Raw genomic sequence first — 72,089 nt, forward strand, 5'->3', positions numbered from 1 at the left:
AAGTGCTTTTGTTAATTTAAAAACATGATTTGGTTTTTCTTCATTTATGAATCCAGGTGGTTGGCTTACATAAACTTCTTCATTTAGAAAAGCATTTAAAAATGCACTTTTCACATCCATTTGAAAAAGTTTAATGTTTTTATGTGCAACATAAGCAAGAAGAATTCTGATGGCTTTTAACCTTGCAACTGGTGCAAAGGTCTCATCATAGTCAATACCTTCTTGTTGGTTGTAGCCTTGAGGAACTAACCTTGCTTTGTTTCTGACAACCTTACCTTCTTCATCAAGCTTGTTTCTAAAAACCCATCTTGTTCCAATAATGGTTTTGTCTTGATTATTTGGAACTAAGTTCCAAACTTTATTTCTTTCAAACTGAGAAAGTTCCTCCTTCATGGCCTCAATCAAAGAGTCATAAAGAATGGCTTCATTGATTGACTTGGGTTCCATTTGAAAGATCATTGCCATGTTGTTATCTTGAAAGGACAATCTGGTTCTTATACCATCAGTTGTGCTTCCAATGATTTGATCAGCAGGGTGATCTCCTACCATTCTCCAGCTTCTAGGTGGACTTTGAAGAGATTGATCCTCAACATTCTGATCATCTTCTTTCTCTACTGTACTTACAGTATTTTGAAAGGGAACATTCTGAAGTGTTGGCACCTCAGTGTCTTCATTCTCTTTAGGTTGAGAATGTTCATCATATTCATCAAATATGATATGCATACTAATTTCAACTATCTGGGTTTTTAGATTGTACACTCTATAACCTTTAGAAGTTGTAGAGTATCCTAAAAAGATAGCTTTATTTGATTTAGGATCAAACTTACCCAATTTTTCTTTATTGTTCAGTATGTAACAATAGCAGCCAAATATGTGAAAATAAGATATGCTAGGTTTAATGTTTGTCCAGAGTTCATATGGGGTTTTGTTAAGAACCTTTCTTATAGACACTCTATTCAAAATGTAACAAGATGTGTTAATGGCTTCTGCCCAAAAGTAATCTTCAACATTTGATTCATTTAACATTGTTCTTGCCATTTGCAAGGTTCTGTTTTTTCTTTCAACAACTCCATTTTGTTGTGGAGTTCTTGCACAAGAAAAATTATGTTTAATACCATTTTCATCAAAGAATGTTTTGAAGGATGCATTTTCAAATTCTCCTCCATGATCACTCCTTACTGTAATGATATTAGAACCTTGTTCATTTTGAACTCTTTTGCAAAAGTTTTGAAATGATTCAAAGGATTCATCTTTATGTTTTAAAAATAGAACCCATGTAAATCTGGAAAAGTCATCAACAATATCAAAACCATATCTTTTGCCATTTAGACTTGCAGTTTGAACTGGACCAAAGAGATCAATATGAAGGAGCTCTAAAGGTTTCTGAGTTGAAATAAACTCAATAGTTTTAAAACTACTTTTTACTTGTTTACCTTTAACACATGCTTCACAGATCTTGTCCTTTTCAAAGCTGATCTTAGGCAAACCTCTAACTAGATCAAGTTGAAAAAATTTAGCAATGGTTTTCATGCTTATATGACCAGCCCTTTTGTGCCAGATCCATTTGTCTTTTTCAATAGACATAAAGCAGGATTCAGCAGGCATATCATTTAGTTCTAAAACATATAAGTTCTTTCTTCTTGAACCAGAGAAAAATAGTTTGTTAGAGGAGGTTTGTCTTACTTCACATATGTTAGGTTTAAAGACAACTTCAAATCCACTATCACACAATTGACTTATGCTAAGTAGATTATGTTTTAAACCTTCTACATACTGAACATTTTCTATTTTAGCAGATTTAAGATTACCTATAGTACCTTTACCTCTGATTTTACCTTTGTCATTGTTTCCAAATGTCACTAGTCCTCCATCCTTCTTTTCAAAGGTTAGAAAACAATTCCTGTCACCTGTCATGTGCCTAGAACAACCACTATCCAGGTACCATGGTTTTGTTCTTGCACTTTGAGGCAGGACCTACATTTGACAAGATAAAAATTTTAGGTACCCATGTAATGTTGGGTCCTTGAGGGTTAGTTCTTCTAAGAAATCTTTTCTATAAGTAACATTCTGTCTTTTATGATCAGATTTGTCACAGTAGAAACATATCTTCTTAGCCTTCTCATGTAATGTTGGGTCCTTGATAAGTTTTTTCTTAACATGGCATACTGATTCATCATGTCCATACCTATCACAAAAATAACATTTAATTCTCATTTTAGTCTTAGGTACAAAACTTTCAATGATTTTGCTTGGATCTTTAAAGCCTAAACCAGATTTCTTAGCACTTTCATTTTGAGATCCTAAGATGTTTTGAAAAGTTTCTGTAGATTTTATAAAACCTGTAAGATCCTTTTTCAATGTTTCAACTTCCTTTTTCAAAAGTGTGATTTCCTTTTGTATTTCAGAAGGTATAGAAACAATGCCTTTTTGTTTTTTGTTTAGTTCTCTTTGTTTTTCTGACATTTCAAAATGAGAATCTTGCAAAAATTTTATGGTCTTTCTAGACTCATCATATTTGTTTTGAAGTATTTCTTTTTCTTCTTTTATCTCAGAGAGTTCCTTAATTAAAGAATGACATCTATTAGTTAAAAAGTTTGAGTCATATAAGAGACTATCTATTTTATTTTCAAGATCTTTATATAAAGAATCAGTTTTATAGATAATTACCTCTTCCTCATCATCTGACTGAGCCATTAGTCCCACGTTTGTATCTCCATCTTCTTGAAGATCTGATTCGTCCATGTCATCCCAAGTGATCATTGCCTTCTTCTTGAAGGGAGGTTTTCTTTGAACCTTCTTGATGTCAGGACATTCACTTTTGTAGTGTCCAGTTTTGTTGCATCCAAAGCAAGTGACTTGACTTTTGTCAGCTTCAGTTTTGGTGCTAATGTTGGTATTTGGAAACTTCTTTCTGATCTGATTTCTTCTCAACATCATTCTTTGAATTCTTTTAGAGATTATTGCAAGTTCATCTTCAGCTTCTTCTTCATGAACTTCTTCTAAATCTTGTGGTTCTTGCACATCATCATCAGCTACTGATGAGCTTTGTTGAGATGCTTTCAAGGCAAGTGTTTTCACCTTCTTCACTAGTTTGTCTCCTTGAAGTATAACTTCATGAGCTCTCAGTGATCCAATGAGATCTTCGAGGTTCATAGATTTTAAATCTTTGGCCTGAGTAATTGCAGTGACCATAGGTCTCCATATACTTGGAAGACATCTCTATTTTTCTGATTCTATCATGAGTAGAATATGCCTTTCCAAGAGATCTCATTTCATTTACTATTGTAGTAAATCTAGCATACATCTCATCAATGGTTTCATTTTCACTCATTTCAAAGACTTCAAATTTTCTGACTCCAATGTCAATTCTAGTTTCTTTGACATGAGATGTACCCTCATGATGTATTTTTAAGGTATCCCATACCTCTTTAGCATTCTTACATTCATCAACTCTTTCACTTTCTTCCATGGTTAATGCACATGATAGAAAGAGTCTAGCTTTAGAATTTAACAATACCTGAGCTTTTTCATCTATTGACCATGCACTCTTTTCTTTGACAGCTCCTTCTTTGGTTGTTGGAACAAAGTCTCCATCTGTGATGACTGTCCACATGTCGTTGTCTTGAGATCTGAGAAAGAGTTCCATCTTGCCTTTCTAGAAGTAGTAGTTTGATCCATCAAAAAGTGGTGGTCTGTTTGATGATCCTCCTTCAACTATGTACTTGACTTTAGACATTCTTCCTGAATCTTTTCTCTAACGCTTGTTTAAGTGTTCAAACCCTTAGAGCTTGGCTCTGATACCAATTGAAGTGGATAAAATAGTCACAAGGAAGGGGGGGGGGGGTTTAATTGTGACCCTTTAAAAATTTAACCTGTAACTTAAAATTGATTCTCAAGTTGAAACTTGGAATGATTAAGTTAAAAGCAGACTTCAGAACGTTCTGATGTCTGAGTGCAAAAACAGTTTAAGAAAGTAAATGTGTTTGTGTGTGTTGTGTATGCAGTAAGTAAAGAGTATAGGGAAGAGAGAATCAACACACAGAGAATTTATAGTGGTTCCCCCAATGTGGGTTAGTCCACTCCTCACAATCTTGTGAGAGTTTCCACTATGATGCTTGAGATAACCTTTCAAATCCTGCACCTTACAATCTTTGTTCACCTGAACAATTACAATTCTGTATTCTCTAAGCCTCAGTAGGCTTGCACCTTGTTGCTAAGTTAACCACTTAGACTTTTACAACCTTTGCTCAAACTAACACTTTAGTACCCCTAAAGCTAGATGAGACTTTGTTACAATTTGTATGGAGGTTGAATGTTTGTGAATCAAACAAAGGAGGAAGAAGAAGAAGTTATCTTTAAGATAACAAAGAGTATTGATTTGCACTAAGTAAATGAAAGCCTTAGAGATTGATCAATTTCAGTTTGCAAGAGCTTTAAACAAAATCAAGTTGTTTTCTTGTATGCTTTGCAACGGTGCAAGTAATGCTGAGCCTTTGATCTCTATTTATAGAGTCTTTGGGCTCATATAGCCGTTGTAAGGTGACCAATGGTGTTATGGCACGTGTCCTGGGCCCCACGAGCTTTTACTTGAAAATCTGGGTGAACATTCTGAACATCAGAATGTTGTTGTGTTCCCAGGATAAACATCAGAATGTTGCTGTGTTCTTCATCAGAATGTTTGATATTCATGATGTTCTTCATTTGGGTTCATCAAGGATGAATGTCTGATGAGTTCCTGGGTCCATCCAATACGTGACATGAGATTTGTTCAAGTTTTATCCCTCAAAAGTTACTTCTCCATATGCATCAAAAGTTGGTTGAAAAAGTAGGATAAAGTTGATTCAAATCTGTCTTGGATTTGGTGCAGGAGAGAGAGCTTCAAGGAGATTTGCTTGATTCATATCAGAGTACACGTTATCTCTGATGCAAGATCTCCTTTTGCTAGCTTTTCCATCTTTCCACCAACTACACTGTTCATGGCTGGAAGCATGTGCAGAAGTGAACATTCTGATCTCAGGATGTTCCATTTGTTCTTACTTTAGGTTGATTTGTAAGACTTAACTTTTAATGTAATCAAACCTAATAGTAAGACACAACTGAAGTGCAGTGAATGCATCATCTAGGATAATATTCTCATTGGAATATTCCTAGTACTTTAATGTTCATAGTCTTGGATGAACATTAAAGATCCTTTTGACATAGTTCCTTGTCCAAGCCTTTACTTGTTGATAGATCCACGCAGATGTACTTTTCTGGACCTTTATTCATGTCAAGTGTACTTGAATGTTCTTCATGTTCTTGATGAATCTGGGTTGCTTATGAACAACCTTCTGAACTATCATCAGAACGTTCTGATCAACTTTCTGATCAACATTCTAAACTAACTTTCTGAACTTCAGAATTAGTTCATGGATTCAATGTCCTTTGATTTTATGCATCTTGGTATGATTCAAACCTTGTTTCTGTCTTAGTAAAAACACTCAAGAGCACAAGTTAAATACCAATGAATTAATCAAAGTCCATTTAATCCTTAATCATTAAAGTTTATTATCTTTAAAATTAATTAGGGATTTTGCCTCAACACTTTCAAACTTACATGATGTGTTTCATGTGTCACAACTTCGGATGTATGTTTCGGATCCATCTCATGTGATTCCAAGAGATGATGTGCAAGTGAGAGACAACCTTACGATTGAGACCTTACCAGTGAGGATTGAAGGTCGTGAAGTGAAGAAGCTGAGAGGCAAGGATATACCTCTTGTGAAAATCGTTTGGGAAGGAGCGGCTGGTGAAAGTTTGAAGTGGGAATTGGAGAGTAAGATGCTGGAGTCGTATCCGTAGTTATTTGAATGAGATGTATTTTCAAGGACGAAAATATTCTAAGTGGGGGGAAGTTGTAACGTCCTATTTTATTATTTATTTATTTTATCAAGTTTAGTGCCTTTTCGGTATAATTTATTTGAATAATAGGTGATGTGTTATATGTTGGTAATTATTAGTAGTTATTATGAGCATTATTAGTGAGAGAATATAATTAAAATAGATTAATGAGGCATAAGGGCAGAATTGGAATAAGGGAGAATGTGTTAGGTTAAGAATAGGAGAGGTGAGGAATAGAGAGTCAGAACACGTAAAACAATTTTGGGAGAAAGTGATAAGTCAGAGAAGAGAAGAAGGGAAAGCTTGTATAATTTAGAACTTAACCAATCTAAGGTAAGGGTGGGTCTAACCTTCTTTAATCATGAGTATATAATTCTGAAAAAGGGTTTAACTTTGTAGTTGTTGATAGTTTTGATATTATAGAAATTAGGTTTATATTGCAATTTGATTGTTGAAATAGTAGGTAATCCAATGAATTAATATAAAAATTGATGTTTAGGTTGTAGAATAACAATAGACAATGTTTCCTACCAAATTTGGGATTTGGGAAGTTAAAATTAGGATTTTTTGGTGAAAATTGGTTTCTACCCGTACAGCTATCTGTCATCGCTCGCCACGACGAGTGAATCCTGTCCGCCTCGCGAGTGGCTTTGATGTCAACTCGCAACGGCGAGTGTTCTTACTCGCCTAGCGAACTGTTCAGTGGTAAAAATAGTGATTTTGTAGAAATGATGTTTTGGTCCAAGTTTTATATCAATTCGAGTGCCTTTTCATGTTTAGACAAGTTTTGGAATCAAATTTGGGATTGGGAATTTAAAATTGGGATTTTTGGTTGAAAAATGTCGAGTTTATGAGAGCTACCTGTTCTTGCTCGCCACAGCGAGTGAATTGGTCGCCAGGGCAAGTAGTTCAGATATGAGCTCGCCACGACGAGTGTTCGTGCTCGCCTCGCGAATTGTTCAGTGGCAGCCTGCCCTGTTTCGCGTTCTTGTGTTTGTTTCACACGTTTCTGTTTTGAGTTGGTCTTTAGTGTAAACATGAAAGTTGTTGATAACTGTGTTATCTTTCCAGTAGTCTTGGTTCAACATGTAAATCTTTTTTGGATAATTTAACATGCTTTTACGAAGATGTTTGAATGAATTATTGTTGTTAAATATCATGTCTATATGATGTTATTCATGTTAATGAATTGTGAGATTATGATGCAAAGTTGATGTTGCGGTTGTTGCATTTAGTTGTGTCATTGCATAATCATTGAAAAGCGAAGGAGGCTGTAGTCTGTCAAGCCGAATCACGGCAATAGCGAAGGGGGTTGTAGCTGTCAAAGTCGAATTACGACATTAGCGAAGGGAGTTGAAGCTCTATTGGTACCACATGCATAATCACATGACATTTCATTTGTTGAGTCGTTGTTGTTGCATTGTTGAGTTGTTGTTGTTGCATTGTTGAGTCGTTGTTGCTACATTGTTGAGCAAAGTTAATTGATGATTTGTAGTTGGAATTATGTGAAGCATTATTGATGATGAATTGTTGTTGTTTGTGTTAATTAAATTCTTTTACATGAATTATTGCTTATTAGTGTTGTTAATGATGAATTGCTGTCGTTTTGTGTTGTTAAATTCTTTTATAGAATTATTGCTTATTATTATCGAATGTGAAATCTCACCCCTTCTGTTTGAATGTTACCTCTACGTGGGTAACGTGCAGATAACCAGGAGTAACCGCTGATGTGAGTTGATTCCTCGTGTCGTCATAGGAGTCATGCTCTGATACGTAACGAGATGGGGATGTTTATGTGTTTTGTTTTACCTTTGTTACGTATCTTTCTATAACTTGATGTTGGACCACTTTTAGGTGGATTTTATTTATGTTGTTGATGTTAAGGCCTTAGTGCCAAGTATTGTTTAAACATTGAATATTTTCCGCTGCCACATTGTTTTAATTACTGAAAGTAGTTGTTTTAAAAAAAGAGTGAATTTAAGTCTATTTACATTAAATGATATTTTGAAGAACGAAATGTTATATCCTATTGCGATGAACTCTGATTTTACTTTATGTTATTTATATGTTGGAAAAAAGGTGTGTTACATAAGGCACATAAAGAGGCGTTGTCAACGATTGTTGGGGCGATCCAAATGGAGGGAACGATTGTTGGGGTGTCCTGATGCAAAGAATTATATTACAAAAATATTATATTTCAGGAACAAATATTCTGAAGATTGAGTCTTGGAGCAAAAGAAAGGAGAATTGGAGCTGATTCGTTCCAAAAATATAAAAGATCTTATACAAAAATATCTGGTGCAAGGATTGAGGACAAAAATATGAATATACAAAAATATCCTGTGCAAAGAATTTGAAGATCTTGTACAAAAATATAAAAGTGGCACGCCCCATTATACCCTTTTGCTGCTTTTGCTTAGATTCTAAGCTACTCTATTTTAGTTTTCTTATGGAATATTCTAGTGATGTAATTGCTTAGATTCTAAGTCGAATGTAAACTATAAATAGAGTAGCTAGCCATCACAAATATTCATCTTTTCTTCTCTGAAATAATAAGTGACAATTGTTTCTTTGAATAAAAATTGACCTTTACTTTCTTGTCATTTACTTTTATGCTTTCTCTCTTCTTCTCTATGTCTACAATGAACGTCAGTGAGTAGACTTCTCTTTCTTGGGATTGTTGGATAAGTCTAAATGACATAATCCTAAATTGAACCAAACCTTAAACCTTAATCTTATGTAACCCTAGTTTCTCTTCTAAATTCACCGTTTTAACATGGATTAAATATTATCAAACTGTGGAAACGAAACTGGAGCTTTAATATTCGATCAAGTGAATTTAGACAAGGATTGCGAAACATGAAATAGTCTAGTGAACCTTGAGACTTATAGAATTTAGAACTTCAAGGATTCTAATAGTAATCAACCATGAAAATAGGCGTGCTTGCTAGAGGAACACACTCACTGAGACCGATAGGAGATGTGATAGGCTTAAGAGAAACTCGTCTTTAGGAACTAGGTCTAACATAAGGTTATAAGTTTAATAGTTTGGTTTGTGAAGGACTTGTCAATTAGATGAACCAATAATCCCAACGCTTTTATCTTTTCTTTTAATTAAAAATCCAACTTTATACCTTCTAAACTTTCATCTAATCATTAAAAGTTATTTGAATTCATAACTCTATGTCGGTTTTTATTTATTTATTATATATATATATATAAAATCTCTCTCTCTCTCTCTCTCTCTCCCTTTCTCCTTATTTTATTTTTTATTTTATTTTATTTTTATTTATTTTTTATTTTCTATCTTTAACTGTTTTGATTTCAGGCATGACACAAAGAAGATGAAAAACACACAATAATAACGATATGGCTGAGAAACGTGCTCTCAAAGAGTATGCAATCACATCTTCAGATGAGCCGTACGATGCTATTGTGTACCCAACGGTTGAGGGTATTAAATTTGAAATAAAACCTGCACTTATTTACCTAGTGCAGCAAAATCAATTTTTCGGATCACCCGCTGAGGATCTTGATCTTCATGTTTCAATTTTTTTAAGACTCAGTTGAACTTTGAAGGCAAACCAAGAGGCCGTAAGGCTGCACCTCTTTCCTTTCTCTTTGAGGGATAGAGCTAGTGCTTGGTTTCATTCATTGCAAATTGGTTCTATCACTTCATGGGACCAAATGAGGAAGGCATTCCTTTCCCAATTCTTTCCCCATAGTAAAACTACTCAATTGAGGAGTCAAATCACACAATTCACTCAAAAAGATGGTGAATCTCTTTACGATGCGTGGGAGCGTTTCAAAGAAATGCTTAGGCTTTGCCCCCATCATGGTTTTGAGAATTGGCTTATTATCCACACTTTTTAAATGGTCTTTTGTTTACCACAAAAATGAATGTTGATGCAGCTGCAGGTGGAGCTGTGATGAATAAAACTTACACAGGAGCATATGATAAATTAATTGATAAGTGTCGTCACACTTGCTCTTGTTTCACCAGCTTGTGAATTTTGTGGAATACTTGACCATACTGGTGTTGAATGCCAACTAGGTAGTGTTGCTAAAAGTCCCGAGCAAAATTTTTATAACAAAACTCCTAAAAATCCCTTGGGACAACAAACATCACCACCCGTTTATGCAAACAACCAAAGAGTCCCTCAGAAATCCAGCTTGGAGATTTTACTAGAAAAACATGCTATGGAGCAATCCAAGAAAATTCAAGAACTTAAAAATCAAACTGGATTTTTGAATGACTCTCTTGTCAAGCATACATCTAAAGTGGACTCCATTGCTACTCACACTAGAATGCTAGAAACTCAAAGCTCTCAAGTAGCCCAACAAGTAGGTACTAAGTCTTTCCAAGTCAAACTAAAGCCAACCCCAAAGGCATTATAAATGCTATTCAACTTAGGGACGGTAAGCAGTTAGAGGACCCCATTATGAAAACTAAGACAATTGAGGGTGAGATAGAGAGTGAAAAGCAACAAGGTGAGTGTAATGCCCTATTTTAATATTTATTTATTTTATTGAGTTTAGAGTCTACTTTTATGACTTATGTGATTTATATGATTTTTGTAAGGGTGAGACTAACTTTACAATTCTATTAAGTTTGTGATTCAATGGTTAGGTTTAACATGATGTAGGATGAATTTAAGAGGAATCGAAAACTAGGTCAAATTGGTAGAATTGATGATTAAACGGTGAAAAGTTGTTAGATTGATGTAGAAATTGTCCCAAGACCTTAGATAATGATTATGATGAATTCTGGAATCAATGTTAGGCTTAAAAACATGAGAATTAATGATTTTTGTGAAAAACTGCTCTTCTGCCTGTAACGACATTCATCGCTCGCCTCTCGAGCTATGATCCTCGCCACGGCGAGGGATGAACTTCATAGCTCGCCATGCGAACAACTTTTCCCCGCCTCGCGAGTTGCATGACGCAGCTCGCCATAGCGAACAGATGAACTCGCCATCGCGAGCATGACCAGAGAGCTGATTTATGATGATTTGATGTTGTTATATTGTGATATAATTGTATATGCATTACTTGAATTATATGTGAATAATTGAGACGTTGTTGACTTGCATTTGATATTATTATGTCATGCTGTTTTTGTATATTGTTGTGTTGCTGTTATTATTTAACTAAGCTGCATGACTCGGTCTAAGTTGATTAAGATGATGAAGTTCCAAATTATTGGATTATATAAGAGGTTGTCGATTTAAGATGTTTAAGAGGTCGAGTCCATGCATTAGCATTTCATTGTTGGGGGCTTGATGCCCTGGAGCCTCTGCTCAATTAAGTTGAGGGCTTGATGCCCTGGGAACCTATTTACGCTCAAATAAGTTGAGGGCTTGATGCCCTGGGAGCCTATTTACGCTCAAATTCGTTGGGGGCTTGACGCCCTCGATTGGTACCACATGCATATAAGAGGTCTAAGTTGCATCGCATTTGTCGAGTCAAAGATGTTAAGTTGCCAAGTTGTTGAAGCTGTGATTCTTTAAATGAACTATTAAAGATGTGATATATGATATATTATTGTCTATGTTGAATATTATGATGATTTTAGGTTGTTAGATATAATTGTTGAATTATATGCTTAATATTATTATTTTGTGAAATCTCACCCCTTCTGCTTGGAAATGTTGCTCTTCGTATGAGTAACTTGCAGGTGATCGAGAATAGTTGATGTCGTGTGAGGTTTCTCTCTCGTGTGTCTTAGGTGCTCTGATACGTAACGGGATGGGAACTTTGTTATTGCTTTTCTATTCCTTACGTATTGTTTTTGAAGATTTATGACTATATTTTTAGATTGGATTTGTATGAGACATTTATGAAGAGGCCTTCGTGCCAAAGACTGTTTAGTTATTGAATAAATTCCGCTGCGAAGTATTAAAGATTTTGTTATTGAATTTTAAAGGACAAATAATTATTTATTCAGTTTATGATTTTAAGAAAAGAACGTGACATTCCGTTTACGTGGAAAACTCTGATTATTTTTATGAAATTTTTATGTTGGGAAAACGGGGTGTTACAATTGGTATCAGAGCAGGTTGGTCCGTCCGGCCAGGTAGTTGAGTCGTGTCGAGTTTAGTAACAGTTTAATTACTATCTTTAAGCTGTTTGATTGGTTGTCGTTGTGTTTTTCTAATTAATGGTTATGTTTTATTATGTGATCATGTTTGACTAACTAACTTCAATGTGATTTTTATGTATTGTTGAAGTTTCCATTTTGTTATATAGTTTAAGATATTTAAGCAATAACTGAATTCATTATTCTCTTGTGCTTGAATTTCGACGACGAAATTCTTTAAGGGATATTGTTGAATCTCTTGTCCCTAGACCTTAGATAATGATTATGATGAATTCTGGAATCAATGTTAGGCTTAAAACCATGAGAATTAATGATTTTTGTGAAAAACTGCACTTCTGCCCGTATCGACATTCATCGCTCGCCTCCCGGGCTACGATCCTCGCCACGGCGAGGGATGAACTTCATTGCTCGCCACGCGAACAACTTTTCCCCGCCTCGCGAGTTGCATGACGCAGCTTGCCATAGCGAACAGATGAACTCGCCATAGCGAGCATGACCAGAGAGCTATCCAGATTCCGTGATTTTGACTTTTGAGTTGACCCTTAGATGCTTTTGAGTGCCTGAACATGTATAATAATGATTAGGAAAGAATGTAGAATGAGATTGAACCTGGAAAGATTTTAGAATGAAACTTTAGGAATCTGACCTAAACTGGCCATGGCGAGCTGAGGCTCTCGCCTCGCGAGTGACCCAGTTACAGAATGCTTGTTTAGGATTTTGCGATCTTTGTCGCACGAGTCGTTGAGAGTTGAACCTTGGGGTAGTTATGAATATTATATATAATATTAATGATGATCTGTGAAGCTGATTTATGATGATTTGATGTTGTTATATTGTGATATAATTGTATATGCATTACTTGAATTATATGTGAATAATTGAGACGTTGTTAACTTGCATTCGATATTATTATGTCATGTTGTTTTTGTATATTGTTGTGTTGCTGTTGTTATTTAACTAAGATGCATGAGTCGGTCTAAGTTGATTAAGATGATGAAGTTCCAAATTATTGGATTATATAAGAGGTTGTCGATTTAAGATGTTTAAGAGGTCGAGTCCATGCATTAGCATTTCATTGTTGGGGGCTTGATGCCCTGGAGCCTTTGCTCAATTAAGTTGAGGGCTTGATGCCTTGGGAGCCTATTTACGCTCAAATAAGTTGAGGGCTTGATGCCCTGGGAGCCTATTTACGCTCAAATACGTTGGGGGCTTGATGCCCTAGATTGGTACCACATGCATATAAGAGGTCTAAGTTGCATCGCATTTGTCGAGTCAAAGATGTTTACGTTGCCAAGTTGTTGAAGCTGTGATTCTTTAAATGAACTATTAAAGATGTGATATATGATATATTATTGTCTATGATGAATATTATGATGATTTTAGGTTGTTAGATATAATTGTTGAATTATATGCTTAATATTATTATTTTGTGAAATCTCACCCCTTCTGCTTGGAAATGTTGCTCTTCGTATGAGTAACTTGCAGGTGATCGAGAATAGTTGATGTCGTGTGAGGTTTCTCTCTCGTGTGTCTTAGGTGCTCTGATACGTAACGGGATGGGAACTTTCTTATTGCTTTTCTATTCCTTACGTAGTGTTTTTGAAGATTTATGACTATATTTTTAGATTGGATTTGTATGAGACATTTATGAAGAGGCCTTCGTGCCAAAGACTGTTTAGTTATTGAATAAATTCCGCTGCGAAGTATGAAAGATTTTGTTATTGAATTTTAAAGGATAAATAATTATTTATTCAGTTTATGATTTTAATAAAAGAATGTGACATTCCGTTTACGTGGAAAACTCTGATTATTTTTATGAACTTTTTATGTTGGGAAAACGGGGTGTTACAATTGGTATCAGAGCAGGTTGGTCCGTCCTGCCAAGTAGTTGAGTCGTGTCGAGTTTAGTAACAGTTTAATTACTATCTTTAAGCTGTTTGATTGGTTGTCGTTGTGTTTTTCTAATTAATGGTTATGTTTTATTATGTGATCATGTTTGACTGACTAACTTCAATGTGATTTTTATGTATTGTTGAAGTTTCCATTTTGTTATATAGTTTAAGATATTTAAACAATAACTGAATTCATTATTCTCTTGTGCTTGAATTTCGAGGACGAAATTCTTTAAGGGATATTGTTGAATCTCTTGTCCCTAGACCTTAGATAATGATTATGATGAATTCTGGAATCAATGTTAGGCTTAAAACCATGAGAATTAATGATTTTTGTAAAAAACTGCACTTCTGCCCGTAGCGACATTCATCGCTCGCCTCCCGGGCTATGATCCTCGCCACGGCGAGGGATGAACTTCCTCACTCGCCACGCGAACAACTTTTCCCCGCCTCGCGAGTTGCATGACGCAGCTTGCCATAGCGAACAGATGAACTCGCCATAGCGAGCATGACCAGAGAGCTATCCAGATTCCGTGATTTTGACTTTTGAGTTGATCCTTAGATGCTTTTGAGTGCCTGAACATGTATAATAATGATTAGGAAAGAATGTAGAATGAGATTGAACTTGGAAAGATTTTAGAATGAAATTTTAGGAATCTGACCTGAACTGGCCATGGCGAGCTGAGGCTCTCGCCTCAAGAGTGACCCAGTTACAGAATGCTTGTTTAGGATTTTGCGATCTTTGTCGCACGAGTCGTTGAGAGTTGAACCTTGGGGTAGTTATGAATATTATATATAATATTAATGATGATCTGTGAAGCTGATTTATGATGATTTGATGTTGTTATATTATGATATAATTGTATATGCATTACTTGAATTATATGTGAATAATTGAGACGTTGTTAACTTGCATTCGATATTATTATGTCATGCTGTTTTTGTATATTGTTGTGTTGCTGTTGTTATTTAACTAAGCTGCATGAGTCGGTCTAAGTTGATTAAGATGATGAAGTTCCAAATTATTGGATTATATAAGAGGTTGTCGATTTAAGATATTTAAGAGGTCGAGTCCATGCATTAGCATTTCATTGTTGGGGGCTTGATGCCCTGGAGCCTTTGCTCAATTAAGTTGAGGGCTTGATGCCTTGGGAGCCTATTTACGCTCAAATAAGTTGAGCGCTTGATGCCCTGGGAGCCTATTTACGCTCAAATACGTTGGGGGCTTGATGCCCTAGATTGGTACCACATGCATATAAGAGGTCTAAGTTGCATCGCATTTGTCGAGTCAAAGATGTTTACGTTGCCAAGTTGTTGAAGCTGTGATTCTTTAAATGAACTATTAAAGATGTGATATATGATATATTGTTGTCTATGATGAATATTATGATGATTTTAGGTTGTTAGATATAATTGTTGAATTATATGCTTAATATTATTATTTTGTGAAATCTCACCCCTTTTGCTTGGAAATGTTGCTCTTCGTATGAGTAACTTGCAGGTGATCGAGAATAGTTGATGTCGTGTCGAGTTTAGTAACAGTTTTATTACTATCTTTATGCTATTTGATTGGTTATCGTTGTGTTTTTCTAATTAATGGTTTTGTTTTATTATGTGATCATGTTTGACTGACTAACTTCAATGTGATTTTTATGTATTGTTGAAGTTTCCATTTTGTTATATAGTTTAAGATATTTAAGCAATAACTGAATTCATTATTCTCTTGTGCTTGAATTCGAGGACGAAATTCTTTAAGGAGGGTAGAGTTGTAATGCCCTGTTTTAATATTTATTTATTTTATTGAGTTTATAGTCTATTTTTATGACTTATGTGATTTATATGATTTTTGTAAGGGTGAGACTAACTTTTCAATTCTATCAAGTCTGTGATTCAATGGTTAGGTTTAACATGATGTAGGATGAATTTAAGAGGAATCGGAAACTAGGTCAAATTGGTAGAATTGATGATTAAACGGTGAAAAGTTGTTAGATTGATGTAGAAATTGTCCCTAGACCTTAGATAATGATTATGATGAATTCTGGAATCAATGTTAGGCTTAAAACCATGAGAATTAATGATTTTTGTGAAAAACTGCACTTCTGCCCGTAGCGACATTCATCGCTCGCCTCCCGAGCAATGATCCTCGCCACGGCGAGTGATGAACTTCATCGCTCGCCACGCGAACAACTTTTCCCCGCCTCGCGACAAGAAGTGATGAACTTCAACACTTCTTCATTGTTTTGGGTAACGGGGTGTTACAATTGGTATCAGAGCAGGTTGGTCCGTCTGGCCGAGTAGTAGAGTCGTGTTGAGCCACCTAGGATAGAGTGTCAACTCTAATGTTTTTTTGTTGTTGTTCTGAATTATTGTTTCTTATGTAGAATCATAAGATGGCTGGTAGAAACGATGCTGCTATTACTGCTGCACTTGAGGTTGTAGCTCAAGCTGTTCAACAGCAACCGCAAGCTGGAGATGGTAATGGTGAAGTGAGGATGCTGGAGACCTTTTTGAGGAATCATCCACCAGAATTCAAGGGAAGGTATGATCCCGATGGTGCCCAGGAGTGGCTTAAGGAAGTGGAAAGGATTTTCAGGGTCATGTAGTGCTCTGAAGGGCAAAAGGTGCGGTTTGGGACGCACATGTTAGCAGAGGAGGCTGATGACTGGTGGGTAATTCTGTTACCTGTGCTTGAACAAGACGTTGCGGTGGTGACCTGGGCTGTGTTCAGGAGGGAATTCCTGAATAGGTACTTCCCGGAAGATGTCCGAGGGAAGAATGTAACGCCCACTTTCGTTTAATCGTTATTTAATCGAGTTTAGGTGATTATATTATATTTATATAATATATGTATGATTTTGATATGTTTTGATAAATTGTGGTGATTTTGGTGATTTGATTGATGACGTGTTAGGTTATGAGTTTTGGAGGATTTGATAAGATTAGAGAATTTATTTTATTGTTAAATAAAATAAAGATTTGAAAAATATTTAGTTGAGGGCTGTTTTGATATTTTAGATAGTTTTGGGGGAGAAAGTGAGATAAGATAAGTTATTAGAAAGAGGTATAAATAGGAGAAGACCTAATATTTTAGAAACTCATTGTACGTGAAAACTTTTGGAAAAGGGAGAAAAAGCTTAGAAGGGAGAAGAGCATAGAGAGAGCTGCGATTTCTTCATAACCAGGTAAGGGTGAGACTAATAATTCAATAATGTTAATTACTGTAATTCTGATGATTAGTTGACCAAGTTAGGATTGATTTAGAGAAGTTTTGGAATTAGGTCAAAGCCCTAAAAATTGATGATCAAACGGTAAAACTTGTTTAGATTGATGTAAGAACCGTCCTATAACCTTAGAACATGTTTAGGATGAATTCTGGAATCAAAATTAGGCTTTGAACCATGTTGTGTGAGGGATTTTTGAGAAAAACCCTAGTCTGCCCGTGCTTCTGTTCATCGCTCGCCACGGCGAGTGATGATCCTCGCCTCGCGAGTGATGAACTTCATCGCTCGCCACGCGAGCCCCTTTCCTTCGCCTCGCGAGTTGTTTGGTTCAACTCGCCATGGCGAGCAACCTTCCTCACCTCGCGAGCTTAGGCAGAGTGCATGTCATATTTCGTGTTTCGACCTTTTTAGTTGAATCTTGTATGCCTTTGAGTACCTAAACTTACCTAGTATTGATTAGGAATGAATGTAGGATCAGAGGGAACCCAGAACAAGCTTAGTTTGTGAGTTGAGTGGTGCTCGCCATGGCGAGTAAGTACTCTCGCCTCGCGAGTACAACCAGGATGAACTTGATTATGTGTTTGTGCGATCTGTGTCGCACTTTTTGGTCCAGAGTGAACCCCTAATTGGTAATGAAACCTTATGATAACGTTTAATGCAGTCTGCAAAGCTATTGAGTTAAGTTGATATTATTTGAGCATGATTAAGGTATTATGCAATATGTAAGATATAATTGAAATGATTATGATTCTAGTAAATTGTTGTTGATATATTGATATCTCCTTGCTGTTATGCGACTTGACTATGCTGCTGCTGTTATTTAACTGAGTATGCAATGTTTATATATGAATATAATGAAAATGATGACGTTTTGCATCAAGTTATTGAATGCACATGATTACGATGATTATGATGTTTTGTTCATATGTGTCCATGCATAGCATATCATTGAGCTTAGTCCTCACCACGAAAATTAGGAGCTTTGTCCTCCGCACGTTTTATAGGAGCTTTGTCCTCCGCACGATTAAAGTATATTAATACTTATGATGACGATTGGTACCACATGCATATAAGGAGTCTAGGAGCATTGTCACATTGTCATGATTAAGATGCCTTGTTGATAATGAATGGATATGTGATTATGTGATAAGTGTTATTTGATTATGTTATGTTGTTTATAATGATTGGATATATGATTACGTGATAACTGTTTAGCATTTATGCAAAGTTAATAATGGAATGATTGATGTTAATTTATGATTCGCAATTACATTGATTAATGTTATTTTATTATGAAATCTCACCCCTTCTGCTTGAAAATGTTGCCCTTCGTATGGGTAACTTGCAGGTGATCGTGCTTAGTGTGCAGTTGCTTCGTGAGTTGGCCTTGCCTTCACTGTGTCGTCTAGGTCGCTCTGATACGTAACGGGATGGGGTTTTATGCTATAACATGCTTCATTCTTTTACGTGAACTGCTTATGTTTTGATAAACTCTTTTGAGATACTTATTGGGCCTGCGTGCCGAAAACGTTTATGATTTATGTTTATGATTTTCCGCTGCTATGTTAAAGATATTTGTGAAGGTTAAATCATTATTTAACTGTTTTGGATTACGTTTCTATGTGATATCCCGTTTATGGTTTTTACTCTGATAATTGTTTAAGAAATTTGTATATTGGGAAAACGGGGTGTTACAATTGGTATCAGAGCAGGTCGATCCGTCCGGTCAATTAGAGAGTCGTGTCGAGTCTTAGTAATATTTATATTACTATCTTATGTTGTTGTTGCTACTTTTGTAGAATATCCGAAATGGCTGGAAGGAATGATGCTGCGTTAGCTGCTGCTCTTCAAGCTGTTGCCCAAGCTGTGGGACAACAACCTAACGTGAATGCTGGTGCAAATGCTGAAGCTAGGATGTTGGAGACGTTCATGAAGAAGAACCCTCCGACTTTCAAAGGACGTTATGACCCTGATGGAGCCCAGACGTGGCTTAAGGAGATTGAGAGGATTTTCCGAGTTATGCAGTGCACTGAAGATCAGAAGGTGCGGTTTGGTACTCATCAGCTGGCCGATGAAGCTGATGACTGGTGGGTTGCTATTCTGCCTACCCTCGAGCAGGAAGGAGCTGTTGTGACTTGGGCTGTTTTCAGGAGAGAGTTCCTGAGAAGATACTTTCCGGAAGATGTTCGCGGGAAGAAAGAGATCGAATTCCTTGAGCTGAAGCAAGGAAATATGTCCGTGACAGAGTATGCTGCCAAGTTCGTGGAGCTGTCTAAGTTCTATCCGCACTATACTGCAGAGAATGCTGAGTTCTCGAGATGCATCAAGTTCGAGAACGGTTTGAGGCCCGACATCAAGAGGGCGATTGGATACCAGCAGCTGAGAGTTTTTCAGGATTTGGTTAACAGCTGCAGGATCTATGAGGAGGATACCAAGGCTCACTACAAGGTAGTGAATGAAAGGAAGGGCAAGGGACAGCAGAGTCGTCCTAAGCCGTACAGTGCCCCCGCTGACAAAGGGAAACAGAAGATGGTCGATGTTAGGCGGCCTAAGAAGAAGGATGCTGCAGAGATTGTGTGTTTCAATTGTGGTGAGAAAGGCCACAAGAGCAACGTCTGCCCTGAAGAAATCAAGAAGTGTGTCCGGTGTGGTAAGAAGGGTCATGTTGTAGCTGATTGCAACCGTACAGACATTGTTTGCTTTAATTGCAATGGAGAGGGTCACATTAGTTCATAGTGTACTCAGCCTAAGAGGGCGCCGACTACTGGTAGGGTCTTTGCTTTGACTGGGACTCAGACAGAGAATGAGGATCGTTTGATCAGAGGTACTTGCTATATTAATAATACTCCTTTAGTTGCTATTATTGATACTGGTGCTACGCATTGTTTTATTGCTTTCGATTGTGTTTCTGCTTTGGGTCTTGTTTTGTCTGATATGAATGGAGAGATGGTTGTCGAAACTCCAGCTAAGGGTTCGGTGACTACTTCTCTCGTATGTTTGAAATGTCCTTTGTCTATGTTTGGTCGCGATTTTGAAATAGATTTAGTTTGTCTACCTTTGAGTGGTATGGATGTGATTTTGGGTATGAACTGGTTAGAGTACAACCACGTTCTTATTAATTGTTTTAGCAAGTCAGTACATTTCTCTTCCGTCGAAGAGGAAAGTGGTGCAGAGTTTTTATCTACTAAGCAGCTGAAGCAACTGGAACGCGACGGTATCTTGATGTTTTCGTTGATGGCTACTTTATCTATTGAGAATCAAGCAGTGATTGACAGGTTACCGGTGGTGTGTGAATTTCCTGAAGTTTTTCCAGATGAGATTCCTGATGTGCCTCCAGAGAGAGAAGTTGAGTTTTCTATTGATCTTGTTCCTGGAACGAAGCCGGTCTCGATGGCACCTTATCGTATGTCTGCTTCTGAGTTATCTGAGTTGAAGAAACAGTTGGAAGACTTGCTTGAGAAGAAGTTTGTTAGACCAAGTGTTTCACCTTGGGGAGCGCCGGTTTTGCTAGTAAAGAAGAAAGATGGTAGTATGCGGTTGTGTATTGATTATCGGCAGTTGAACAAGGTAACTATCAAGAATAGGTATCCACTTCCGAGAATTGATGATTTGATGGATCAGCTAGTGGGTGCACGAGTTTTCAGCAAGATTGATTTGAGATCAGGCTATCACCAGATTAAAGTAAAAGACGAAGATATGCAGAAGACGGCTTTCAGAACGCGTTATGGTCACTATGAATATAAAGTTATGCCTTTCGGTGTGACCAATGCACCTGGAGTGTTTATGGAGTATATGAATCGCATCTTCCATGCATTTTTGGATCGGTTCGTAGTTGTGTTTATCGACGATATTTTGATCTACTCCAAGACTGAAGAAGAACATGTTGAGCATCTGAAGATTGTCTTACAAGTGTTGAAAGAGAAGAAGCTTTATGCTAAATTGTCTAAGTGTGAATTCTGGTTGAAAGAGGTGAGTTTCCTTGGCCATGTTATTTCCGGAGATGGTATTGCAGTGGATCCGTCTAAAGTTGAAGCGGTATCACAGTGGGAGACTCCAAAGTCCGTTACTGAGATTAGAAGTTTCTTGGGTTTAGCTGGTTACTATAGAAGGTTTATTGAAGGGTTTTCTAAGTTAGCTCTTCCGCTAACGCAGTTGACTTGTAAAGGTAAAACTTTTGTGTGGGACGTTCATTGTGAGAAAAGTTTCGGTGAATTGAAGAAACGGTTGACGACTGCTCCAGTGTTAATTTTGCCGAAGTCGGATGAACCTTTTGTGGTTTATTGTGATGCGTCCAAGTTGGGTTTAGGAGGTGTACTTATGCAAGAAGGTAAAGTGGTAGCTTATGCTTCAAGACAGTTGAGAGTTCATGAGAAGAATTATCCTACGCATGAGCTCGAGTTGGCGGCTGTAGTCTTTGTATTGAAGATCTGGAGACATTATTTGTATGGTTCGAGGTTTGAGGTGTTTAGTGATCACAAGAGTTTGAAGTATTTGTTCGATCAGAAGGAATTGAATATGAGACAGCGAAGATGGCTCGAATTGTTGAAGGATTATGACTTTGGTTTGAATTATCATCCAGGTAAAGCTAATGTTGTTGCAGATGCCTTGAGTAGGAAGACATTGCATATGTCCGCCATGATGGTCAGAGAGTTCGAATTGCTTGAACAGTTCGAGATATGAGTTTGGTTTGTGAATGGTCACCTCAGAGCGTGAAACTGGGTATGCTGAAGATTGATAGTGAATTTCTGAAAAGTATCAAGGAAGCACAGAAAGTTGATGTAAAGTTTGTGGACTTGTTGATTGCTAGAGATCAGACTGAAGACAGTGATTTTAAAATCGATGATCAAGGTGTGTTGAGATTCCGAGGAAGAATTTGTATCCCAGACAATGAAGAGATTAAGAAGATGATTCTTGAAGAGAGTCATAGAAGTAGCTTGAGTATTCACCCGGGAGCTACGAAGATGTATCACGATTTAAAGAAGATTTTCTGGTGGTCTGGTTTGAAACGAGATGTGGCACAGTTTGTGTATTCCTGTTTAGTTTGTCAGAAGTCGAAAGTCGAGCATCAGAAACCCGCTGGGATGATGGTACCTTTAGACGTGCCAGAATGGAAATGGGATAGTATATCCATGGATTTTGTGACGAGTTTGCCAAATACTCCTAGAGGGAACGACGCAATTTGGGTTATTGTTGATAGATTGACGAAGTCGGCTCATTTTCTACCTATTAATATTAGCTTCCCTGTTGCCCAGTTGGCAGAGATTTATATCAAGGATTGTGAAGTTGCATGGTGTTCCTTCGAGCATTGTATCAGATAGAGATCCAAGATTTACTTCTAGATTTTGGAAAAGTTTGCAAGAGGCCTTGGGTTCGAAGTTGAGATTGAGTTCGGCGTATCATCCACAGACAGATGGTCAGTCGGAGAGAACAATTCAGTCGCTAGAGGATTTGTTGAGAATTTGTGTTCTTGAGCAAGGAGGAACTTGGGATAGTCATCTTCCGTTGATCGAGTTCACATATAATAATAGTTATCATTCTAGTATTGGAATGGCACCGTTCGAGGCTTTGTATGGTCGGAGATGCAGAACTCCGTTGTGTTGGTTTGAATCAGGAGAAAGAGTGGTCTTAGGACCAGAGATTGTTCAGCAAACTACTGAGAAAGTTCAGATGATCCAAGAGAAAATGAAGGCGTCGCAGAGTCGACAAAAGAGTTATCATGATAAGCGCAGAAAAGATCTTGAATTCCAAGAAGGAGACCACGTGTTTTTGAGAGTCACTCCTATGACTGGTGTAGGACGTGCTTTGAAGTCAAAGAAGTTGACCCCGAAGTTCATTGGTCCGTATCAGATATTGGAAAGAGTTGGAACGGTGGCTTACCGAGTGGGTTTACCGCCGCATCTTTCGAATTTGCACAACGTTTTCCATGTGTCGCAACTTCGAAAGTATGTTCCGGATCCATCTCATGTAATCCAAAGCGACGATGTGCAAGTTAGAGACAACCTTACGGTAGAGACTTTACCGGTAAGGATTGATGATCGTAAAGTGAAGACGTTGAGAGGCAAGGAGATACCTCTCGTAAGAGTCGTTTGGTCGGGAGCGACTGGTGAAAGCTTGACGTGGGAGCTTGAGAGTAAGATGCTGGAGTCTTATCCAGAGTTGTTTGCTTGAGGTAAATTTTCGAGGACGAAAATCCTTTAAGTGGGGGAGAGTTGTAACGCCCACTTTCGTTTAATCGTTATTTAATCGAGTTTAGGTGATTATATTATATTTATATAATATATGTATGATTTTGATATGTTTTGATAAATTGTGGTGATTTTGGTGATTTGATTGATGACGTGTTAGGTTATGAGTTTTGGAGGATTTGATAAGATTAGAGAATTTATTTTATTGTTAAATAAAATAAAGATTTGAAAAATATTTAGTTGAGGGCTGTTTTGATATTTTAGATAGTTTTGGGGGAGAAAGTGAGATAAGATAAGTTATTAGAAAGAGGTATAAATAGGAGAAGACCTAATATTTTAGAAACTCATTGTACGTGAAAACTTTTGGAAAAGGGAGAAAAAGCTTAGAAGGGAGAAGAGCATAGAGAGAGCTGCGATTTCTTCATAACCAGGTAAGGGTGAGACTAATAATTCAATAATGTTAATTACTGTAATTCTGATGATTAGTTGACCAAGTTAGGATTGATTTAGAGAAGTTTTGGAATTAGGTCAAAGCCCTAAAAATTGATGATCAAACGGTAAAACTTGTTTAGATTGATGTAAGAACCGTCCTATAACCTTAGAACATGTTTAGGATGAATTCTGGAATCAAAATTAGGCTTTGAACCATGTTGTGTGAGGGATTTTTGAGAAAAACCCTAGTCTGCCCGTGCTTCTGTTCATCGCTCGCCACGGCGAGTGATGATCCTCGCCTCGCGAGTGATGAACTTCATCGCTCGCCACGCGAGCCCCTTTCCTTCGCCTCGCGAGTTGTTTGGTTCAACTCGCCATGGCGAGCAACCTTCCTCGCCTCGCGAGCTTAAGCAGAGTGCATGTCATATTTCGTGTTTCGACCTTTTTAGTTGAATCTTGTATGCCTTTGAGTACCTGAACTTACCTAGTATTGATTAGGAATGAATGTAGGATCAGAGGGAACCCAGAACAAGCTTAGTTTGTGAGTTGAGTGGTGCTCGCCATGGCGAGTAAGTACTCTCGCCTCGCGAGTACAACCAGGATGAACTTGATTATGTGTTTGTGCGATCTGTGTCGCACTTTTTGGTCCAGAGTGAACCCCTAATTGGTAATGAAACCTTATGATAACGTTTAATGCAGTCTGTAAAGCTATTGAGTTAAGTTGATATTATTTGAGCATGATTAAGGTATTATGCAATATGTAAGATATAATTGAAATGATTATGATTCTAGTAAATTGTTGTTGATATATTGATATCTCCTTGTTGTTATGCGACTTGACTATGCTGCTGCTGTTATTTAACTGAGTATGCAATGTTTATATATGAATATAATGAAAATGATGACGTTTTGCATCAAGTTATTGAATGCACATGATTACGATGATTATGATGTTTTGTTCATATGTGTCCATGCATAGCATATCATTGAGCTTAGTCCTCACCACGAAAATTAGGAGCTTTGTCCTCCGCACGTTTTATAGGAGCTTTGTCCTCCGCACGATTAAAGTATATTAATACTTATGATGACGATTGGTACCACATGCATATAAGGAGTCTAGGAGCATTGTCACATTGTCATGATTAAGATGCCTTGTTGATAATGAATGGATATGTGATTATGTGATAAGTGTTATTTGATTATGTTATGTTGTTTATAATGATTGGATATATGATTACGTGATAACTGTTTAGCATTTATGCAAAGTTAATAATGGAATGATTGATGTTAATTTATGATTCGCAATTACATTGATTAATGTTATTTTATTATGAAATCTCACCCCTTCTGCTTGAAAATGTTGCCCTTCGTATGGGTAACTTGCAGGTGATCGTGCTTAGTGTGCAGTTGCTTCGTGAGTTGGCCTTGCCTTCACTGTGTCGTCTAGGTCGCTCTGATACGTAACGGGATGGGGTTTTATGCTATAACATGCTTCATTCTTTTACGTGAACTGCTTATGTTTTGATAAACTCTTTTGAGATACTTATTGGGCCTGCGTGCCGAAAACGTTTATGATTTATGTTTATGATTTTCCGCTGCTATGTTAAAGATATTTGTGAAGGTTAAATCATTATTTAACTGTTTTGGATTACGTTTCTATGTGATATCCCGTTTATGGTTTTTACTCTGATAATTGTTTAAGAAATTTGTATATTGGGAAAACGGGGTGTTACAATTGGTATCAGAGCAGGTCGATCCGTCCGGTCAATTAGAGAGTCGTGTCGAGTCTTAGTAATATTTATATTACTATCTTATGTTGTTGTTGCTACTTTTGTAGAATATCCGAAATGGCTGGAAGGAATGATGCTGCGTTAGCTGCTGCTCTTCAAGCTGTTGCCCAAGCTGTGGGACAACAACCTAACGTGAATGCTGGTGCAAATGCTGAAGCTAGGATGTTGGAGACGTTCATGAAGAAGAACCCTCCGACTTTCAAAGGACGTTATGACCCTGATGGAGCCCAGACGTGGCTTAAGGAGATTGAGAGGATTTTCCGAGTTATGCAGTGCACTGAAGATCAGAAGGTGCGGTTTGGTACTCATCAGCTGGCCGATGAAGCTGATGACTGGTGGGTTGCTATTCTGCCTACCCTCGAGCAGGAAGGAGCTGTTGTGACTTGGGCTGTTTTCAGGAGAGAGTTCCTGAGAAGATACTTTCCGGAAGATGTTCGCGGGAAGAAAGAGATCGAATTCCTTGAGCTGAAGCAAGGAAATATGTCCGTGACAGAGTATGCTGCCAAGTTCGTGGAGCTGTCTAAGTTCTATCCGCACTATACTGCAGAGAATGCTGAGTTCTCGAGATGCATCAAGTTCGAGAACGGTTTGAGGCCCGACATCAAGAGGGCGATTGGATACCAGCAGCTGAGAGTTTTTCAGGATTTGGTTAACAGCTGCAGGATCTATGAGGAGGATACCAAGGCTCACTACAAGGTAGTGAATGAAAGGAAGGGCAAGGGACAGCAGAGTCGTCCTAAGCCGTACAGTGCCCCCGCTGACAAAGGGAAACAGAAGATGGTCGATGTTAGGCGGCCTAAGAAGAAGGATGCTGCAGAGATTGTGTGTTTCAATTGTGGTGAGAAAGGCCACAAGAGCAACGTCTGCCCTGAAGAAATCAAGAAGTGTGTCCGGTGTGGTAAGAAGGGTCATGTTGTAGCTGATTGCAACCGTACAGACATTGTTTGCTTTAATTGCAATGGAGAGGGTCACATTAGTTCACAGTGTACTCAGCCTAAGAGGGCGCCGACTACTGGTAGGGTCTTTGCTTTGACTGGGACTCAGACAGAGAATGAGGATCGTTTGATCAGAGGTACTTGCTATATTAATAATACTCCTTTAGTTGCTATTATTGATACTGGTGCTACGCATTGTTTTATTGCTTTCGATTGTGTTTCTGCTTTGGGTCTTGTTTTGTCTGATATGAATGGAGAGATGGTTGTCGAAACTCCAGCTAAGGGTTCGGTGACTACTTCTCTCGTATGTTTGAAATGTCCTTTGTCTATGTTTGGTCGCGATTTTGAAATAGATTTAGTTTGTCTACCTTTGAGTGGTATGGATGTGATTTTGGGTATGAACTGGTTAGAGTACAACCACGTTCTTATTAATTGTTTTAGCAAGTCAGTACATTTCTCTTCCGTCGAAGAGGAAAGTGGTGCAGAGTTTTTATCTACTAAGCAGCTGAAGCAACTGGAACGCGACGGTATCTTGATGTTTTCGTTGATGGCTACTTTATCTATTGAGAATCAAGCAGTGATTGACAGGTTACCGGTGGTGTGTGAATTTCCTGAAGTTTTTCCAGATGAGATTCCTGATGTGCCTCCAGAGAGAGAAGTTGAGTTTTCTATTGATCTTGTTCCTGGAACGAAGCCGGTCTCGATGGCACCTTATCGTATGTCTGCTTCTGAGTTATCTGAGTTGAAGAAACAGTTGGAAGACTTGCTTGAGAAGAAGTTTGTTAGACCAAGTGTTTCACCTTGGGGAGCGCCGGTTTTGCTAGTAAAGAAGAAAGATGGTAGTATGCGGTTGTGTATTGATTATCGGCAGTTGAACAAGGTAACTATCAAGAATAGGTATCCACTTCCGAGAATTGATGATTTGATGGATCAGCTAGTGGGTGCACGAGTTTTCAGCAAGATTGATTTGAGATCAGGCTATCACCAGATTAAAGTAAAAGACGAAGATATGCAGAAGACGGCTTTCAGAACGCGTTATGGTCACTATGAATATAAAGTTATGCCTTTCGGTGTGACCAATGCACCTGGAGTGTTTATGGAGTATATGAATCGCATCTTCCATGCATTTTTGGATCGGTTCGTAGTTGTGTTTATCGACGATATTTTGATCTACTCCAAGACTGAAGAAGAACATGCTGAGCATCTGAAGATTGTCTTACAAGTGTTGAAAGAGAAGAAGCTTTATGCTAAATTGTCTAAGTGTGAATTCTGGTTGAAAGAGGTGAGTTTCCTTGGCCATGTTATTTCCGGAGATGGTATTGCAGTGGATCCGTCTAAAGTTGAAGCGGTATCACAGTGGGAGACTCCAAAGTCCGTTACTGAGATTAGAAGTTTCTTGGGTTTAGCTGGTTACTATAGAAGGTTTATTGAAGGGTTTTCTAAGTTAGCTCTTCCGCTAACGCAGTTGACTTGTAAAGGTAAAACTTTTGTGTGGGACGTTCATTGTGAGAAAAGTTTCGGTGAATTGAAGAAACGGTTGACGACTGCTCCAGTGTTAATTTTGCCGAAGTCGGATGAACCTTTTGTGGTTTATTGTGATGCGTCCAAGTTGGGTTTAGGAGGTGTACTTATGCAAGAAGGTAAAGTGGTAGCTTATGCTTCAAGACAGTTGAGAGTTCATGAGAAGAATTATCCTACGCATGACCTCGAGTTGGCGGCTGTAGTCTTTGTATTGAAGATCTGGAGACATTATTTGTATGGTTCGAGGTTTGAGGTGTTTAGTGATCACAAGAGTTTGAAGTATTTGTTCGATCAGAAGGAATTGAATATGAGACAGCGAAGATGGCTCGAATTGTTGAAGGATTATGACTTTGGTTTGAATTATCATCCAGGTAAAGCTAATGTTGTTGCAGATGCCTTGAGTAGGAAGACATTGCATATGTCCGCCATGATGGTCAGAGAGTTCGAATTGCTTAAACAGTTCCGAGATATGAGTTTGGTTTGTGAATGGTCACCTCAGAGCGTGAAACTGGGTATGCTGAAGATTGATAGTGAATTTCTGAAAAGTATCAAGGAAGCACAGAAAGTTGATGTAAAGTTTGTGGACTTGTTGATTGCTAGAGATCAGACTGAAGACAGTGATTTTAAAATCGATGATCAAGGTGTGTTGAGATTCCGAGGAAGAATTTGTATCCCAGACAATGAAGAGATTAAGAAGATGATTCTTGAAGAGAGTCATAGAAGTAGCTTGAGTATTCACCCGGGAGCTACGAAGATGTATCACGATTTAAAGAAGATTTTCTGGTGGTCTGGTTTGAAACGAGATGTGGCACAGTTTGTGTATTCCTGTTTAGTTTGTCAGAAGTCGAAAGTCGAGCATCAGAAACCCGCTGGGATGATGGTACCTTTAGACGTGCCAGAATGGAAATGGGATAGTATATCCATGGATTTTGTGACGAGTTTGCCAAATACTCCTAGAGGGAACGACGCAATTTGGGTTATTGTTGATAGATTGACGAAGTCGGCTCATTTTCTACCTATTAATATTAGCTTCCCTGTTGCCCAGTTGGCAGAGATTTATATCAAGGATTGTGAAGTTGCATGGTGTTCCTTCGAGCATTGTATCAGATAGAGATCCAAGATTTACTTCTAGATTTTGGAAAAGTTTGCAAGAGGCCTTGGGTTCGAAGTTGAGATTGAGTTCGGCGTATCATCCACAGACAGATGGTCAGTCGGAGAGAACAATTCAGTCGCTAGAGGATTTGTTGAGAATTTGTGTTCTTGAGCAAGGAGGAACTTGGGATAGTCATCTTCCGTTGATCGAGTTCACATATAATAATAGTTATCATTCTAGTATTGGAATGGCACCGTTCGAGGCTTTGTATGGTCGGAGATGCAGAACTCCGTTGTGTTGGTTTGAATCAGGAGAAAGAGTGGTCTTAGGACCAGAGATTGTTCAGCAAACTACTGAGAAAGTTCAGATGATCCAAGAGAAAATGAAGGCGTCGCAGAGTCGACAAAAGAGTTATCATGATAAGCGCAGAAAAGATCTTGAATTCCAAGAAGGAGACCACGTGTTTTTGAGAGTCACTCCTATGACTGGTGTAGGACGTGCTTTGAAGTCAAAGAAGTTGACCCCGAAGTTCATTGGTCCGTATCAGATATTGGAAAGAGTTGGAACGGTGGCTTACCGAGTGGGTTTACCGCCGCATCTTTCGAATTTGCACAACGTTTTCCATGTGTCGCAACTTCGAAAGTATGTTCCGGATCCATCTCATGTAATCCAAAGCGACGATGTGCAAGTTAGAGACAACCTTACGGTAGAGACTTTACCGGTAAGGATTGATGATCGTAAAGTGAAGACGTTGAGAGGCAAGGAGATACCTCTCGTAAGAGTCGTTTGGTCGGGAGCGACTGGTGAAAGCTTGACGTGGGAGCTTGAGAGTAAGATGCTGGAGTCTTATCCAGAGTTGTTTGCTTGAGGTAAATTTTCGAGGACGAAAATCCTTTAAGTGGGGGAGAGTTGTAACGCCCACTTTCGTTTAATCGTTATTTAATCGAGTTTAGGTGATTATATTATATTTATATAATATATGTATGATTTTGATATGTTTTGATAAATTGTGGTGATTTTGGTGATTTGATTGATGACGTGTTAGGTTATGAGTTTTGGAGGATTTGATAAGATTAGAGAATTTATTTTATTGTTAAATAAAATAAAGATTTGAAAAATATTTAGTTGAGGGCTGTTTTGATATTTTAGATAGTTTTGGGGGAGAAAGTGAGATAAGATAAGTTATTAGAAAGAGGTATAAATAGGAGAAGACCTAATATTTTAGAAACTCATTGTACGTGAAAACTTTTGGAAAAGGGAGAAAAAGCTTAGAAGGGAGAAGAGCATAGAGAGAGCTGCGATTTCTTCATAACCAGGTAAGGGTGAGACTAATAATTCAATAATGTTAATTACTGTAATTCTGATGATTAGTTGACCAAGTTAGGATTGATTTAGAGAAGTTTTGGAATTAGGTCAAAGCCCTAAAAATTGATGATCAAACGGTAAAACTTGTTTAGATTGATGTAAGAACCGTCCTATAACCTTAGAACATGTTTAGGATGAATTCTGGAATCAAAATTAGGCTTTGAACCATGTTGTGTGAGGGATTTTTGAGAAAAACCCTAGTCTGCCCGTGCTTCTGTTCATCGCTCGCCACGGCGAGTGATGATCCTCGCCTCGCGAGTGATGAACTTCATCGCTCGCCACGCGAGCCCCTTTCCTTCGCCTCGCGAGTTGTTTGGTTCAACTCGCCATGGCGAGCAACCTTCCTCGCCTCGCGAGCTTAGGCAGAGTGCATGTCATATTTCGTGTTTCGACCTTTTTAGTTGAATCTTGTATGCCTTTGAGTACCTGAACTTACCTAGTATTGATTAGGAATGAATGTAGGATCAGAGGGAACCCAGAACAAGCTTAGTTTGTGAGTTGAGTGGTGCTCGCCATGGCGAGTAAGTACTCTCGCCTCGCGAGTACAACCAGGATGAACTTGATTATGTGTTTGTGCGATCTGTGTCGCACTTTTTGGTCCAGAGTGAACCCCTAATTGGTAATGAAACCTTATGATAACGTTTAATGCAGTCTGTAAAGCTATTGAGTTAAGTTGATATTATTTGAGCATGATTAAGGTATTATGCAATATGTAAGATATAATTGAAATGATTATGATTCTAGTAAATTGTTGTTGATATATTGATATCTCCTTGTTGTTATGCGACTTGACTATGCTGCTGCTGTTATTTAACTGAGTATGCAATGTTTATATATGAATATAATGAAAATGATGACGTTTTGCATCAAGTTATTGAATGCACATGATTACGATGATTATGATGTTTTGTTCATATGTGTCCATGCATAGCATATCATTGAGCTTAGTCCTCACCACGAAAATTAGGAGCTTTGTCCTCCGCACGTTTTATAGGAGCTTTGTCCTCCGCACGATTAAAGTATATTAATACTTATGATGACGATTGGTACCACATGCATATAAGGAGTCTAGGAGCATTGTCACATTGTCATGATTAAGATGCCTTGTTGATAATGAATGGATATGTGATTATGTGATAAGTGTTATTTGATTATGTTATGTTGTTTATAATGATTGGATATATGATTACGTGATAACTGTTTAGCATTTATGCAAAGTTAATAATGGAATGATTGATGTTAATTTATGATTCGCAATTACATTGATTAATGTTATTTTATTATGAAATCTCACCCCTTCTGCTTGAAAATGTTGCCCTTCGTATGGGTAACTTGCAGGTGATCGTGCTTAGTGTGCAGTTGCTTCGTGAGTTGGCCTTGCCTTCACTGTGTCGTCTAGGTCGCTCTGATACGTAACGGGATGGGGTTTTATGCTATAACATGCTTCATTCTTTTACGTGAACTGCTTATGTTTTGATAAACTCTTTTGAGATACTTATTGGGCCTGCGTGCCGAAAACGTTTATGATTTATGTTTATGATTTTCCGCTGCTATGTTAAAGATATTTGTGAAGGTTAAATCATTATTTAACTGTTTTGGATTACGTTTCTATGTGATATCCCGTTTATGGTTTTTACTCTGATAATTGTTTAAGAAATTTGTATATTGGGAAAACGGGGTGTTACAAAGAAAGAGATTGAGTTTTTGGAGCTGAAGCAGGGTGACATGTCAGTCATAGAGTATGCTGCAAAGTTTGTGGAACTTGCTAAGTTCTACCCTCATTATACTGCGGAGACAGCTGAATTCTCCAAATGTATAAAGTTCGAGAATGGGTTGATGGCTGATATCAAGAGAGCCATTGGCTATCAGAAGATAAGAATCTTCTCTGATTTGGTGAGTAGTTGTAGGATCTACGAGGAGGACACAAAAGCTCATTATAAGGTGATGAGTGAACGAAGAGGTAAGGGACAACAGAGTCACCCTAAGCCGTACAGTGCCCCTGCTGACAAGGGAAAGCAGATATTGAATGATGAGAGGAGGCCCAATAGGAGAGATGCTCCTGCTGAGATCGTTTGTTACAAATGTGGCAGGAAAGGCCACAAGAGTGATGTTTGTACCAAGGATGAGAAGAAGTGTTTCAGGTGTGGTCAGAAAGGACACAGCCTAGCTGATTGCAAGCGTGGTGATGTTGTTTGCTATAACTGCAATGAAGAGGGCCATATCAGTTCACAGTGCACACAGCCGAAGAAGGTTAGAACCGATGGGAAAGTGTTTGCATTGACTGGTACACAGACTACTAATGAGGACCGACTTATCAGAGGTACTTGTTTCTTTAATAGTACTCCTTTAATTGCTATTATAGACACTGGTGCTACTCATTGTTTCATTGCTATCGAATGTGCTTATAAGCTGGGTTTAGTTGTATCTGATATGAAAGGAGAAATGGTTGTTGAAACTCCAGCTAAGGGTTCAGTAACTACTTCTCTTGTGTGTTTAAAATGTCCGTTGTCTATGTTTAGTAGAGACTTTGAAGTCGACTTAGTTGGTTTTCCGTTGACGGGTATGGATGTTATTTTTGGAATGAATTGGTTAGAGTATAACCGAGTTCATATCAATTGCTTTAGTAATATGGTGCATTTTTCTTCTACTGAAGAAGAGGGTGAAGTTGAGTTCTTGTCTACGAAACAGATGAAACAACTAGAACGTGATGGAATTCTCATGTATTCTTTAATGGCGTATTTGTCGTTAGAAAATCAAGCTATAATTGACAGGTTGCCAGTGGTGAATGAATTTCCAGAAGTGTTTCCTGATGAGATTTCAGATGTGCCACAAGAGAGAGAGAGGTTGAGTTCTCAATTGACCTTGTTCCGGGAACGAAGCCGGTGTCGATGGCACCTTATCGTATGTCAGCGTCTGAGTTAGCTGAATTGAAGAAACAGTTGGAGGACTTGCTTGATAAGAAGTTTGTAAGACCAAGTGTCTCGCCGTGGGGAGCGCCTATGTTGTTGGTAAAGAAGAAGGACGGTAGCATGACCCTGTGCATTGACTATCGTCAGTTGAACAAAGTTACGATAAAGAACAGATATCCACTTCCGAGGATTGATGACTTGATGGATCAGTTGGTGGGTGCAAAAGTTTTTAGTAAGATTGACTTGAGGTCAGGTTACCATCAGATTAAGGTAAAGGATGAGGATATGTAGAAGACGGCCTTTAGGACACGATATGGTCATTACGAATACAAAGTGATGCCTTTCGGTGTTACTAATGCGCCTGGTGTGTTCATGGAGGATATGAACCAAATTTTCCATGCTTTTCAGGATAAATTTGTGGTTGTATTTATTGATGATATCCTAATTTATTATAAGACTGAAGAGGAAAATGCCGTTGAAAGTTGATGCAGTATCACAATGGGAGACTCCGAAGTCAGTGACTGAAATCAGAAGCTTCTTAGGTTTGGCTGGTTATTACCGCAGGTTCATTGAGGGTTTTTCGAAGTTGACACTTCCGTTGACTTAGTTGACCTGTAATGGTAAGTCGTTTGTGTGGGATGCTCAGTGTGAGAGTAGTTTCAATGAGTTGAAGCGAAGATTGAAAACTGCTCCTATTTTGATTCTACCGAAACCGGAAGAACCGTTTGTTGTGTACTGTGATGCGTCTAAGTTGGGCTTAGGTGGTGTTTTGATGCAAAATGGCAAGGTGGTATCTTATGCTTCTACACAGTTAAGAATTCATGAAAAGAATTATCCTACGCATGATTTGGAGTTGGCTGCAGTAGTTTTTGTTTTGAAAATTTGGAGGCATTATTTGTACGGTTCCAGATTTGAGGTGTTCAGTGATCATAAAAGCTTGAAATATTTATTTGATCAGAAGGAATTGAACATGAGACAGAGGAGATGGTTAGAGCTGTTGAAAGATTATGATTTTGGTTTGAATTACCATCCTGGTAAAGCCAATGTAGTTGCAGATGCCTTGCGTAGGAAAACGTTGCATATGTCTACTATGATGGTAAAAGAATTCGATTTGCTAGAGCAATTTAGAGACTTGAGTCTTGTGTGTGAGTTGACACCTCAGAGTGTTCAGTTGGGGATGCTGAAGATTAACAGTGATTTCTTGAACAGTATCCGAGAAGCGCAACAAGTAGATGTGAAGTTTGTTGATTTAATGGTTGTTGGTAATGAAACAGAGGATAGTGACTTCAAGGTCGATGATCAGGGTGTGTTAAGGTTCAGAGGAAGGATTTGTATTCCTGACAATGAAGAATTGAAAAAGTTGATTTTAGAAGAAAGTCACAAGAGTAGCTTGAGTATTCATCCAGGAGCTACGAAAATGTATCATGATTTGAAGAAGTTGTTTTGGTGGTCCGGTTTGAAGCGTGATGTCGCTCATTTCGTGTATGCATGTTTGACTTGTCAGAAGTCTAAGGTTGAACATCAGAAGCCTGCAGGGTTGTTGACACCGTTAGATGTGCCGGAGTGGAAGTGGGATAGTATTTCTATGAATTTTGTGACGAGTATAGCAAACACTCCAAGAGGGCACGATGCTATATAGGTTGTTATCGACAGGTTGACGAAGTCGGCGCACTTCATTCCTATTAATATCAGTTATCTGGTAGCATAGTTGGCGGAGATTTATGTTCATAACATAGTGAAGCTACATGGTGTACCGTCAAGTATTGTGTCGGATAGGGATCCGAGGTTCACTTATAGATTCTGGAAGAGTTTGCATGACGCTTTGGGTTCGAAGTTGAGGCTGAGTTCGGCTTATCATCCGCAGACAGATGGTCAGTCGGAGGGCACGATCCAATCTTTGGAGGATTTGTTGCGAGTGTGTGTGCTTGAGCAAGGTGGAGCTTGGGATAGTCACCTACCATTGATAGAGTTCACATAGAACAACAGTTACCATTCGAGTATTGGTATGGCACCGTTCGAAGCTTTGTATGGTCGGAGGTGCAGGACTCCTTTATGCTGGTTTGAGTCAGGAGAGAGTGTTGTGTTGGGAACGGATTTGGTTCATCAGACTACAGAGAAAGTTAAGATGATCAGAGAGAAGATGAAAGCGTCGCAGAGTCGACAGAAGAGTTATCGTGATAAACGTAGGAAGGCCCTTTTGTTTCAGGAGGGTGATCATGTATTTCTGAGGGTTGGAACAGTGGCATATAGAGTTGGTTTGCCACCTCATCTTTCGAACTTGCATGATGTGTATCATGTGTCGCTACTTCGGAAGTATGTAGCGGATCCTTCACATGTTATTCCGAGAGATGATGTACAGGTTAGAGACAACCTTACAGTTGAAACCTTACCGTTGAGGATTGAAGACCGTGAAGTGAAGAAGTTGAGAGGCAATGATATACCTCTAGTGAAGGTTGTTTGGGGTGGAGTAACCGGTGAAAGTTTGACTTGGGAGCTGGAGAGTAAGATGCGGGAGTCGTATCCATAGTTGTTCGTTTGAGGTAAGATTTCGAGGACGAAATTCTTTAAGTTGGGTAGAGTTGTAATTCCCTAGTCGTTATTTTATTTATTTTGGAATTATTTAGAGTCTTTTATATGATTTAAAATGGTATTTGTTGATTTATGTGGTGTGCTATATTTTATTATATAGTTTATTTTAATATAATTAGAATCATGTGTGAATTAATATTATTTTGGAGTTGAGGGGTTATGTTACAATTAATAGAATTAAGGGGGAGTTAAGAATAGGAGTTAGAAAATAGAGAGAGAAGTCAGAGAAACAGTTTTCACGTACAATTATGTTTTGGGAGAAAAATTAGAGAAAGCCAAGAGGAGAACCAAGAAGGGAGATTTTGATCTTGAGAGCTTTTCTTTCTGCAAAACTAAGGTAAGGGTGAGGTTTACTTTCAATAGTATGGATTTTAATTCTGATTTTTGGTTTAACCTAGTTCTGGTAGAAATTGGGGATTCGGGTCTAGGTTTTGATTCTTCGAATTCTGGACGGAATGAGTGTAGGAACCATCGTTTTAGGGTTAGAATTATGTTCCGGGCAATTTAAGGAATCCATAACATTACTGTAAACCGTTTTGGGGTTGAAAATTGGGAAAAATGGGGTCTTTTGGTGAAGGAACTGAAATTCACGATTCTGAAACTGTTATGATCGGCCTGGCGGAATGGTATTTTTGCCTTGCAAAATGTCGCCTTTCGCTCGCCATTGGTTCGCCCTGGCGAAGCTAACCAGTAGGATTTCCAGAGAACACTGACTTAGTTCGCCATTCCTTCGCCTTTTGTTCGCCCTGGCGAAAGTGCCCAGTAGCCACTCGCCACGAGCTCGCCATGGTGAGAAGCCAATTTTGTTGATTTCGCCTGGCGAGTTTAGTAGTTCGCCTGGCGAAAGTGCCCAGGATTGAACCATATTTGGAGTTTTATATACCCAGTTGTACACTTTGTTGGGTTGATTCTTTTGGCTGTGCTAATGATTATATATGACTATATTATTTACCAAGGGCATGATATTTATTGAGTGATGACTTATGCATAATTACACTTAAATAAATTATATAAATTGTTGGATTGATTATAATGATTTGTTGTTGACTGAGATGTATACTTTATTTAAATAAGTCATACATGTTGTTGCATTGTGGTGTTGTAAGTCATATATACATATATGCATGGTTGTGTTGTATGTAGATATACACAAGTGGGTTAGTTGCATAAGCATAAAAGCGGGAGGGCTTCGGCCCTGGAATGCCTTGTCGTTCAAAGCGGTGGAGCACTTTGTTGTTCAAAGCGGTGTTTAGCGGTGAGGACTCATGTCCTGAAAATGAATGCTTTAACCATTCTACAGCGGTGAGGGCTTCGGCCCTGATTATGGTACCACATGCATGAGGGTTGATTAGAGGAATCTTAGTGGAGTAGTGGTGTGTTGTATGAGTCGATGGTGTTGGTTCATTTACCTTTTGATGTTGATTATGATGATGTTTATATTAAATTGATGAATTATTATTATGATAGGGTGTTAGATACAAATTGATGTATTATTTATCTATATTATTGTTGTGAATCTCACCCCTTCTGCTTGAAAATGTTGCCCTTCCTATGGGTAACTTGCAGGTGATCCTGAGTAGTTGGTGGTGGCTCAAAGTGTCTAGGGCTCTGATACGTGCGATGGGACTTTATTGCTTAACTTCTTTCTTATGTATCAAATTTTGAATATTGTTGTTCTAGCCCTATTGATGTTGGATTTCCTTGATGAGGATTTTATGCCATGAACATTTATTGGAGATTATTTATATTGGATGTTGTTGTTAATTAAAGTTGAAAATATTTCCGCTGCAAGTTTAATGATGATTTTGAACGATGTTTATTAAATAGATTTTATATTCTATTTAAGAAAAATTTGAAAATGAAGTGTGGCATGCCCGTTTGGGATTATCTATTATTCAATTGTTTTGGGTAACGGGGTGTTATAACCTTCACTAGAGGTATATCCTTGCCTCTCAACTTCTTCACCTCACAGTCTTCAATCCTCAACGGTAAGGTCTCAACTGTAAGGTTGTCTCTAACCTGCACATCATCTCTCGGAATAACATGCGAAGGATCCGCTACATACTTTCGAAGTTGCGACACATGAAACACATCATGCAAGTTCGAAAGATGTGGTGGCAAACCAACTCTTATGCCACTGTTCCAACCCTCTCCGATATTTGATACGGACCAATGAACTTTGGAGTCAACTTCCTCGACTTCAATGCAGGTCCTACACCCGTCATAGGAGTAACCCTCAGAAATACATGATCACCCTCCTGAAACTCAAGGGCCTTCCTACGCTTGTCATGATAACTCTTCTGTCGACTCTGCGACGCTTTCATCTTCTCTCTGATCATCTTTACTTTCTCCTGACTCAAACCAGCATAAAGGAGTCCTACATCTCCGACCTTACAAAGCTTCGAACGGTGCCATACCAATACTCGAATGGTAACTGTTGTTGTATGTGAACTCTATCAACGGTAGGTGACTATCCGAAGCTCCACCTTGCTCAAGCACACACACTCTCAGCAAATCCTCCAAAGATTGTATCGTCTGCTCCGACTGACCATCTGTCTGAGGATGATAAGCTGAACTCAACCTCAACTTCGAACCCAATGCATCTTGTAAGTGATGGGATAAAACCGCAAGTGCACGGTCTTACCGAAGTAGTAAAAAGATGAGTATCGTTCCGACAGGGAGTTATGAATTCAATTAACTTTAGATAATGATTAGACTGAAGGTTTAGAAGGTAGAAAAGTTTGTATTTTAATTAAAAGAAAATAATAAAAGAAAAGATAAATGCCTTGGAATTATTGGTTCATCCTAATGACAAGTCCTTCACAAACCAAATTATTAAACTTATAACCTTATGTTAGACCTAATTTCTCAAGATAGTTTCTCTTTTGTTCCTCTAGCAACCAAGCCTATTTCGCTGACTTGATTACTATTAGATTTTGGTTCCTCTAACAACCAAGCCTATTTCGCTGACTTGATCATTATTAGTTCCCTTGAAGATCGAAACTATATGTCTCAAAGATTGTAAAGACTATTTCGCTGCCTTTACAATATTTGTCTAAATTCACTTGTTCGAATATCAAAGCTCCACTTTCGTTTTATGAATTGATATTTGAGATGATGGATAAACAATTATCAAACCCTCCACTTTCGTTTCCACAGTTTGATAATGGTTGATTCATGTTAAAGCGGTGAATTTAGATAAAGAATTAGGGTTACATAAGATTAAGGTTTAAAGCTTGGTTTAATTAGGATTATGTCATTAGACTTATCGAACAATCCCAAGACAAGAGAAGTCTACTCACTAATGTTCATCGTAGACAAGGAGAAGAAGAGAGAAAGCATAAAAGTAAATAACAAGAAAGTAAAATGAACTTTTATTAGAAAGACAATTGTCACATATTGCATTCCAAGAAAAGATGAATATTTGTGATGGATGGCTACTCTATTTATAGCATTCATTCGACTTAAAATCTAAGCTATTACATTCGGGCTAAAAATAGAGTAGCTTAAAATCTAAGCAAAAGCAACTCTGGAGGGTGGCACGGCCGTGCCAATGCTAGCACGGGCCGTGCCAAGCTTCTGACTTTAAGGGAGACATATTTTGTCTTCCAATCTTTGTATTTTCGTACCGAATCAGCTCCAAGTCCCTTTCTTTTGCTCCAAGACTCAATCCATCCAATATTCATTCCTGAAATATAATAAAATGCAATTTGTAGTAAACTATCTTAAAAGGGAAATAATATTAATATAAAATAAACTAAAATCTAATTAAAACTAAACTAAATAACATATAAAAACAGATAATAAATGACTCATCAGTAAGCTCTTCCAGAATCTAGAAGTGAACATCGGATCCCTATCCGACACAATACTCGACGGTACACCACGTAGCTTCACAATATTATGAATATAAATCTCCACCAACTGAGCTACCAGATAACTGATATTAATCGGAATAAAGTGCGCCGACTTCATCAACTTGTCGACCACAACCCATATAGCATCATGCCCTCTCGGAGTGTTTGGTAAACTCGTCACAAAATCCAGAGAAATGCTATCCCACTTCCACTCCGGCACATCCAACGGTGTCAACAACCCTGCAGGCTTCTGATGTTCAACCTTAGACTTCTGATAAGTCAAACATGCATACACAAAATGAGCGACGTCACGCTTCAAACTGGACCACCAAAACAACTTATTCAAATCATGATACATTTTCGTAGCTCCCAGATGAATACTCAAGCTACTCTTGTGACTCTCCTCTAAAATTAACTTTTTCAAACCATCATCATCAGGAATGAAAATTCTTCCTCTAAACCTCAACACACCCTGATCATCAACCTTGAAGTCACTATCCTCAGTGCCCTTACCAGTAACCATCAAATCAACAAACTTCACATCTACATGCTGCGCTTCTCGAATACTATTCAAGAAGTCACTGTTAATCTTCAGCATCCCCAACTGAACACTCTGAGGTGTCAATTCACAGACAAGGCTCAAGTCTCTAAACTGTTCTAGCAAATCGAATTCTTTCACCATTAAAGTAGACATATGCAACGTCTTCCTATTCAAGACATCTGCAACCACATTGGCTTTACCAAGATGGTAATTCAAGCCAAAATCATAATCCTTCAACAGCTCCAACCATCTCCTCTGCCTCATGTTCAATTCCTTCTGATCAAATAAATATTTTAGACTTTTGTGATCACTGAATACTTCAAATCTGGAACCATACAAACAGTGCCTCCAGATTTTCAAAACAAAAACCACCGCAGCCAACTCCAAATCATGCGTAGGATAATTTTTTTTCAAGAATTCATAACTGCCTAGAAGCATACGCTACGACCTTACCATCTTGCATCAAAACACCACCCAAGCACAACATAGACGCATCACAGTAAACAACAAAACGTTCTTCCGGCTTCGGTAGAATCAAAATAGGAGCAGTTGTCAATCTTTGCTTCAGCTCATTGAAACTACTCTCACACTGAGCATCCCACACAAACGACTTACCCTTACAGGTTAACTGAGTCAACGGAAGTGCTAACTTCAAAAAACCTTCAATGAACCTACGGTAATAACTAGCCAAACCCAAGAAACTTCTGATTTTAGTCACTGACTTCGGAGTCTCCCATTGTGATACTTCATCAACTTTCAACGGATCAACAGCAATACCACTACCAGAAATAATGTGGCCCAGAAAACTCACTTCACTTAACTAGAACTCACACTTCGACAACTTAGCACACAACTTTTTCTCTTTCAAAACTTGTAACACAATCTTCAGATGTTCTGCATGCTCTTCTTCAGTCTTTGAATAAATTAAGATGTCATCAATAAATACAACCACAAATTTATCCAGATAGGCATGGAAAATTTGGTTCATATACTCCATGAACACACCAGGCGCGTTAGTAACACCGAAAGACATCACCTTGTATTCGTAATGACCATATCGTGTCCTAAAGGCCGTCTTCTGCATATCCTCGTCCTTCACCTTAATTTGATGGTAACCTGATCTCAAGTCAATCTTACTAAAAACCTTTGCATCCACTAACTGATCCATCAAGTCATCAATCCTCGGAAGTGGATACCTGTTCTTTATTGTAACTTTATTCAACTGACGATAATCAATGCATAACCTCATACTACCATCCTTCTTCTTTACCAACAATACCGGCGCTCCCCAAGGTGAGACACTTGGTCTTACAAACTTCTTATCAAGCAAGTCTTCCAACTGTTTCTTCAATTCAGCTAACTCGGAAGCTGACATGCGATAAGGTGCCATCGACACCGGCTTCGTTCCTGGAACAAGGTCAATTGAAAATTCAACCTCCCTTTCTGGTGGTACATCTGGAATCTCGTCGGAAAAAACTTCAGCAAACTCATTCACCACTGCTAACCTGTCAATCACAGCTTGATTCTCTAACGACAAATATGCCATTAAAGAAAACATAAGAATTCCATCATGTGCTCGTGATTTTCGGATATCAAACCATTAATTGATTTGAATCGTCAATCTTTGAACTCTCGATTTTTATTCGTGGGAAGGGAAAAAATGAGTAAAAACCCTTAAGACTTTGGATTCGGGCGTTGGTTACGCGAAGGGAATGTGTTAGCACCCTAAGCGTCTATGGTATTCCATAGAAACCTCTTACCTAGATTATCTTGTGCTAAATTCATTTGCTTACTTGAAAAATTATTACCTAAAAATCTAAGTGAAAGAATGGAGGGAGAAGAAGTATGTTTTTGGCTATTTTTATTTGATTTGGAAGGATTGACTCCCTTGCCTACATACCCTTAAAGAAAAAGGATCAAAACCAATGTAGTTCACCTCAAAAATTTCTTTGGTGGGTTAGGTTGATTTTAAGATTTTTGAAAATGGTTTTAAGAAAAGAAAGAGGCCTCAAGGCATGAGATAAAGAAAACAAGTGAGGTTGATTGATTTTAAAGTTTAAAAATGGTTGAAGTTGAATTAAGATTGATTGAGGATTTGATTAAGAAAATAAAGAGAAAATGTTGTTAAGAAAACGATTTTTGAATTTGACATATTTAGGTTTTTTTTGATAAAAAGTTTTTTTTTCTAAACTAACGGTAAGCCAACGTAACGACGTAAAAAAACGAGCGGAAAGCGGTAAATAAATTGTGGTAGTGTCGGTGCTTGTGTTACCTACATTATTACATCAATTCCTAAATACAACCCTAAGGCCTTTATGCCAAAATAAAATGCAAGAAATAAAACTTACATCAATTTCCTATTTATACACACTAAGTCAATGGCAAAATAAAATGATGAGAAAATTAAATGTGCATGCTATGATTCAAAACAAAGATTAAATCGTTAGTAAGCATAAGAAAAATTGTGATGAATGAGACATAAGAAGTAATAAGCAAGAAATTAAAAATAGACATATGAAAATAACAAGTAACAATTAAAATCATCATATAAAGACACAATAAAGCAACAATTGAAAGCAAATGAAAAAATGAGCAAAAGATTAAAAGAAACAAGTAGGATGAATTTTTGAAAATTAGAGAAAATTAAGATGATAAGAACAATATTTTTTGGAATTTTTAAAAGCATTAAAATGTCAAAAAAATGTCAAAAAGTATTTAAAAATAAAGAACAATTAAAAGAAAGAAATTGGCTCAGCAGGATACAATCTGGACCGTTGGATGAATCCAGAGGTCCAGATCTAAATCCCAATATCTCATGATAGCCATAGGATCTAAGATCCAACGGTTTAAAAAAACAGCTCAAAAGCAGAGAAAAAATAACACAGGAAACACAGTGACCGTCAGATCAAAGATCTGACGGTATGAACAGAAAGCATACCAATGTTCACCCAAAGAGACACACACATGATTCAAAATCAAAACACACAGTAGCCATCAGATCAAGGAACGATCCAGATCTGATGGCTCACAACGCGATGGAGCACTAAATGGAAGTATACGCGTGTGTACAGGAACGGACAAAAATATAGTAGTATAAAAAGAATTTTTATCAAAAAAACAACACAACTACACAAAAATTATACTAAAAAATTTCAAAATCCAAACACAAAAACCTAGATCTAAAGGTGAAGTTGGAAATTTGTTTTTTGAAGAAAAAGATGAACAACACAAAACGGAAACGATACCTCTATGGATCTGGAGATTACAGATCTATTCTCCTTCACCTTCGAAATCCACGAATCCGGTCCGGTTTGAGCTTGCTTCTGTTAGGCTCTGTTTGATTCCTGTTTTCGCGAGTTCGGCTCAATACAAGTTCGTATGATGAATACGGTTTCAGATCTGTTGAAATAAAAAGAGGCTGAACCGGTTTGGATAGTGATGGATTCGAATTTGTACGGTTCGTATTGCTTGTTACGTTCACTGCTAGATTATGGCTCGGATTCGTTGCTGTTGGTGATGAACAACTTCGAATTTGAACTCCTAAAAATTATGTGTTCTTCATGTTATTCATATATTTTTTTTAATTTTTGTGGTGTTTGATCCAAAATTTTGGAGAGAGAAATATGGGAAGTGTTTGAGTGTGATTGTTGACTACTAATGATTGTGACTAATTCTGACTGATTCTCTTGATTCTCTCTCTGTGTAATAAATGCAGAGGTATTTATAGACTGCTGGATTAGGGTTTGGACTAATGAGGTGCTGGCTTGTGATTGGATCACAATAATCACAAGCTGACACGTGGACAGATTGAGAATGAATGAATTTTTTTTTGACATTGGATTATAATTCTGGATAAATGACATGAGGACACATGGACTGGACTTAAAATAAAATTAATAAGAAAACAAAATAAAAAGAAGGAAAGAAAAGGTCACTCACGTGACTTTACTTTTGAAAAATTAAAACAAAACAAAAAAAATAAAATAATAAGATTGATAAAACAAATTAAAAGGCAACAATAACAAAAAACAAAAATAAAATTGTCCTGCTCGGAACCAAATGAGGTACTCCAAAGTAACCTCTCTGCCGAAATTTCGTCTGAAACAACGAAAATTCTCGGCTTTAAAAGTACGAACAAAATGTGTAAAACCATAGAAAAGTGGTCAAAATTTGGGGTATGACACATCACGCTCCAACTGCTTCAACTGTTTTGTAGATAGGAACTCTGCTCCACTTTCTTGTTCCGCAGAAGAAAAATGCACTGTCTTGCTAAAACAATTGATATGAACTCGGTTATACTCTAACTAGTTCATCCCAAAAATAACATCCATTCCCGTCAACGGTAAACAAACTAAGTCGACTTCAAAGTCTCTACCAAACATAGACAACGGACAACTTAGACAAACAAGAGAAGTAGTTACTGAACCCTTAGCTGGAGTTTCAACAACCATTTCCCCTTTCATATCAGATACGACCAGACCCAACTTATAAGCACATTCAATAGCAATGAAACAATGAGTAGCACCAGTGTCTATAATAGCAATTAAAGGAGTACTATTAAAGAAACAAGTACCTCTGATAAGTCGATCCTCACTAGTGGTTTGCGTACCAGTCAGAGCAAACACTTTACCACCGGTTCTAACCTTCTTCGGTTGTGTACACTGTGAACTGATACGGCCCTCCTCATTGCAGTTATAGCAAATTATGTCTCCCCGCTTACAATCAACTAATGTGTGTCCCTTCTGTCCACACCTGAAGCACTTCTTCTCACCTTTAGTACAAACATTACTCTTGTGGCCTTTCTCACCACACTTGTAGCAAACAATCTCAGCAGAAGCATCTCTCCTCTTGGGCCTCCTCTCATCATTCAGCCTCTGTTTTCCTTTGTCAGCAGGGGCACTATACGGTTTAGGACGACTCTACTGTCCCTTGCCTTTACGCTCACTCATCACCTTGTAATGAGCTTTCCTATCTTCCTCATATATTCTGCAGCTACTCACCAACTCGGAGAAATTTCTTATCTTCTGATAGCCAATGGAGAACTCAGCTGTCTCCGCGGTATAGTGGGGGTAGAACTTTGCAAGTTCCACAAACTTAGCAGCATATTCTGTAACTGACATGTCACCCTGCTTCAGCTCTAGAAATTCAATCTCCTTCTTTCCCCGGACATCCTCCGGGTAGTACCTATTCAGGAATTCCCTCCAGAATACAGCCCAAGTCACCACAGCTCCATCCTGTTCCAGCACAGGTAACAAACTTACCCACCAGTCATCGGCTTCCTCAGCCAACATGTGCGTTCCGAACCGCACTTTCTGCACTTCACTGCATTGCATAACCCTGAAAATCCTTTCCACCTCTTTAAGCCACTTCTGGGCACCATCGGGATCATACCTTCCTTTGAATGCTGGTGGATGATTCCTCAAAAAGGTCTCCAACATCTTCACTTCACCATTACCAGCAGCAGCATTCGGTTGCTGTTGTACAGCTTGAGCTACAGCCTCAAGTGCAGCAGCAATAGAAGCATCATGACGACCAGCCATTTCAAAGTTCTTCATAAGAAACAACCATTCAGAACAACAACAAAGACAACATTATAGTTAAGACTCTATCCTAGGTCGCTCAACACGACTCTACTACTTGGCCGGACGGACCAACCTGCTATGATACCAATTGTAACACCCCGTTATCCTAAAGCAATTAATTAATAAATAATTCATCAGAGTAATAACCCAAACGGGCATGTCACACTTCATTTTTCAAATTTTCTTAAATAGAATATAAAACTATTTAATAAAACATCCTTAAAAAATATCATTATTTTGCAGCGGAATATTTGCATCAAAACGACAACAATAACCGTTTAATCCTCCATAAAATATCTTGGCATAAAAGCCTCATCAAAATAAATCCAACAAAATCAAGCATAGAGCTACATCAGCAAATTCCAACAATTGATACATAAGGAATGAAAAACAAATAAGAAGTTCCATCCCGTACGTATCAGAGCACTAGACACTTGAGCCACCACCTACTACTCAGGATCACCTGCAAGTTACCCATTGGAAGGGCAACATTTTCAAGCAGAAAGGGTGAGATTCACAAACAATAATAATAATATATAATAACATCAATTGAATCTAACACCCTAAAATTTCAATAATTATTCAATATGCATAAGTATTACATAATCAACAACATCATCAATAATATAGCAATTCAACCAACAACAACGACTCATGCAATGACATGACAACACCTCCAAGACTCCTCGACAATGCAACTATGCATGTGGTACCATATTCAGGGCCGAAGCCCTCACCGCTAATTGAATGGTTAAAGCATTCGTTCAGGACATAGGTCCCCACCGCTTTTGAATGGTTAAAGCATTCATTCAGGACATAAGTCCTCACCGCTTTGAACAACAAGGTGTTCCAGGGCCGAAGCCCTCCCGCTTTTATGCTTATGCAACTAACTCCACTTGTTTATATCTACATACAACCCGACAATGCATATATATATATATATATATATGACATACGACTTCATAATTCAATAACAATGTGTTCAGTAGGATTCAGGGTATATATAATGGTCTTACAAGTTGAAAGGAACATTTAAAAATGCTCAAAAGGATCCCCTAGTGCACGAGGCAAAGTTCAAAAAGTGGCTGACTAAGGTCATCTTCGCTTAAGCGACGGTTAGCTCGCTTAAGCGACCGGCTTACAGAAAGTTGGGGTTCCGCTCGCTAACGGTTCGCTTGCGGTTCGGTTAAGCGAACTTCTGACATAATGAAATTGATTTTTCGCTTACGGGTTCGCTTGAGCGAACTCTTGGTAGAATGGAATTATTTTTTTCGCTTACAGGCTCGCTCACAGTTCGCTTAAGCAAACTGACAAAACAGAATTCTGGGCAGCTTGCTTGAATGTTCGCTTAAGCGACGGGTCGTTCGCTTGCGACCATTCATCTAGGCAGCGCAAAAACCTACGGGTTCAAACCTCTTCTCACTCCAAAACCCAATTTTGATCCCCTGATCACCCAAAACGTTTTCCAACAGATGTTTACAGGTTCAATACACAACTAGGCATCTAAAGGAACGCAAAACAGGCATCAACAACAACAATTCAGATCATTCTAGCAATCATACAAAACCTCTCCAATTTTCCCAACCAATTCTAACCTCCCTCAAATTATGATCACAACAACATTATAGATTAAGAAATCATTCTGAACACGAAAACTAAACACATTAAACATGATTCTTAAACCATTCCTTTCAAAATCAGCATCAACCCTAATTCCCAATTTTTATTTTCAAGAACAATTCAATTAGATCAATTTTCAGAAATTATATACTATGATTATTGAGAGATAGTCTCACCCTTACCTTAATTCAGAAAATCGCACGACACACGGATGATCTTGGCTCTACTTGTTCTTGTCTCCCCTTGTTCTTGGTTCTTCTCTCCCAAAACTCGTTTTACGTAAAACGTTTTTCTGACTTCTCTTTTACTTAACTCCCAAAACTTAACTCCCCTTGATTTCATTAAACTCCCCTTAATTCTATTAATTATTAATTAACTCCCCACACTCCAAAATAACTCTATTTCTCATATTATTCTCATTATATTAAAATAAATCATATAATAAAATAAAACACACCACATAAATCACAAATATTATTTAAAAACACATAAAAGACTCTAAATAATTCTAAAATAAATAAAATAACGACTAGGGCGTTACATTCACCACCTTATAAACTCAAAATCCATGTCCCACAAAGGCTTGCTAAGCCTAACCTCATAGTGATTGAGAGTTTTTCCACCCCTTGTGTGATTGAGAGTGAAATCATTGGGAAACCCACGTGTGATTTGGGAGAGAATCTCAGGTTGATGCCACTATCCCTTTGGGAAAGATTGGGTATTGGGTAGAGAAACCTTCTAATCGTCAAGCTAAGGACTCTAAAAGAGCGCTTCGTGGGAGGCAACCCACGAGTTTAATTGTTTTTATTTTGTTTGGTTTGTGTTGTTTTAATTTGTTTTGTAGGTATTTGTCCAAATATGATGCGAAAAATGAAGAAAATTGAGCCTTGCATGTCCAGAAGCTTGGTACGGCCGTGCCTGTGACCTAGCCAAAAAACCACCCATTTCCAGAGAGTTGGCACTGCCCGTGCCAGTGGTGGCACGGCCGTGCCATGGTCCCAGACCCTCTTTTACCATTTTTTTTCACTTTTCTTCTTCTTCCTTCATTCTCAAACACAAACTTCCCTCATCCTTCAACTTCTCTCTCTAAACCTCCATAACATCAACCTTTAAACCTCCATATCTATCTCCATTCATCATTCCAAACATTTACCACCAATCAAAATCAACATTCATCCATCCAAACACCAAATTGTACACCATTAAACCCTAACCCAAAAACCAAAAAAATTCTTCACCAATCTCCATCATTAAACTCATCAACCTCACTTAAACCCCAACCCATCACTAAACCAACCTTACCAAACCCTAACCTTCCTTAAAACCCAAACCAAGTCAACTAGGTCAATGGCATAAAAAATTAAAGGCAAGGAGATTGAAAGCTTTAGAAGTGGTGCAAAGAAAAAGAAAGCAACAATCAAGAACCATGACATCAATTTTAAATATGACAAGCAAAGGAGTATGTATAAATCTCTTATCTCTAAATCTATTTATGCTTGTAGATACCCTGATGATAATGCTATGGATAGACTAGGAAAGAGGTAGGAATGATGAGGATCGATGAGCTGTTTATGTTGTGGGCTATGCTTTATAACCATCCTATTAACATTTGCTATTATTTGCTTGATTATCTTGTTTCAATTGCTAAAAAGAAACTAGATGATAAGGGTTATATAATGGTAGGTGGAATCATCACTTTCATTGTTAAAAAATTTGAGGTAAATGTGAACGAAGGGATAAATAGGATTGAGGGAAACTCCTATCTAGACTCAGAAACCCTCACTACCATGTTTTTTTTTTAGAACCGATGGCCCTTATAACAATTACCAATATGAGTGGAGAGTCAATAATGCTAATTTCTTGATTATTCTACCTAATTCAGATATTACTAATCCGGAGGTGGTAGAAAACTTGGTTTATGTTGGCACTAACCCACAGGTACACAATGATAATGGTGATGTTGGTGGTGATGAAGAGGAGGTAGGTGCAAACTTGCACCATTAACAAGAAGCCGATGGAAACTATAATGATGAACGGTGGGCATGGATGCAAACCGAAGTTCAAAAAACATGCACCGAGCAACAAAGACAAGGTGTTGAAGTGATCGGGCTAAGAAACGATGTCTTAAGGGGCAATCAAATAAATGAATAAAACAATCAAATGTTCCGATACATGATGCAACACCTTCACCTCCAAGGTCCACCTTATGGACTTCAATAAAATTGTGAGCTCTCCTCTTGCTCTACTCTTCTTTACTTTTCTTCTTTCTTCATCATCTTTTTCTTCTTTTTCATTTTCTTCTTCTTCTTTTAAATCATTGAGGACAATGCTTCTCCTAAGTGTGGGGGGAGCCTAATAAAGTGTCTTTAGTCATAGTGTTTCCAAACTCCCTTGAACTTTATTCTTTTGTCTTGTTTTATTGTGAAAGGCATGATTAAGTAGCTTGTTTTTATTGAAAAATATCATGACATAATTTTTTATTGTCTCCTCTTAATTGGTTATTTCATGTACATGAAAGTAAACTCTTGTGTTTCAAGTTTTCTTGATATACTCACATCTTGTTTTAAAGTGAATAAATTCTCCAATGAGAAAAACACAAGTTGCTTCCCTTGAGTAAATGTATGAATAGGTATTTTAAGGAAATGCGTTCTAATTTTAGTGGTACGTTGACCTTTAAAAATTCTCAAAGTAAAAGTAGTATAAGTTAGTATAAGGGGGTCTATAAAAAGCCAAATAGCCAAATTTATTTCAAGGTTGCATCATTGAATCTAGATTGGGGAAGGGGGTAGGCCCTCCGACTTCCTACGTGAAGGTGATGTTATGTTGAAAAACTTTAAAAAGCATCATTGAATCTAGATTGGGGAAGGGGGTAGGCCCTCCAACTTCGTAAGTGAAGATGATGTTTTAAGGGGCACCATTGAATCTAGATTGGGGAAGGGGATAGGCCCTCCGACTTCCTACGTGAAGGTGTTGTTTCCTTAAATAAAGTATGTTGAAATGTGTAAATGGCAAATATCAAAGGATCGCAAATACTCCCATCTCTCTTATATGAAATGAAGAAAGAGTTTTTCTTGGTTGGTTTAGTACTAGGATTAGAACATGTTTCCTCATAATATCTACCTTATATAGGAGCAAGAAAAGGGTTGGACTACACACAACACGCTCACTTGAAACTTGATTGTGAAGTTGAAGTAAATGTCACTAGAAGGGGGGGTTGAATAGTAACCCTTTAAAAATTTCTTTGTACTCTTAGAGAGTTTGAAGTCTCAAGACTTTTCTTGGAGTAAGATGATTAGTAAAACAATAAATAACAAAGCAGAAAGTAAAGAGTAGAGTTTAAGAGAGATCACACAGAGAAGTTATCCTGGTTCCCCCAATATGGGTTAGTCCAGTCCCCACAGCTTTTGTGAGATTATCCACTTGTTCTTAGGAGTTTCTTCCTCCTCTTTGCGATGTTCAAAACAATATGTATTCTCTAAGCCTCACTAGGCTTACACTGACTCTCGAGCTCTTTCTGAGCTTGAGGCTAAAACAACTATGTATTCTCTAAGCCTCACCAGACTTACACCACTGATATTATTAGCTTCAGCAAGCTTATAGTATCACTCAAGATTTTACAGGCTTGAGGATATGCAATCAAAATGAGATTTGATGTTTGGATCTAATTACAACTTTCAAACTACTAAGAGAATGAGAGATTGTAGTTTGTAATACTCTTAGAAAGATGATCCGAAAATATGATTGAGTTCTGTAAGAGTATTTTTTATATTGAGACTGATTGATGAATTTATTGCTTGATGTAGGCTTGTGATTGTGTTTCCAATGTGTTGCCTTCTTTGTTGGGAGAAAGCTTCTATTTATAGCCAGCCTTCATCCTTCAATATCTGCAGTTGTTCATTCTTGTGTAGACACCCTTGCTGTTGAAAGGAATTGCAAAACTGCCATTGTCCCATTCTTTTGTACGTTGAGTTTGAGCTTGCCAGCCTCGGCCTCAACTTTTAACACTAAGAGCTTGATCTTGAAATGGACCAGGAGCGTGTGTGAATAGTGAAAAGTACATGAACAGTAAAAAGATATTTTCTTTTTACTACTGTTTCTATCTTGCTCTCCAAGATGTGTAACACCCTATTATCCCAAAGCAGTTAAATATTAAATAATACATCAGAGTATATCTCAAACGGGCATGTCACACTACTTTTCAAATTTTCTTAAATAGAATATAAAACTATTTAATAAACCACAAACTTTATTAGTTTCACCAAAACCTTGCAGCGGAAATTTTTTATTAAAAACAACAACAAACATCAACCTTTTAATTCTCCATAAAATAATCTTGGCATAAAAGTCTCATCAATTAATTCTACAATCAACAAAAAGGGCTACATCAGCATAATCCAAAAATGTTATACATAAGGAATGAAAAATAAATAAAGCAATCCCATCCCGTACGTATCAGAGCCCTAGACACTTGAGCCACCACCTACTACTCAGGATCACCGGCAAGTTATCCATAGGAAGGGCAACATTTCCAAGCAGAAGGGGTGAGATTCACAAATAATAATAATAATATATAATATCATCAATTGAATCTAACACCCTAAAATATCAATGAATGTCCAATATACATATATTCCTCATACTCAACAACATCATCAATAATATGGCAATTCGACCAACGGCAACGACGACTCATGCAATGACATGACAACACCTCTAAGACTCCTCAACAAATGCGACAATGCATGTGGTACCAATTTACAGGGCAGAAGCCCTCACCGGATATTGAACTGTTAAAGCATTCATTAGGGCATAAGCCCTCGCCGCTTTGAACAACTAAGTGTTCCAGGACATGAGTCCTTCCGCTTTGAACGACAAGGCGTTCCAGGGCATAATGAAACACCCTATTTCTATTAAAGCAATTAAACATGCGAATAATACATTTATTCAAGAAATAGAGGCTACGCCACATTCAAAATTCAAAATCCAATAAACATGTATATAAACCTCAACAGTCGCAGCGGAATATAAACCAGAGTAAATTCAAATATACATGTTATGAATAAATAAATTACATCAACATAGATGCATCTCAAAAATCCCAACAACTGCTAATCTCCAAACATAACAAAAATCCAAAATAAACTAATCTAGACCGACACAACGAAGCCTAGATCGGAGCCGACTAAACATCTAAACACCGATATTGGAGAAAGCTCCCGATATCCACCAAGCACAAGAACTCACCAAGCATCTAATCCTGCACAACGTCTACCCATCCATACAGATAGGCAGGCGGTCCATCACAAATCCACTAGGGGTAAGTATTACATTATCATAATCCAAATAACAGTTAAATCAATTAACGCCGTGTATTTGAATAATATTAATCATACATAAATAGTTACATCAGAACTCGATATCTCACATCAACATACATCAATCATATGAACAATTATCAATTCATAAATATTCATTCACAATCATCAATCACAATCATCATCAATAATCATTAATCTCATTTCATCACCAATCACATATATTACATAAGACTCATGTTGTGATATACACTTATTGACACATAAATGCATGTGGTACCAAATCTCCAAAAAGGGTCGTCACCCAAATCCAGATCTCAAAAGATCTCTGCCAGGCCGAAGCCCAATAATGAATAAAACATCATTTAATCTCGACTATGATGCATGGACATGTATAAGGACTCGATAATGCGACAATAATCCACAATTTCAACCTCAATATATAGGACGACGCCCAATTATATTGATTATCTCCACACATTGCATTATCAAGAAAACATGCCCACACACAATTAAATCATAGTATTCATCAACACACATCAACATGATTCTCAATAATCAACAATGTCATTAAACATCGACTATCGCATATAGTTTCACCATTTCAAGCATTCTCATATTCCAAGTAATAGGGAAAAACAACATCTCATGATAAATATCATATTCAACATCAACTATCACATATAGTTTCACCATTCAAGCATTCCTTACATTCTAAGTAAGATAGCATACATATCTCATGATAAAGATCATATCCAAAATACAATCATTCATTCATACAACTTCACTTAGTCATACAAGAATGGTCACCATAACTCACAAGACAATTGGCTCAAAAACATTTCCGACCAAAAACCATATCAAGCGGCAATGGCCAACATTGAAAAATCCCAAGACAAAACAATCTAGACAAGTTGATAGTCCTCAAACAACCTTAATCAATCATGTATTCATGAACTTGAGCCGTCTCCGGACTATTAGACATTAATCCAAGAACAACTTAAGTTCGTACGAAAAACCCAATTTCTCAATATTTCACATTCCCACCCGAAATATCACTTTTGACATGATTAAGATGTTTGACTATTCTTACAAGTCTTACCTAAGTCTATATGAGTTGTAGGTTCAACTTGTAAGTTCCATTGCTTGCAAAAGTTTGTTTCATAATTACTTAATTCAATGTAAAGCAACGCAAGAACTCATTATACCCCTTATACAAGGTTATCTCTTTCATAAAAACACCCCTAGATGATTAGGATAAAGTCGTTACGCTTAGAAATAAGTTTGAAAACAATTTGGTTGAGGAAAAATGCATTTTAAAAGTTTCTGGTCAGGCAAAATCGTATTCCGATTTTTCCCCATCGTAGTATGATTTTTTCGAGTTGAAACACCCCAAAATCTGGTCAAAATCGTAGTCCGATTTCTGCCTGACAGACAACATCAGATTTTCCAATTTTCACGTTTTCGCGCGTAAAAACCAAACCGTTAACCCGTTTTCGATGCCGTTTGCACCTACATGCTCCTAACACTTAGCACTATCATAATGCACAGAAAAATCCCAGTTTCACCAACCTCAAATTCATTTTACAAACCTCACACAAACACTCATTTTCCAAAACGGTTAACAAATGAATTTTCAAACGAAACTCCCGTTTTCTCCCAAAACGAATCGACTATCATAACCACAACATAAAAACAGAAATTCCATCAGGTTAAACTCATCCAACCACATAGGCAACTCAATCAACAACTTTGTATATCAAGTTTCACTTTGGTCTTTCACATGACCATCTAGCACAACTTCACCAATACAAACAACTTATTTCACAAAATGGAATACCCATGTTATCATTCAACAACAACAACATAGCTACTTCAACAACACTTTATTTAGACTTGAATTCAATCATAATTCAACAACACAATATCCCAATCCAACAATTGAGCAAAACACATAATTATCCATTTTCACCAAACTAACAACAACAACTTATTTTACAACAACAATTATGAATCATGAATACCCAAGCCATGAATTAGCATCCATAACATCACTTAACAACAACAACATCTATTGATCATCATCAATCCAGAATTAAGTATACCCAAATCATGATTCACTCACAACAACATCTGATGTGATCCTAAAATTATCTCTCTTGACAAGAATAATAAAGTCATTGTGGAATAAAAGAACCAAATTAATTTTGGGTTCAAAGTTTTATTTTCGTAGGTTATGATATGTCTGTCTTGTTTTGGCTATATCTGGAGCTCTGGATGTCCGTTTGAGGTGATCTTTAACTCGTTGGAAAGCTTACGAAATTCTCTACATTTCATCTGTTTGACTCAAGATCAAATTCGAAATATTTAATGGTGTAAAATGAGTTGTAAGTTGAAAACGTGGTTAAAGTGTGTAAGCTGAAGAATTAAAGGTGTTTGTGGAATTGTAACGTCTAGAAATAATTAGCCTTCACAAATCAATGTGCAAATGAATATGTAACCTCCTCATGCATTGATTAGCCACCAACTTAGAGAGTCATTTTGTAACATTTTATTTGCATTAATCAGCCACCAAAACATTATTGTAATTAGTGGTTGCATTTCCTTTCATTTTCTAAGAGTTTTAGAGTCAAAATCATTATGTAATAAGCTCATATAAATAGAGCACGAAAATGATATGAAAGAAAGGTTGAATTTTATAGAATTTTACACATATGTGTATTGAGAGCTTTGTCTCTTGTGGTTCTGGATTGAACCATCCTTGATCTTATCAAGAAATCATATTTCTTGTGGCGATCCTCGCATCCATAGACTTATCACTTTCTTGGATTAGAAAGTGTGGCGTCCCTGTCTATCCATTCCATTTCTTCATTTTTAGTCTTTTCACCATTTCCATCAACATTATTCTTAATTTGCTTCCGACGGCTTCGTGGCACTCATCAACATCAGTTAACAATAACAACATCAATGGAATATGAATTACATCTCATTTCAATCAACACATATCAAATTCATCAATTAAGTATAATTTCATAACTTAACATTTATACATACTTTGAAACATGTAATTTAACCCACAAACATACCATAATCATCAATTCATGCACAAGGAAATAGCATCACAGCAAGAGCACGAATTTAGCAACAATTGTTCATCAACCCATTTTCATACAACATGAGAAAATGAAAAAATTGAAATGATTATGATGATAACTAACTCCCTTACCTTAGGTTATGATTAATCCAAACTTAGGCTTCACTTTAGCTCCTAAATCCTTCAATCTTCAAGTTTCTCCCTTTCTCTAACCCTTGTTCTTCCTTTCTCCCACTTTCTCTCTCTACCTCTCTCTAACTTGTGAAATCAAATGAATGAAATGAATTCCTCCCCCAAGTTAGGTTTAGGTGTGCTCTATTTCAATTGGGCTCAATTCTAAACTCTAGTGGGCTTAACCCATTTCTATTCAAACCAAAGATATTTCTACACTCCAAACGATATTTCAACTAATAATGGTAAAATGTCACTAACGGTCACTAAACGGTAAAATCTCAATTTACTCTAGTAACTTAATGAAATAACTATTCTCACTAATCACTAAAAGTAATTCCCACCAAAATTATAATTTTACCCGTTCTCACAAAATAACCAAAATACCCCTAAGTCCAAAATGACTAAAATATCATTCTAACACGGAAACCCAAGAAAATGCACCTAATGATGAATAATCACACATAACACACATAATAAAAGTAATTAAAATAAATCTAGTTAAAAATCGGGCTGTTACAACTCTCCCCCCCTAAAAAGAATTTTTGCCCTCGAAAATTTACCTGAAGGAAACAACTCCGGATACGAAACCCTCATCCTACTCTCCGGTTCCCAAGTGGCACTCTCACCAGTTGGTCCAACCCAAATCACTTTGACCAAAACAATCTCTTTGCCACGCAAACGCTTCAACTCACGATCCTCGATCCTAACCGGTCAAGTCTCAACTGTCAAATTATCTCTTATTTCTAGTTCATCCACTTGGATCACATGAGAAGCATCATGCACATACTTCCTCAACTGAGACACATGAAACACATTATGAAGATTCGACATAGACGGTGGCAACGCAATCCGATACGCTACAACCCCAACCTTCTCAATAACATCAAACGGTCCAACAAAACGAGGAGTCAACTTCTTACACTTTAAAGCACGACCAACACCGGTCATCAGATTCATTCTCAAAAACACATGATCACCAACTTGAAACTCGATATCCTTTCTCCTCTTATAATGATAACTCTTCAGTCTACTCTGAGACGCTTTCATCTTCTCCTGAATCATCTTAACCTTTTCCGTAGTCTCTTATAATGATATGAAGTTAAACTCTTTAAGTTCTTCTTCAGAAGCTTTCAGTTCCAATAGAGTTGTTTCTTGTTGTTTCATTAAATCAACATATTTTTCTTTTAAATCAGACAACTCATTGGTTCTGTGTTCAAATAGTGATAAGAGTTCTTTTAGAGAATCAACAAGTTCTTGTCTGGGAATCTTGGAATATACCTCATTTTCATCTTCTGAATCTGATTCAGCTTCTGATACTGCTTCTGATGATACTGTTGCCACTAACCCCATGGCTGCTTTTGCATCATCATCTGCTTCTTCTTTATCAGAACTAGATTCACTGTCCAGATCTTCCCAGGTCGCCATCAAGCTCTTTTTGATTTGCTTTCTGAATTTGCTAGAGCTGAAATTTGGTTTCTTGGGTCTGCTTTTAGACTTCTCCTGAAGATCAGGGCAATCAGCAATGAAATGACCAGGCTTCTTACAGTTGAAGCACCCCTTCTGATCTTCTTTCTTGGAGTTCTTATAGCCACCCCTCTTGCTCAAAAACTTCTTCTGCTTCCTTGCCAGATACTCAAGCTTGTTGGACAACATAGCCATCTTCACAGAATGATCTTCATCAGAATCTCCATCAGGTGATTCTTCTTCAGATTCACTGGCCTTGTAAGCTTTGGAAGATTTAGAAGACTTTCCTTTAGATGGTAGAGCACTAGATTTACTCCTTTTAGAGGACTCATGCTCATTCAGACTCATTTCATGTACCTTGAGGGAACTGACAAGATCTTCAACACTCAAAGTGTTTAGATCCTTAGCTTCCTCAATAGCAGTTACTTTGGGTCTCCATCTAGAAGGCAAGCTTCTCAGAATCTTACTAACATGATCAGAAGTAACATAGCTCTTCTTCAGTATTTGCAGTCCAGATACTAAAGTTTGAAATCTTGAGTACATCTCCTCTATACTCTCATCATCCTTCGTTTTGAACAGCTCATACTGATGAACTAGCATTAGGGCCTTTGCTTCTCTAACCTTCTTGCTTCCTTCGTAATTTGCACAGAGTGATGCAAACATTGCCTTAGCAGTGGATTTATCACTCATCTTCATGTATTCAGTACGAGGAATAGAAGCAACAATAATCCCTCTGATCTTGTGATGCTTTTTGTAAGTCTTCTTCTGAGCAGGAGTGTGTATTTTTCTGTCTATAGCAGCTCCTTCTTCATCCAAATCCAGATCATCAACTCCATCTTCAAGAATATCCCATAGTTCTTCATCCAATCCCATGATATAGCTGTACATATTGGTTTTCCACCATGAAAACTCTTCTGGATATCCATTGAACTTTGGAGCTTTTCCAGAATCTGATTTCCTTTCAGCAGTATCATAGTCATGTTTGACACTAGTGTATTTTAAGGATGTAGTTGATTCCTCTCCTCCATACATGTTTTTCTTTTGGATCTTGATCTGTCACACGGTTAAGTGCTTATGATAACAGAGCAAGCTCTGATACCAATTGAAGGTGAGAAAAATACAAGAAGGGGGGGTTGAATTGTGTTTTCTTTTTCTCTCTTAAAAAAACTTCTTCTGATAAAACTTCAGAAGCAGTTTGTGAATGCTTCTGATGAAATGATCAGAATCAGATATGCAGCGGAAAAGATCAATGCAGAGAAAAGATAAGCAAGACACAAGAAGTTATCCTGGTTCCTTCCACAAAACGGAAGTAGTCCAGTCCCCCTTGCACTTCCAAGGAGATTTCACTATAATCACAAAGATTACAAATGCTCAATACTCTCTAAGTATGAGACTTCTCAAAAATGCTCAAGCACGCACGCAAGAGTCTTCCAATGCTCAAGCACTAAGCAAGAGTCTTCTAATGCTCAAGCACGCAGGCAAGAGTCTTCTGATAAAAAAAAAATACAAAGAAATAAGTTTGACTTGAACACTTGATATACAATCAGTGGTGTTCACAATACAATACAATAAAGACTCTAGACTTTTGAATTTCTAAGATGTATCAAATCAGTGCAGAAATTCAGTGTGCTTTGTAGAATCAAATTGACAGAGTTTTAGCGCTTTTTAACTTGTGTATCTCTATCTACAATCTTCAAGTCTTCACTCCTTTATATAGAGGCGTGAAAGAGACGTTGAGATGATTAGCACGTCTAAAGAGTCGTTGAGTTCCTTTGATCATTCACCAGTAATCCTTTGCCTGATTTGGGTGTAGTCCTTTAAAGAATTAGCTTCAAATTCATTCCCATCTTGAAGGAACATTTCTGCAGGCATGGCTGTTTTTCTTGTCTTGTAGCGTGGACAAAAACAGAGTAGTGGAGGTAGTGGTTGTACACTTGTACTTTGTCAACTCTGTTAACGAAGGACAAGTACTTAGTTTTCTCCAAATGACCGTTGATGTCTCCCTTTCAATTCTTTGTTCTTCTTAGACAAGGTTGGAATGTTAAACAGCTACTTTGAATCTCCAGTTTAAATTTACGGATCAATTGTAGCTTCTGGTGATGATTTCGCTTCTGATGAAAACCTTGCTTCTGATGACCATCTGCTTCTGATGAGCTTCTGCTTCTGATGATGTCATCACTTCAGAAGCACTCCAGCTTCAGACGCAGTTTTCTTCAAATGCTTCGAATTCATTTGCTCTCCATTGTTCTTCCAAGACCTATTGAAATTACTTGACTTGCTTTTGGTCCTGTACACTTGAACAATTATTAGCAATAACCAATTGACAATTTTAATACCTTGTTATCATCAAAACTCATTAAGGTTCATTGTGAAACACATTTTGTTCCAACAAAAACAACACAACAAAGCAAATGCCGAAGGTACTATACTACCATTCGCACATAACAGGGAAATACAACAAGCATTAGTCTAGACAAGACTGACCACGGCTCTGATACCAACTTGTAACACCCTATTTCTATTAAAGCAATTAAACATGCGAATAATACATTTATTCAAGAAATAGAGGCTACGCCACTTTCAAAATTCAAAAACCAATAAACATGTATATAAACCTCAACAGTCGCAGCGGAATATAAACCAGAGTAAATTCAAATATACATGTTATGAATAAATAAATTACATCAACATGGATGCATCTCAAAAATCCCAACAACAGCTAATCTCCACACATAACAAAAATCCAAAATAAACTAACCTAGACCGACACAACGAAGCCTAGATCAGAGCCGACTAAACATCTAAACACCGATATCGGAGAAAGCTCCCGATATCCACCAAGCACAAGAACTCACCAAGCATCTAATCCTACACAACGTCTACCCATCCATACAGATAGGCAGGTGGTCCATCAAAGTTCCACTGGGGTAAGTATTACATTCTCATAATCCAAATAACAGTTAAATCAATTAACGTCATGTATTTGAATAATATTAATCATACTTAAATACTTACATCACAACTCGATATCTCACATCAACATACATCAATCATATGAATAATTATCAATTCATAAATATTCATTCACAATCATCAATCACAATCATCATCAATAATCATTAATCTCATTTCATCACCAATGACATATATCACATAAGACTCATGTTGTGATATGCACTTATTGACACATAAATGCATGTGGTACCAAATCTCCAAAAAGGGTCGTCACCCAAATCCAGATCTCAAAAGATCTCTGCCAGGCCGAAGCCCTATAACGAATAAAACATCGTATCCAAATCTCAAAAGATCTCTGCCAGGCCGAAGCCCTAAAATTAGATCTCAAAAGATCTCTGCTAGGCCGGAGCCCAATAATGAATAAAACATCATTTCATCTCGACTATGATGCATGGACATGTATAAGGACTCGATAATGCGACAATAATCCACAATTTCAACCTCAATATATAGGACGACACCCAATTATATTGATTATCTCCACACATTGCATTATCAAGAAAACATGCCCACACACAATTAAATCATAGTATTCATCAACACACATCAACATGATTCTCAATAATCAACAATATCATTAAACATCAACTATCACATATAGTTTCACCATTTCAAACATTCTCATAATCCAAGTAATAGGGAAAAACAACATCTCATGATAAATATCATATTCAACATCAACTATCACATATAGTTTCACCATTCAAGCATTCCTTACATTCTAAGTAAGATAGCATACATATCTCATGAAAAACATCATATCCAAAATACAATCATTCATTCATACAACTTCACTTAGTCATATAAGAATGGTCACCATAACTCACAAGACAATTGGCTCAAAAACATTTCCGACCAAAAACCATATCAAGCGGCAACGACCAACATTAAAAAATCCCAAGACAAAAAAATCTAGACAAGTTGATAGTCCTCAAACAACCTTAATCAATCATATATTCATGAACTTGAGCCGTCTCCGGACTATTAGACATTAATCCAAGAACAACTTAAGTTCGTACGAAAAACCCAATTTCACAATATTTCACATTCCCATCCGAAATATCACTTTTGACATGATTAAGATGTTTGACTATTCTTACAAGTCTTACCTAAGTCTATATGAGTTGTAGGTTCAACTTGTAAGTTCCATTGCTTGCAAAAGTTTGTTTCATAATTACTTAATTCAATGTAAAGCAACGCAAGAACTCATTATACCCCTTATACAAGGTTATCTCTTTCATAAAAATACCCCTAGATGATTAGGATAAAGTCCTTACGCTTAGAAATAAGTTTGGAAACAATTTGGTTGAAGAAAAATGCATTTTAAAAGTTTCTGCTCAGGCAAAATCGTAGTCCGATTTTTCCCCATCGTAGTAAGATTTTTTTCGAGTTGAAACACCCCAAAATCTGGTCAAAATCGTAGCCCGATTAATAAAATCGTAGTCCGATTTCTCCCTGACAGACAACATCAAATTTTCTAATTTTCACGTTTTCACGCGTAAAAACCAAACCGTTAACGCGTTTTCGATGCCGTTTTCACCTACATGCTCCTAACACTTAGCACTATCATAATGCACAGAAAAATCCCAGTTTCACCAACCTCAAATTCATTTTACAAACCTCACACAACACACTCATTTTCCAAAACTGTTAACAAATGAATTTTCAAACGAAACTTCCGTTTTCTCCCAAAAGGACTCGACTATCATAACCACAACATAAAAACAGAAATTCCACCAGGTTAAACTCATCCAACCACATAGGCAACTCAATCAACAACTTTGTATATCAAGTTTCACTTTGGTCTTTCACATGACCATCTAGCACAACTTCACCAATACAAACAACTTATTTCACAGAATGGAATACCCATGTTATCATTCAACAACAACAACATATCTACTTCAATAACACTTTATTTAGACATGAATTCAATCATAATTCAACAACACAATATCCCAATCCAACAATTGAGCAAAACACATAATTATCCATTTTCACCAAACTAACAACAACAACTTATTTTACAACAACAATTATGAATCATGCATACCCAAGCCATGAATTAGCATCCATAACATCACTTAACAACAACAACATCAATTGATCATCATCAATCCACAATTAAGTATACCCAAATCATGATTCACTCACAATAGCATCAGTTAAGAATAACAACATCAATGGAATATGAATTACATCTCATTTCAATCAACACATATCAAATTCATCAATTAAGTATAATTTCATAACTTAAAATTTATACATACTTTGAAACATGTAATTTCACCCACAAACATACCATAATCATCAATTCATGCACAAGGAAATAGCATCACAGCAAGAGCACGAATTTAGCAACAATTGTTCATCAACCCATTTTCATACAACATGAGAAAATGCAAAAATTGAACATGATTATGATGATAACTAACTCCCTTACCTTAGGTTATGATTAATCCAAACTTAGGCTTCACTTTAACTCCTAAATCCTTCAATCTTCAAGTTTCTCCCTTTCTCTAACCCTTGTTCTTCCTTTCTCCCACTTTCTCTCTACCTCGCTCTAACTTATGAAATGAAATGAATTCCTCCCCCAAGTTAGGTTTAGATGTGCTCTATTTCAATTGGGCTCAATTCTAAACTCTAGTGGGCTTAACCCATTTCTATTCAAACCAAAGATATTTCTACACTCCAAACGATATTTCAACTAATAACGGTAAAATGTCACTAATGGTCACTAAACGGTAAAATCTCAATTTACTCTAGTAACTTAATGAAATAACTATTCTCACTAATCACTAAAAGTAATTCCCAACATACCCAACTGTACACTCTGAGGTGTCAACTCACAAACAAGACTCAAGTCTCTAAACTGTTCTAGCAACTCAAACTCTTTCACTATCATAGAAGACATGTGCAACGCCTTCCTGCTCAAAGCATCTGCAACCACATTAGCTTTACCCAGATGGTAATTCAAACCAAAATCATAATCCTTCAACAGCTCTAGCCATCTTCTCTGCCTCATATTCAATTCCTTCTGGTCAAACAAATATTTCAGACTTTTGTGATCACTAAATACCTCAAATCTAGAACCGTACAAATAATGCCTCCAAATTTTCAAAACAAATACCACCGCAGCCAACTCCAAATCATGCGTAGGATAATTCTTTTCATGCACCCTCAACTGCCTAGAAGCATAGGCTACCACTTTGCCATCTTTCATCAAAACACCACCTAAGCCCAACTTGGACGCATCATGTAACGCCCCAATTTTATTTATTTATTATTGGTTGATTTAAAGTCTTTTTATGTATGATTTTATATTATTATGTGGATTAAGTGGTGTGTAGCTATTTATTAAGTATTGTTATTTTATTATTTATTAGAATAAGTCTTGAAAATAGAAATAAGATTAAGTTGTGGGGCTGTTTTGAGGATTTAGATAATTTAGTGGATAAGGTGGAAATAAGATAAAATAGATGGAAAGAGATAAATAGGAGAAACTAGGTTTAGAATTATTTTCAGGTACAATCAATTTTTGGGAAAAAGGGAGAACAAGAGGAGAGAAGAACCAAGAGAGAGCTGACGATCGATTTTCTTAAGGTAAGGGGGTTGAATACTTATTCTCGTAATCACTTTTCTTTTTGATCTAGCTTACGTTTAAATGTTGAATTGATGATTTTGTTTGGTGAATTTTATGCCCTTAATTTATGTGCAAATTTGGGTATGTGATTATTTGTGTTCTTGGTTTTTGTTTGTATTGTTGTTTATTATGTCGTGATATTCAATTCTCTCCTAGTGTGTTCTGGATTGTTGCGTGTCACTGTTCGTTCAAGGTTGCTATGTGAACGATAGATGTTGTCTTTGATTGCCGTTTAGCCATATTCACTAGTTAGATTAACGAAGACTTTGAGATATGAAATTGGGATTATGTGACCACTGATTGATATAAGGGGCGTTAATTGTTAAAAAGTGCCTATTATATGTTGATTTCAAATACACTCTTGTGCTGTTTCCAATTCCATGTTTTCTTTTTAATTCATGTGATGATGAATCATGACTTCATGGTTGTGGAGTTTATGTGGCTTGAAATCATGGTTATAATATTTTAATTGGAAAGCAACTAAAAAGAACCTTGTCATGTGAAGTTTTATTTTTTTTTGTAATATGATGAGTCTGTTTGAGAGTCAATTTGGTAGTTATCTTATAGTGCTTTTTGTATCTTTAGAAGTACAAGCTAAAGTTGTGATTCTCTTAATTACAAGTTGGATTTTGAGAATTTCTTCTGCTGTCCAAGTTGCTATTATTTTCCCTACTTTTTACTTGGTTCATTGCCATTCCAATTACTGTGTCGTGGCTGCACTTTTCATTCAAAGTATGGTGTATCAGGAACCTTTTCATATACATAGGCATCAAGTAATTGCTTCTGTTTTGGCTAAAAGAGTGTACCATATTTTCATAGTGATTTTATAGGCATGATAGTATTATGTTGAAAATTATTCTACTAGTTTTAAATGTGTTTGAGCTAATAATCTTTGGACGATGAATTGAATTGGAATCTTAAGTTGTTAATGTTGTCTAAGTTGTTGAAGTCGTAGTTGAAGTTGTTGTTGGTGACTTTTTATGTTCAGGTGTTTATAAAAGGTGGTGTACTCTTAGGTTGTTAATGTCCAAATGATGTTCTCTTAACCAGAACTCACATTTAGAAAATTTTGCATATAACTTCTTCTCTTTCAATACTTGCAATACGATCTTCAGATGTTCTGCATGCTCTTCTGCATATCCTCATCCTTCACCTTAATCTGATGGTAACCTGATGATGGGATAAAACCGCAAGTGCACGGTCTTACCGAAGTAGTAAAAATAGAGTATCGTTCCGACAGGGAGTTATGAATTCAATTAACTTTAAATAATGATTAGACTTAAGGTTTAGAAGGTAGAAAGGTTTTGGTTTTTAATTAAAAGCAAATAATAAAAGAAAAGATAAAAGCCTTGGGATTATTGGTTCATCCTAACGACAAGTCCTTCTCAAACCAAACTATTAAACTTATAACTTTATGTTAGACCTAATTTCTCAAGACAGTTTCTCTATTGTTCCTCTAGCAACCAAGCCTATCTCGCTGACTTGATTACTATTAGATTTTGGTTCCTCTAACAACCAAGCCTATTTCGCTGACTTGATCATTATTAGTTCCCTTGAAGATCGAAACTATATGTCTCAAAGATTATAAAGACTATTTCGCTGCCTTTACAATCTTTGTCTAAATTCACTTGTTCGAATATCAAAGCTCCACTTTCGTTTTATGAATTGATATTTGAGATGATGGATAAACAATTATCAAACCCTCCACTTTCGTTTCCACAGTTTGATAATGGTTGATCCATGTTAAAGCGGTGAATTTAGATAAGGAATTAGGGTTACATAAGATTAAGGTTTAAAGCTTGGTTTGATTAGGATTATGTCATTAGACTTATCCAACAATCCCAAGACAAGAGAAGTCTACTCACTAATGTTCATCGTAGACAAGGAGAAGAAGAGTGAAAGCATAAAAGTAAATAACTGGAAAGTAAATGAACTTTTATTAGAAAGACAACTGTCACATATTGCATTCCAAGAGAAGATGAATATTTGTGATGGATGGCTACTCTATTTATAGCATAAATTTGACTTAAAATCTAAGCAATTACATTTGGGCTAAAAATAGAGTAGCTTAAAATCTAAGCCAAAAGCAGCAAAAGACACTCTGGAGGGTGGCACGGCCGTGCCAATGCTAGCGCGGGCCGTGCCAAGCTTCTGACTTTAGGGGAGACATATTTTGTCTTCCAATCTTTGTATTTTCGTACCGAATCAGCTCCAAGTCCCTTTCTTTTGCTCCAAGACTCAATCCATCCAATATTCATTCCTGAAATATAATAAAATGCAATTTGTAGTAAACTATCTTAAAAAGGAAATAATGTTAATATAAAATAAACTAAAATCTAATTAAAACTAAACTAAATAATATCTAGAAATAGGTAATAAATGAGTCATCAAACTCCCCCACACTTGAATCTTTGCTTGTCCTCAAGCAAAAGGCATAGACATGGTAGCAACAAAAAGATTAATATATGACAATTCAAATAAAAGCTTATGTCTCCCTCGAGGTTTCATTTCAATGTACACTAATCACAACTTCAAGTATTCCTTGTCAACTTATTCAACCCAACAACAAGTCTCAAGTGTGTGTGTGTGTGTGTAGTCCAACCCTTTTCTTGCTCCTGTATAAGATAGATATTATGAGGAACAGGTTCTAACCTTAATACTAAAGTGACCGAGAAAAATCTTTTCTTTATTTCATATAAGAGAAGTGGGAGAGTTAAGATAGACTTTATGAATTTATACATTTGGGGGCTTGTAGATGCCTAGGGGCTATCATTTCACATTGGAAGTCCGTGAGGGGGTATCCTTTCCTCCAAGTTTCTACGATCACCCTTAGTAGTGCTACAACTTGTTTACTTCACTTAGGAAGTTCCTCTTTTTAGAGGGTTTAATTCAATCACAATTTGTTTGAGAAGTCATCACCACATTTAGGAAGTCAGTGAGAGGGTATCCTTTCCTCCACGTGTGGTGATATCCTTCCGCCCCATTTCGGTTTACACATTTCATCACATTAGAATTATTCCCACACAAACTTATACTACTTTTACTCTGAAGATTTTTAAGGGTCCAGGTTACCATGAAAGCTAGAACGTGTTCCTTAAAATACCTACTCATACACTTACTCAAGGATTGCAACTAGGTGCTTTTCTCATTGGAGAATTTATTTCACAATAAAACTTGGTGTGGGTATAGCAAGAATACTTATAACACAAGAAATCACTTTCATGTACAAGAAACGACCATTGAAGAGACAACAAAAAATTATGTCATAATAAAATAATAAAAACAAGTTGCTTATTCATGCCTTTTACAATAAAACAAAACAAAAGAATAAAGTTCAAGGGAGTTTGGAAAAACTACGACTAAAGACACTTTATTAGGCTCCCCCCAAACTTAGGAGAAGCATTGTCCTCAATGATTCAAAATAGAAAAATAAAAGAGAAGAAGGAGAAGAAGAAGAAGAAGCAGGAGGAGGAGGAGTAAGATAAGAGAGGAAGAGGAAAGCTCACATTTTTCATTTGAGTTCTATAGGGAGGACCTTGGAGGTCAAAATGGTGCATCATGTTCTGAAGCATTTGGTTATTTTCTTCGGATATGCGGTTGCCCCTTAGGACATCATTCCTTAGTCCCGACAATTCAACACCTTTCCTTAGTTGCTCGGTGCTTATCCTCTCGACCTCGGTATGCATCCATGCCCATCTTGCATTTTCATTGATTTCTCCGGCATCATGGTCATAGTGCTCCTCATCATGGTGCAATTGTGCACCTTCCTCTTCTTGGTGCAAATGTGCATCTTTCTCGCCTTCATCATCGTGTTCTCATGTACCTATGGATCATTAACAACATACAACAAATTTTCTTCCACCTCAGTGTTAGTCCGAGATGGGTTAGAAAGTATAATCAAAATAGGCACATTGAGTTTGAGTGTGTAGGACATGGGTGGATGGGGCTTAATGAAGTTCATAAAGATAAGGGTCTCTATGTTAAGCCTATTGTTTCCCTCAATGTTGTTAATCCCTTGGTCCTGACCCACTCCCAATTTCCTAGCTATGTATGTGATGATACCACCCACAACTATCTCTCCCCTACTATCAGACCTATTACCGACATGGGAAAGGTAATCAAGCAAGTAAAAGCATGTGTTAACGGGGTTGTTGTTAAGCATGGCCCACGACATGAAGAGTTCATCCATCCTAGTGTTCCCCAATTCGGTCCTACCCCAAATAGTGCAAGTCATTACCCTTTGAAGGTACCTAAGCACCGGGTTGTGAATATGGCTAGCTTTGTTTGAACATGTAATAAATTGCCTAAGGCCTGTTGATATGTTCCCAAAAGATGGCAGGTTGATAGTCAACCAGCGTAAGACTTGGATCCCAAGAGTCGTGGATGAACCCCGCGTTAGCGAAGCCCATCTCATCACAAAAGTGTTGAAGAGACATCTCGTGATCAATGTTCATAAGTCGGAAAGAGATTCTATGATTAGGGTTATCAAAATTCATCCTATCCTTTGTAAAAACAATTGAACTTAAAAACTCATAGGTGAAATTTTTATAACCCCGCATAGGTCGTAACATAGCAACCCACCCTAATCGTCCTAGAAATTTAAACACATTGTCTCTAAGGCCTAGTGTAACCAAGTCATAATTATCAGGGTACCTGCAAGGATGTAAAGGTTTAGAGATGAGATTTGTATACCTATCCATTTGCTTGGTATCCTAGAATATTATGCCATGATTCTTTGCTGGTACTTGCTTCTTTGGGGGAGGTCCTCTTGAAGATGTTGCAACTTCTTTTGGAAGCCATAACCTTGACCTTGGTTGGACTTGGTATGGTTTTGGTGAAGGTTGGGTTTAGTGAATGTTTTTGATGGAAGAGGTTGGTTTAGTGATGGGGAGAAGGTTTAAGTGAGTTTTAGGGGTTGGGTTGTGGAAATTGGTGATGAATTTCTGGGTTTTGGTGAGGTTAATGGGGGCTATGAATTTGGATGATTTTTGGATGGGGTGGATGAAAGTTGTTTTTGAATGAAAGGTTGTGGTTGGAATGGTTTTTGTGGTTATGAAGGTTTTAGAGAGAAGATGGAAGGATGAGAGATGTTTGGTTCGGTGGATGAGGGAAGAAAAATGAGGTTTAAACTTACCTTGGGTCGGGCACGGCCGTGCCAGTGTGAGCACGGGCCGTGCCAAGGTTCTGGAGACCGGGATTTCAAAAATTTTCATTTTCTTGAATCATTCTTGGACAATTACCTACAAAATAACTTAAAACAACAAGAAACAAATAAAACAAAAGCAATTAAATGCGTGGGTTGCCTCCCACGAAGCGCTCGTTTAAAGTCATTAGCTTGACGGTCAAAGGGTTTCTCTATCCTATACCCAATCTTTCACAAAGGGACAATGACATCAAACTGACATTCTCTCCCAAATCACACATGGCTCTTTCTATAATTTCGGATCCTATGACATATGGTTTGGAGAAACTCTCTGGATCCTTAAGTTTAGATGGCAATTTTTCTTGAATGTTTGCAATAAGTTTTCTAAACTGCTCATCTAGCTTGGACTCATCAAACTCTTGTGGGAAAGGAATTTTTGGCCCATAAGGTGGTGATATGTTAAGCTTTTCACTCTCTATCACAACTTTCTCACTTTGTGGCTTTTCACTCTCTGCCTCAACTTCATTAGTCTTGGTTTCCACAACAGGGTCCTCTAATTGTTTACCATTCCTAAGTGTAACATCATTCGGTTGACCCTTTGGGTTAGCCTTAGGTTGGCTCGGAAGGATTCCGGAGGTTTGGGAGGGAGAGGCTACTTGATGACCTACTTGAGGGATTTGAATCTCTAAAATTTTGTTGTGGGTATAAAGAGAATCTACTTTTGAGGAAAGCCTATCGAGAGAGTCCTTCAAATTTCTAGCTTGGATTTCAAATTCTTTGTTATGCCTAGAGTTATCTAATACAAGATTTTCTAGCAAAAGTTCCAAGTTGGATCTTTGAGGGACTCCTTGGTTATTTTCAAAACCAGGTGGTGTTGTTTGTTATCCAAAAAGATTTTGAGGGATTTGAAAAAATTGATCGTTCCTAAACCCTTGATTATATTGAGCATAGTTTACTTGCTCAAGACTTCTAACAACACTACCTAGTTGACCAGTATGACCAAATATTCCATAACAAGGAGGCAAAACAGGGGAAGGAGTCCAAGGATAGTAGTTTTCAGCCATGCCTGAGATCAGAACGGTAAAAGATAAGAAATAATAAAAAAAATAAAAATAAAGAGTAAAATAATAAGGAGAAATGGAGAGAGAGAAATATGTGTATAAATATATATATATATATATATATATATATATAAAATAAAAAAATAAAAAATAAAAAGATAAGAAAAGGAAATAAAATATTTTATAAATATATAAGAAATAAAAAATAAAAGGAAATAAAATATTTTATAAATATATATATATATATATTTTATATTTTTTTTATATTTTGTTTTTAGACTAACCACTATTAAAAAGTTAATCAAATTACAATAACTCCCCGACACCGGCGCCAAAAACTTGATGGGATAAAACCGCAAGTGCACGGTCTTACCGAAGTAGTAAAAATAGAGTATCATTCCGACAGGGAGTTATGAATTCAATTAACTTTAAATACTGATTAGACTTAAGGTTTAGAAGGTAGAAAGGTTTTGGTTTTTAATTAAAAGCAAATAATAAAAGAAAAGATAAAAGCCTTGGGATTATTGGTTCATCCTAACGACAAGTCCTTCTCAAACCAAACTATTAAACTTATAACTTTATGTTAGACCTAATTTCTCAAGACAGTTTCTCTTTTGTTCCTCTAGCAACCAAGCCTATTTCGCTGACTTGATTACTATTAGATTTTGGTTCCTCTAACAACCAAGCCTATTTCGCTGACTTGATCATTATTAGTTCCCTTGAAGATCGAAACAATTATCAAACCCTCCACTTTCGTTTCCACAGTTTGATAATGGTTGATCCATGTTAAAGCGGTGAATTTAGATAAGGAATTAGGGTTACATAAGATTAAGGTTTAAAGCCTGGTTTGATTAGGATTATGTCATTAGACTTATTCAATAATCCCAAGACAAGAGAAGTCTACTCACTAATGTTCATCGTAGACAAGGAGAAGAAGAGAGAAAGCATAAAAGTAAATAACAGGAAAGTAAATGAACTTTTATTAGAAAGACAATTGTCACATATTGCATTCCAAGAAAAGATGAATATTTGTGATGGATGGCTACTCTATTTATAGCATACATTTGACTTAAAATCTAAGCAATTACATTTGGGCTAAAAATAGAGTAGCTTAAAATCTAAGCAAAAAGCAGCAAAAGACACTCTGGAGGGTGGCACGGCCGTGCCAATGCTAGCACGGGCCGTGCCAAGCTTCTGACTTTAGGGGAGACATATTTTGTCTTCCAATCTTTGTATTTTCGTACCGAATCAGATCCAAGTCCCTTTCTTTTGCTCCAAGACTCAATCCATCCAATATTCATTCCTGAAATATAATAAAATGCAATTTGTAGTAAACTATCTTAAAAAGGAAATAATATTAATATAAAATAAACTAAAATCTAATTAAAACTAAACTAAATAATATCTAGAAATAGGTAATAAATGACTCATCACCTGACCTCAAGTCAATCTTACTAAACACACGAGCACCCACTAAGTGATCCATTAAGTCATCAATCCTCGGAAGTGGATACCTGTTCTTTATCGTAACCTTATTCAACTGACGATAATCAATGCATAACCTCATGCTACCGTCCTTCTTCTTAACCAGCAACACCGGCGCTCCCCAAGGTGAAACACTTGGTCTTACAAATTTCTTATCAAGTAAGTTTATGAGTGTCACGGAGT

At 37.2% G+C, this 72,089-nt stretch overlaps 1 long non-coding RNA gene and 1 other non-coding gene across 2 annotated transcripts; one reads left to right on the plus strand and one right to left on the minus strand.

Annotated features, from left to right (window-relative positions):
* Positions 1-9,615: 9,615 nt before the first annotated feature.
* LOC120580373 (small nucleolar RNA R71) lies at positions 9,616-9,722 on the minus strand. Its single transcript, XR_005646097.1, has one exon. It is a non-coding gene; the product is annotated as a small nucleolar RNA R71 (small nucleolar RNA).
* Positions 9,723-32,591: 22,869 nt separating this feature from the next.
* On the plus strand, positions 32,592-48,836 carry LOC120580022 (uncharacterized). The gene is made up of 2 exons (XR_005645641.1): positions 32,592-32,734; positions 48,357-48,836. It is a non-coding gene; the product is annotated as an uncharacterized lncRNA (long non-coding RNA).
* The last annotated feature ends 23,253 nt before the right edge of the window (positions 48,837-72,089 follow it).

This window comes from Medicago truncatula, chromosome 4, assembly GCF_003473485.1.
Source record: "Medicago truncatula cultivar Jemalong A17 chromosome 4, MtrunA17r5.0-ANR, whole genome shotgun sequence".
Lineage (NCBI taxonomy): Eukaryota > Viridiplantae > Streptophyta > Magnoliopsida > Fabales > Fabaceae > Medicago > Medicago truncatula.